This window comes from Salvelinus fontinalis, chromosome 8 (genome assembly GCF_029448725.1).
Source record: "Salvelinus fontinalis isolate EN_2023a chromosome 8, ASM2944872v1, whole genome shotgun sequence".
NCBI classification, from domain to species: domain Eukaryota; kingdom Metazoa; phylum Chordata; class Actinopteri; order Salmoniformes; family Salmonidae; genus Salvelinus; species Salvelinus fontinalis.
The window spans coordinates 34,622,906-34,693,627 of NC_074672.1; the positions used below are offsets into that span (position 1 = coordinate 34,622,906).

The following is a 70,722-nucleotide window of genomic DNA, read 5'->3' on the forward strand; positions in this document are numbered from 1 at the left end:
GCATTTAAGTGTGTTGAACGCAGTGGCTCAGTAAAATGTAGACGTAACGCATTTGAATTTAGTTTTATTTCATTTTTGAGTTAATGACCTTTTGACAGCTATAAAATCATTCTCCAGGCATAATTCGATTGAATAAAAGTAGTGGAGTATGGGCACTGTACTCGAAAATTAGGAGGCGGGTGAATTATTCCCAGTATGCCTTTCGCGCATACATTTAGGCTATTAAATATATAATAATACTGCCAACTGTTGCTATTAAAATTGTGATAAATTGAATTTCAAGTTGCGTAGACTGCGATACGCTGACCTTACAGTTTGGGTGATATTGCTATGTAAACCGTTACCGGGTTTTATAATGAATCGAAGTGTGGCGGAGCCGTTTCCTTCGACCTATAGTACATCCTGGGTTCTCTTTAAATGGCAAATCTTTCGCCTTTTACTAAAGTTTTCCGTGGAGAGGAACATTATGAGTTTTAGCAAATTTGATGTCCGGTCATATGGTTGGGCTACCTACTCTTGTGAATGAAAACGATTAGTAGTTTGAGGGATATTTTTATAATATTGTATATTTTATCATATTTTGAATAAATGTAAGAAACTATTTACAATCATATCATGTGACACTGCTAGCATTCACACAGAATAATGAAGGCTGCATTGTCCCCATCACAGGATCAATACATGACACAAGTAGTATCTGTATTGACTATTTTGTAGACACAAGCTGAAATGATTCCCTCTTTAGGTTGGACACAAAAGTCATGAATCATGGTAGACACAAAAATCAGTGAATGCCAGATACTGATTAAAAAGAGGACTTTATTTCAAATTGTGAATTGATTTCACCACTATGATGGTGTCACAGATGCATATCAAGAAAGACAATAAATGGGAAAAGCCTGCACTCTGCTGTTAGTACTTAATAAAATGACTGTAGAGTAACGTTACAATATTGCATCAATGATTTCAACTTCATTTGTCTGGCAAGTTTGTGGGTCTCTGTCAGCCAGGCTTACATTGTCTATTGCTCTATATATAAATAGAATGAATGCACAGCACGCTGTTTTGTTAAAGATTATTTTTTTTAAATTACAACATGCACTTTAATGCCAATCAGTTGTGTTGTGACAAGGTAGGGGTGGTATACAGAAGATCTGGTAAAAGACAAAGCACATATTATGGCAACAACAGCTCAAATGCCCTTCTGCTCCACGGGAGGTTTCTGTCCTCCCTGAGCTCACCTTAGGACTCCTGCGTTACCGTTTGACAGGTGTACCGCCCCAGTCAAACTCCCCACCCTCTTGAACATTTGCATCAAGGGGAAAATGAAGCACTAGAATTTCAGCTAACTATATATAAAAAAGGAACTACTACAATAAGAGTAAGCAATACATTAGCCTCCAAGACAATTTAGTTTGCATAACAAAAACAAAGTAAAAATCCTAGTTACTTAGCAGATAGTCAGTAGTTACAGCCATTGGGTTTAGAAACTTTTTTTGGTTCAAGTTTATGAAGATGTAGTTTCAGGTTGTCCTGTTTTGATCATATTAAAATGTCACAAACGTTCACTTTTTAGGTGTCCACCACACACTCCTGGTCACATCTCTCTGTCCAGCTCGGATTGCATGGCCAGCTGATCCACTTCACCAGGGTGGGTAGGCTGCAGTATTAAGTTACACTCAACACAATTTACAGTGCTCAAACATTCACCAGATCAGCTCTATAGGCCCCAAAAAGTGGAAAATACAAGTGTTAGTGTATATGTCATCATGTGTTTAGGTTTTGGGTTTGGTGTTATGTTCCTGGTGACGGTGTGACTCTAGACCTGTGGTTGTGGTCCGGTCAGGCTCAGATCTCCTGGAGCAGGTCAGTGGGAAAGAAGCCCAGCTTGCGGCCTGTGCTGACCTTCAAGTAGCCATTCACCTCCTCTCCCTTCTTCACCACGATCTGCAACACAAAGAGAATGGAGGAAAGTGTTGTGGCTCCACAGAGGTACAGTAGTTGTTGAAGATGACCGGACCAATGGTGTATAGTACTTAAGTAAAAACACTTTAAAGTACTACTTAAGTAGATTTTTGGTGTATTTGACTTTACTATTTAAAATACCAGCCAAAAGTTTGGGCACACCTACTCATGCAAGGGCTTTTCTTTATTTTTTGCGTTTGAGCCAATCAGTTGTGTTGTGACAAGGTAGGGGTGGTATACAGAAGATTTGGTAAAAGACCAAGCACATATGGCAACAACAGCTCAAATAAGCAAAGAGAAATGACTGTCCATCATTACTCTAAGACATGAAGGTCAGTCAACCTGGAAAATTCAAGAACTTTGAAGGTTTCTTCAAGTGCAGTCAGAAAAACCATCAACCGCTATGATGAAACTGGCTCTCATGAGGACCGCCACAGGAAAGGAAGACCCAGAGTTACCTCTGCTGCAGAGGATAAGTTCATTAGAGTTAACTGCACCTCAGATTACAGCCCAAATGTCACGTTCGTCTTAACGAGGAGACCATGGCGCAGCGTGATTTGAATACATTCTTCTTTTATTTAACGAAGAACACTAAACAAAAGTGACGCTAATCAAACGAGTGCTGACATGCAACTACACAGACAATAACCCACAAAACCAAAATGGGAAATGGCAACCTAAGTAGGATCCCCAATCAGAGACAACGATAAACAGCAGTTTCTGATTGGGAACCAATTCAGGCCACCATAGACCTATAACAAACCTAGACTAACAAACACCCCTAGATATACACTGCTCAAAAAAATAAAGGGAACACTTAAACAACACAATGTAACTCCAAGTCAATCACACTTCTGTGAAATCAAACTGTCCACTTAGGAAGCAACACTGATTGACAATAAATTTCACATGCTGTTGTGCAAATGGAATAGACAAAAGGTGGAAATTATAGGCAATTAGCAAGACACCCCCAATAAAGGAGTGGTTCTGCAGGTAGGGACCACAGACCACTTCTCAGTTCCTATGCTTCCTGGCTGATGTTTTGGTCACTTTTGAATGCTGGCGGTGCTTTCACTCTAGTGGTAGCAAGAGACGGAGTCTACAACCCACACAAGTGGCTCAGGTAGTGCAGCTCATCCAGGATGGCACATCAATGCGAGCTGTGGCAAGAAGGTTTGCTGTGTCTGTCAGCGTAGTGTCCAGAGCATGGAGGTGCTACCAAGAGACAGGCCAGTAAATAAGGAAACGTTATTGAAGCCGTAGGAGGGCAACAACCCAGCAGCAGGACCGCTACCTTCGCCTTTGTGCAAGGAGGAGCAGGTGGAGCACTGCCAGAGCCCTGCAAAATGACATCCAGCAGGCCACAAATGTGCATGTGTCTGCTCAAACGGTCAGAAACAGACTCCATGAGGGTGGCATGAGGGCCCGATGTCCACAGGTGGAGGTTGTGCTTACAGCCCAGCACCGTGCAGGACGTTTGGCATTTGCCAGAGAACACCAAGATTGGCAAATTCGCCACTGGCGCCCTGTGCTCTTCACAGATGAAAGCAGGTTCACACTCCAGAGTCTGGAGACGCCGTGGAGAACGTTCTGCTGCCTGCAACATCCTCCAGCATGACCAGTTTGGCGGTGGGTCAGTCATGGTGTGGGGTGGCATTTCTTTGGGGGGCCGCACAGCCCTCCATGTGCTCGCCAGAGGTAGCCTGACTGCCATTAGGTACCGAGATGAGATCCTCAGACCCCTTGTGAGACTATATGCTGGTGCGGTTGGCCCTGGGTTCCTCCTAATGCAAGACAATGCTAGACCTCATGTGGCTGGAGTGTGTCAGCAGTTCCTGCAAGAGGAAGGCATTGATGCTATGGACTGGCCCGCCCGTTCCCCAGACCTGAATCCAATTGAGCACATCTGGGACATTGTGTCTCGCTCCACCCACCAACGCCACGTTGCACCACAGACTGTCCAGGAGTTGGCGGATGCTTTAGTCCAGGTCTGGGAGGAGATCCCTCAGGAGACCATCCGCCACCTCATCAGGAGCATGCCCAGGTGTTGTAGGGAGGTCATACAGGCACGTGGAGGCCACACACACTACTGAGCCTCATTTTGACTTGTTTTAAGGACATTACATCAAAGTTGGATCAGCCTGTAGTGTGGTTTTCCACTTTAATTTTGAGTGTGACTCCAAATCCAGACCTCCATGGGTTGATAAATTTGATTTCCATTGATCATTTTTGTGTGATTTTGCTGTCAGCACATTCAACCATGTAAAGAAAAAAGTATTTAATAAGAATATTTCATTCATTCAGATCTAGGATGTGTTATTTTAGTGTTCCCTTTATTTTTTTGAGCAGTGTACAAAAAACCCTAGACAGGACAAACAAGCATGCCCACCCTCGTCACACCCTGACCTGACCAAAATAATACATAAAACATAAACTAAGGTCAGGGCGTGACAGTACCCCCCCACCAAAGGTGCGGACTCCCGACCGCAAACCTGAACTTATAGGGGAGGGTCCGGGTGGGCATCTACCCTCGGTGGGGGCTCTGGTTCTGGACGGCCCCCCCATCTTTACACTGGTCCCTCTGCCTTTGTTGAGCTGAACCGTGGCCCGTCGCCAGACGCTCCGGACTGTGGCCCGTCGCCGGACGCTCCGGACTGTGGCCCGTCGCCGGACGCTCCGGACTGTGGCCCGTCGCCGGACGCTCCGGACTGTGGCCCGTCGCCGGACGCTCCGGACTGTGGCCCGTCGCCGGACGCTCCGGACTGTGGCCCGTCGCCGGACGCTCTGGACTGCCGAGGCGCACTGGACTGCCGAGGCGCACTGTAGGCCTGGTGCGTGGTGCCGGAACTGGTGGTACCGGGCTGGGGACACGCACCTCAGGGCGAGTGCGGGGAGGAGGAACAGGACGTACTGGACTCTGGAGGTCTGGAGTGTAGAGCTGACACAACCCATCCTGGCTGGATGTTTATTTTCACCCTGCAAATGTAGGGCACTGGCACAGGACAGACTGGGCTGTGCAGACTCAACGGAGACATAGTACGCAGAGCCGGAGCAGGATATCCTGGTCCAAGGAGGTATACTGGAGACCAGGAGCGCTGAGCCGGCACCTTCCTTCCTGGCTGGATGCCCATTCTAGCCCGGCCAATGCGAGGAGCTGGAATAGAGTGCACCGGGCTAGAATAGCGCACTGGAGACACCGTGCACATCTCTGCATAACACGGTGCCTGACCAGTTACACGCTCCCCACAGTAAGCACGAGAGTTGGCTCAGGTCTCCTACCTGACTCAGCCGATCTCCTCGAGGGCCCCCCAAAATGTTTTTATTGGGGCTGCCTCTCGGGCTTCCGTGCTAGCCGTGTACCCTCATATCGTCGCCGTTACTCTATTCTCCGGTATTTCTCCTCGTAGTATCGCCGTTCCGCTTTTGCTGCCTCTATCTCCTCCTTAGGACGGCGATACTCCCCCGGCTGCGTCCAGGGTCCTGCTCCATCCAATATTTCCTCCCATGTCCAGGATCCTTTTCCGTCCAAATCTCTTCCCAAGTCCATAACGTCTGCCCCTCTTTTTCACGCTGCTTGGTCCTGTTATGGTGGGTTATTCTGTCACGTTCGACGTAACGAGGAGACCAAGGCGCAGCGTGATTTGAATACATTCTTATTTTATTTAGTGAAGACCACTAAACAAAATAACAAAACGAACGTGACGCTAATCAAACAAGTGCTGACATGTAACTAACTACACATAGACAATAACCCACAAAACCAAAATGGGAAATGGCAACCTAAATAGGATCTCCAATCAGAGACAACGATAAACAGCTGTCTCTGATTGGGAACCAATTCAGGCCACCATAGACCTATAATAAACCTAGACTAACAAACACCCCTAGATATACAAAAAAACCTAGACAGGAAAAACAAGCATACCCACCCTCGTCACACCCTGACCTGACCAAAATAATACATAAAACATAGAAAACTAAGGTCAGGGTGTGACACCAAATAAATGCTTCACAGAGTTCAAGTAACAGACACATCTCAACGTCAACTGTTCAGAGGAACCTGTGAATCAGGCCTTCATGGTCAAATTGCTGCAAAGAAACCACTACTAAAGGACACTAATAAAAATAATAGACGTGCTTGGGCCAAAAAACATGAGCAATGGACATTAGACCAGTGGAAATCTGTCCTTTGGTCTAATGAGTCCAAATTTGAGATTTGTGGTTCCAACTGCCGTGTCTTTGTGAGACGCAGAGTAGGTGAACAGATGATCTCCGCATGTGTGGTGCCACCGTGAAGCATGGAAGAGGAGGTGTGGGGATGCTTTGCTGGTGACACTGTCAGTGATTTATTTAGAATTCAAGGCACACTGAACCAGCATGGCGATCACAGAATTCTACAGCGATACACCATGCCATCTGGTTTGTACTTAGTGGGACTTTGTGGTTGGTTTGGGATGAGTGAAGGAAAAGCAGCCAACAAGTGCTCAGCATATGTGGGAACTCCTTCAAGACTGTTGGAAAAGCATTCCTTATAAAGCTGGTTGAGAGAACACCAAGAGTGTGCAAAGCAATCATCAAGGCAGATGGTGGCTACTTTGAAGGATCTAAAATAAAAAATATATTTTGATTTGTTTAACACTTTTTTTGGTTACTACATGATTCCATATGTGTTATTTCATAGTTTTGATGTCTTCACTATTATTCTACAATGTAGACAATAGTAAAAACAAATCAAACCCATTGAATGAGTAGGTTTTGACTGGTACAGTATATTGTTGACTACTTCTACTTCACTACATTCCTAAAGAAAATAATGTACTTTTTACTCCTTACATTTTCCCTGACACCCAAAAGTACTTTTGAATGCTTTGCATGACAGGAAAATTGTATAATTCACGCACTTATCAAGGGAACATGCCTGGTCATCCCTACTGCCTCTGATCTGCTGGACTCACTAAACACACATTCTTTGTTTGTAAATTATGTCTGAGTGTTGGAGTGTGCCGCTTGCTATCCGTAAATACAAATAACAAGAAAATGGTGCTGTCTTGTTTGCTTAATATAAGGAATTAGAAATTATTTTACTTGATGTTTACTTTTGATACTTACGTATATTTAAAACCAAATACTTTTACTCATAGTATTTTACTGGGTGACTTTCACTTTTACTTGAGTCATTTTCTATTAAGGTATCTTTACTTTTACACAAGTATGACAATTGGATACTTTTTCCACCACAGGACCAGACACACACACGCACAGTAGCAACCGTCATTACAGTCACTGTCCACATGCACACATTCATCCATACTGCTCATGATCATAAATCAGTTGACATCAGTTTCCTGTGCAAAGAAAAACTAAGAAACATATTATTTTCATAGACAGACAGCTGACCTGGGTCAAATACTTGAGCTGGGCTTGATTCAGTGTGACCAGCAGTAGCTAAATAAAGCACACCTCAATTACACTACTTTCAACTGCTGTATGTGATAGTATTTGACTCAGGTCTGATACAGAGACACCTGTTTCTTACCTGGTCTTTTTTTAGTGTTATCTGACCCATCTCTCTGTTTCCCACGACGGACCGCGTCACCTTGAACACCCTCTCTCCCGTTTTTATTCTAATGATGTAATTGGTGGGGAGGTAACCTGTCTTCTCCCCAATCTTCCCCTGAGAATAGAAAAATGCCCTTATTTACGATGGTGACAATAAAATAGAAAGCAGACCTCATGAGGCAGTATTTATATATATTTTTATTTTTATTTCACCTTATTTAAAAAGGTAGGCCAGTTGAGAACAAGTTCTCATTTACAACTGTGATCTGGCCAAGATAAAGCAAAGCAGTGCGACAAAAGCAACAACAAAGAGTTACACATAAACAAACGTACAGTCAATAACACAATAGAAAAATCTATGTATAGTGTGTGCAAATGTAGAAGAGTAGGGAGGTAAAGGCAATAAATAGGTCAGAGGCAAAATAATTAAAATGTTCATTAACACAGGAGCGATAGATGTGCAGATGATGATGTGCAAGTAGAGATACTGGGGGTGCAAGAGGATAAATAAAAATATGGGGATGAGGTAGTTGGGTGTGCTATTTACAGATTGGCTGTGTACAGGTACAGTGATCGGTAAGCTGCTCTGGCAGCTGATGCTTAGAGTTAGAGAGGGAGATATAAGACTCCAGCTTCATTAATTTTTGCAATACGTTCCAATTATTTGCAGCAAAGAACTGGAAGGAAAGGCGGCCAATGTAAGTGTTGGCTTTGGGGATGACCAGTGAAATATACCTGCTGGAGCGTGTGTTCGGGTGGGTGTTGCTATGGTGACCAGTGAGCTGAGATAAGGCGGGGCTTTACCGAGCAAAGACTTATAGATGACCTGGAGCCAGTGGGTTTGGCGACGAATATGTAGTGAGGGCCAGCCAACGAGAGCGTACAGGTCGCAGTGGTGGGTAGTATATGGGGCTTGGGTGACAAAACGTGTCACGACTTCCGCCGAAGTTGGTGCCTCTCCTTGTTCGGGCGAGGTTCGGCGGTCAATGTCACCGGCTTTCTAGCCGCCACCGATCTACGTTTCTTTTTCCATTTGTTTTGTCTTGATTGTACACACCTGGTTTCCATTACGTTATAATTTTTCCCCTATTTAACTCTCTGGTTCCCACATGGTTTTGTGCGTGTTTGTTCTTTGTTAAGTGGTCGCTCTTTTGTGTCGAGCTGAAATATTTTTACCTGTATGGAATTAGTTTGTGATTTATTCGAGTAAAGTACGTTTTATACGTCCTACCGCTGCACACTGACACTTGACAAAACGGATGACACTGTGATAGACTACATCCAGTTTGCTGAGTAGTGTTGGAGGCTATTTTGTAAATGACATCGCCGAAGTCAAGGATCGGTAGGATAGTCAGTTTTACGAGGATATGTTTGGCAGCATGAGTGAAGGAGGCTTTAATTTTAATTTTGGATTGGAGATGCTTAATGTGAGTCTGGAAGGAGAGTTTACAGTCTAACCAGTCACCTAGGTATTTGTAGTTGCCCACATATTCTAAGTCAGAACCTATCCAGAGTAGTGATGCTGGACGGGCGGGCAGGTGCGGGCAGCGATCGGTTGAAGAGCATGCACTTAGTTCTACTAGCATTTAAAAGCAGTTGGAGGCCACGGAAGGAGTGTTGTATGGCATTGAAGCTCGTTTGGAGGTTTGTTAGCACAGTGTCCAAAGAAGGGCCAGATGTATACAGAATGGTGTCGTCTGCGTAGAGGTGGATCAGAGAATCACCAGCAGCAAGAGTGACATCATTGATATATACAGAGAAAAGAGTCGGCCCGAGAATTTAACCCTGTGGCACCCCCATAGAGACTACTAGCAGAGTCATTGCTAGTTTTGATCATTGTCAGCTTGCATGACAATTTTTTTCAGGAACACTTACCCTCCACCATTCCTCATTTGCATCATCAATTATAGTGATTCGATCACCAGGACTGAAAGACACAAAGGTTTGTATATTTTTATCAAATTGTATCAAATGTTTCACATTACCACAAATGTTGGACATAAAGACTACATACAATATACAATATAAGGAAATGTGTTGGTAAACCCACTGGAAGTCAAGGTCGTCTTTCTCAATAGCCTTGAAGCGATACAGAGCCAGGTAGTAATGTGACTGATTTCCCATGTTTCCCATCTCCTTCTTTTTCTGTAGCAAACATACACCAATGTTTATTTAACTACTAATTGTATTGATGTACCAGACAGGGTGTTATTATTGATATTTACATGGTTAGTGTATACATGATGTCAGGCAGTTACAGTCCATTACCTTGTCATCTGCTTTGTCAGCCTTGTCTCCTTTCTTATCCCCCTCTGGCTTTCCTACAAGGACATCACACAGGGTCTTTGTAGAGTTTCAATACAACAATGGTCAACTCCACAACTTTATAGTCAGTATTACTTTTATTTTACGTCCCTCCTTGACATTCAGTGTAAGATATACATTTTTTGTTCTGTACTGGATGTCATTCTGGTTAGTCTGGGAAAAGGTTGACATACATACAGTACCAGTCAAAAGTTTGGACACACCTAATCATTCAAGGGTTTTACTTTATTTTTATTATTTTCTACATTGTAGAATAATAGTGAAGATATCAAAACTATGAAATAACACATGGAATCATGTAGTAACCAAAAAAGTGTTAAACTATTTAAAATATATTTTATTTTATTCAAAGTAGCCACCCTTTGCCTTGATAGCTTTCCACACTCTTGGCATTCTCTCAACCAGCTTCACCTAGAATGCTTTTCCATCAGTCTTGAAGGAGTTCCCACATATGCTGAGCACTTGTTGGCTGCTTTACCTTCAATCTGCGGTCCAACTCATCCCAAACCATCTCAATTGGGTTGAGGTCAGGTGATTGTGGAGGCCAGGTCATCCGATGCAGCACTCCATCACTCTCCTTGGTCAAATAGCCCATACACAGCCTGGCGGTGTGTTGGGTCATTGTCCTGTTGAAAAACAAATGATAGTCCCACTAAGTGCAAACCAGATGGGATGGTGTATCGCTACAGAATGCTATGGTAGCCATCCTTAAAATCTAAATAAATCACTGACAGTGTCACCAGCAAAGCACCCCCACACATCACACCTCCTCCTCCATGCTTCACGGTGGGAACCACACATGCAGAGATCATCCGTTCACCAACTCTGCATCTCACAAAGACACGGTGGTTGGAACCAAAATCTCAAATTTGGACTCATCAGACCAAAGTACAAATTTCCACTGGTCTAATGTCCATTGCTCGTGTTTCTTGGCCCAAGCAAGTCTTTTCTTATTATTGGTGTCCTTTAGTAGTGGTTTCTTTGCAGCAATTCAACCATGAAGGCCTGATTCACGCAATCTCCTCTAAACAGTTGATGTTGAGATGTGTCTGTTACACATCTGTGTCTGTTACACAACTGATTGGCCAAAACGCATTGAGAAGGAATGAAATTCCACAAATTAACAAGGCACACCTGTTAATTGAAATGCATTCCAGGTGACTACATCATGAAGCTGGTTGAGAGAATGCCAAGTGTGTGCAAAGCTGTCATCAAGGCAAAGGGTGGCTACTTTGAAGAATCTAAAATCTAAAATATATTTTGATTTGTTTAACATTTTTTGGGTTACTACATGATTCCATATGTGTTATTTCATAGTTGTGATGTCTTCACTATTATTCTACAATGTAGAAAATAGTAAAAAATAAAGAAAAACCCTGGAATGAGTAGGTGTGTCTAAACTTTTGACCGGTACTGTATGTTGTTTAGCAACTGCTTGACAACCAACCACCCCTTATGCTTCGGTTTATTTATCATTCACTTTGATGAGCTTCAATATCATTTCATTTGGCACAATTTGTTTAAATAAAATACGTTGTTTGAAATAAATAATGTGTATTTCTGTATAGTTGATGCAGTGGAACCATAGATGGCATCACCTTGAATTGTCACATGCTTCAATATGGACATGCGCATCCTTTTTTCTAATACCTTCTGCCTGCTCGTTTTCTTTGGGTTGTTGGGATTCCTCTTCCTCCATCATCATCATCATCATCTTGGAGGAGGAAAAAGATGGTTAACATGCCATTTATGATCCCTATACAAATGGTTGTCAGTAAATTACACCACTTATCGTCATTCATTTCTTTTTTGGCTAATATGTGCCATGGACATAGTTACACACTCACATTCTTCTTGTCCTCAGACCCCTTCTTGCGCTCCTTGTTTGCCATGACGACCCCAACCCGCAGTGTGTCAAACACAGGGTCGTTACGGTTGGAGTGGGCTAGACAGGAGAGAAGCAGCAGAGAGAGCACATATAGTAAAAAATAAGTTGAAGACTTGTTGAGATGGTTAGTGTCTTACCTGAATCTGTCTGGTCACTACTGTATAGAGGGGAGCTGTAGGCCCGTCTGAAACCTGGGGGCTATAGGAGAGACAGCAAAATGAATATGTAGAATAATTGTTGTTTTTGGCAACTGCATGCAATGGCAACTTGATCATTTTCTGACATCATAATGACTATCTAAATTATGAATTGAAAATGTCTTACAATTTTTCCAAAGCACTTCTGATACTCGACATAGGACTGGCATGAGTGATGGATGTTGGTCTTGCAGTTTTTGCACCGTAGAGCAAACTTGTTGTTGACTGAAAGGTTGAAAAGTGAACTATAAGAAGTTAGTCAGTATTATTAAGCTTCAGCTTTACAGGTACTATTAATAAATACAAGAGCCACTGTGGCCAATGTTAAAACTTACGGACTATCATACGAGCACAGACGTCACAGAACTTGGGCGTCTTGCAGTAGTGGTCCTTGAACTTGTGTGGTTTGTCATTCACCAATATAACAACGGGCTCAGGCTCGGGCTCCTTCTCCTCCACTTCCACCTCCTCCTCATAAATAAAGTATACCTGCAGAGAGGGTGCCTATGTCTCAATACTTTTACAGATTTCCTTCCTTTCCCCTTCCTAGTGACCGCTGATTGGATTGATATATATTGGATTGGTATATATATTATATATTTCTTATTTGCATTCGTTTACTTTTAAATCTGTGTATTGTCGAAAATTGTTCAATATTACTGCCCTGCTGGAGCTAGGAACACAAGCATTTCGCTACACCCGCAATAACATCTGCTTAATATGTGTATGCGACCAATAAAATGTAATTGGATTTGATTCAGCTAGAGGTAGAACATTTTTATTGAAATCCAAAGAATCAGTCTCATCAAAACAATGATTTCCTATCATGATTGTTATTTATATCATACAGTGCATTCGGAAAGTATTCAGACCCCTTTTCCACATTTTGTTATGTTACAACCTTGTTCTAAAATGTATTATATTCGTTTTTTCCTCATCAATTTACACACAATACCCAATAATGACAAAAAGAACAGGTTTTTAGAAATGTTAACAAATAACCTGAAGAAACACAACTACCTTATTTACATAAGTATTCAGACCCTTTGCTATGAGACTCTAAATTGAGCTCAGGTGCATCCTGTTCCCATTGATCATCCTTGAGATGTTTCTAAAACTTGAGTCTGCCTGTGATAAATTCAATTGATTGGACATGATTTGGAAGGGTGCACACCTGTCTATATAAGGTCCCACAGTTGACAGTGCATGTCAGAGCAAAAACCAAGCCAGGAGGTCAAAGGAGTTGTCCATAGAGCTCCGAGACAGGATTGTGTCGAGGCACAGATCTGGGGAAGGGTACCAAAAAATGTCTGCAGCATTAAAGGTCCCAATTTACCAGTGGTGGAAAAAGTACCCAATTGTCATACTTAAGGAAAAGTAAAGATACCTTAATAGAATATTACTCGAGTAAAAGTTAAAGTCACCCAGTAAAATACTACTTGAGTAAAAGTCTAAAAGAATTTGGTTTTAAATGTACTTAAGTATCAAAAGCAAATGTAATTGAAAAATATACTTAAGTATCAAAAGTAAATGTATATATCCTTTCACATTCCTTATATTATGCAAACCAGACGGCACAATTTTCTTGTTTTAAACATGTATGAATAGCCAGGGGCACACTCCAACACTCACACATCATGTACAAACAAAGCATCTGTGTTTAGTGAGTCCGTCAGACCAGAGGCATTAGGGATGACCAGGGATGTTCTCTTGATAAGTGTGTGAATTGGACCATTTTCCTCTCCTGCTAAGCATTCGAAATGTAACGAGTACTTTTGGGTGTCCGGGAAAATGTATGGAGTAAAAAGTATATTATTTTCTTTAGGAATGTAGTGAAGTAAAAGTTAAAGTACAGATACACCAAAAATCTACTTAAGTAAAAATACTTTAAAGTACTACTTAAGTACTTTACACCACTGTCAATAACACAGTGCCCTACATCATTCTTAAATGGGAGAAGTTTGAAACCACTAATACTCTTCCTAGAGTCTGCCGCACGGCCAAACTGAGCAAATAGGGGAGACGGGCCTTGGTCAGGGAGGTGATCAAGAACCCGATCACTCTGACAGAGCCCCAGAGTTCCTCTGTGGAGGTGGGAGAACCTTACAGAAGGGCAACCATCTGCAGCACTCCACCAATCCGGCCTTTATGGTAGAGTGGCCACTCCTCAGTAAAAGGCTCATGACAGCCCAAATACAGATGTGCCAAGCTTGTAGCGTCATACCTAAGAAAACTTGAGGCTGTAATCGCTGCCAAAGATGCTTTCAGTATTTAATTTTTCATACATTTGCAAACATTTATAAAGAGTAGTTTTTGCTTTGTCATTATGGGGTATTGTGTGTAGCTTGATGAGGAAAAAAACAATTTCATCAATTTTAGAATAAGGCTGTAATGTAATAAAATGTGGGGAAAGTAAAGGGGTCTGAATACTTTCCCGAATGCACTGTACAAAAATTTCCTTTGAAACCATTATTTTACTTCTGGAGAGTAAGTGGTCAATTAAAAAGCTCTGTGGATTTAGCCCACAGTGTCACCTTACTGCAGAATATAAATAGGGGAGCAGAGAGCCTCACATATTAAACTAATGAGGTTACTGTATTTTGACCATCCTAGTTGGCTGCTATTTTAAACTGTTTGAGGGATGGTGTTACCAACAGTGGCAGATTGTCATGCTACTCACAGTATTGTCTTCTTCTTTCACAATATTGTCAGGGGCTGTGGGGTTATCGTGGATATCCACAGAATGTTTATCTTCCAGTCTAACTCAGAGAAACAAACAGAGACCATTAAGCAACATCAACAAACAAGGATATCTGACATATATTTAAGGGCGGATATTGCAGTAGTATTGTTACGGTGGCTGAGGTTTACATTTTACCAAGTTTTACATGACTATTGCAATGAATAATCTAATACTAATACTTTCCCTCGTTGTTTAGAACCAGGTAAAACTATTAAAAAGGAATATCCTATGTATTGAGTTCAGCAACAGGAGAGCAGACTCACTGGTCATATTGGGCCATGGTGTAGTGTGTGAGCTCTCACTCTCGTCCTGCAGTGCTACCCACCTAAGACAGAATACATTTTAGGGGAACAGAAACAACAGCTCTCAATTTGAATGGGACCATTTTAATGAGACACGTGACCCAATCATATCATGTCCTCTCCTCTCGCATGTAGTAATGGGGGGAGGGGGAGATGATTTACTCACACAAGCCTGCACACACACACACACTCCAAAATACACTCGTCCACTCTACTATTTTGGGGCAGGGTAACTCAATCTCATCATGGCTAAATTTGGGTGCCTTGCCAGACTGGGCATGAGCTGAGAGATTCTGAAAAATTACAATGATATAAAACCAGGATCAGTCTTAGTGAGGATTTGACATTTCAGTCCCCTCTTAATGAAACTTAAAGAATTTGCTATATATCTAAATGATAAAATATATGATATCTATTTAGAAAAAGACTAAGCTGAACAGATCACACATATACACAAAAAATGGGCATGCAATATAGTTACAGTTTAGACATACTTGGTCCTACTCGTTGCTAGTCCAGTCAATGAAGAAATTAAATCTGGTATGTGGATGTATGGAAAAGGCTTTCTTCACCAGTTTCCTTTCATATGTGATGAGCAACCTGTCACACCGGAGGCCTCCGAACCATTCCAACTCTTGATTGATATATCCCTTTTCAGCTTTATGCAGGTAATTTCCAAAAAGTGATCCAATGGTTAGTGGTTAGAGCAGAGGGGTGAGTGAGTGAGGGACTGTAAAGGCAGGCATCAGTTTGAGTGAGTGAGACAGGTGGGTACCAGTGACGAGGGGAAATCCGATACTCACACCCATTCCTTGGCCCTGTAGATCGGTCATGGCTAGATGGGATCCAGCTTTGTCTAACTAAAATGGGGGGGGAAATTACTTTTGATGTTAACTTGACACAAGCTGGATCCCTTCTAGCCATGACCCTGCAGACCTCTGTCACAGCCTGAGAGGACAGACCAAGACACACACAGCCAACTGTTGGCTTACTGTACAAACTGCAGGCATAATCAGTATTGTTTCAATTCCTCTCATTGTTGCCAACATCGTTATGACAACAATAATTATATTTCTATGGAAAATACTGACAAAGGAATGGAATGGAAATAGGCTATGTTTATCTTCATTGTACTGCCAGGTTAAAGAACATTTTAAACATAAAGAAAAACTTGTAGTTTATATATAAGGAGAGGATCTACATAACATATTAAGAAAAAGTACATTATTGTATTGTAAAACACTGATGGTCGTAGAGGTAGCTAATCCATGGAAGAAAACATGACATTCTACAAAAGCCTATTTTTTTCCCCAGCCCAGTTGAAGAACAGAGAACCATGGCCAGTTTATTCTTCATCTGGGGGGTCGCGTCGGCTACCACTACAAAGGTCCGGTTGCATTGTGGGTACAATAGTCCCTCGCCGCCCCAGTGCGCATGCTCCATAGAAAACTCCATTATTTTTTTTGCACGGAATCTGCAAGAAAAAATAATAACTGTGAAATAGAGATTAAAAGGTGCATCGGATGAGCTCCATTTTTGCTGAACATACACCAGCTTGATCGAACAGTGTCTGGAGATAACGACTGAATAATTTGGCGACACGATCAGACATCCTTGGGTCTTGGGACACTCCAGAATCAAGTAAATTTCTGTCAACGCTAGCTAGCCATCTAATGTTAGCCTAGCCCCGAGATCATAGGCGCAGTAAAATGAAGCATTATTGTCCTTTGTTTTTAACGAGACGGGCAGATGCAGCTAGACAGACGGATAGTTGATTGATGGCGCAAATAATTTGCATTGGCGGGTTGATCACCACATTGTCTGTCTAGATAATGTTAACGTCCAAAACAATTTAGCGTTAGTAAGCCAGCTAGCTAACTGTCCGGGGTTCTCCCGCGAGCTTACTGGAGAAGACTCCAAAAACTTCGCGACCTTGTTTGAGAACAGAATGGTAGAATACATTTCGCACAATTGCTCGTTAGCTAGCTAGCATGCATGACAATATATAAACAATTTCCCCCAAAATTCTCATTATTGAAATGTTACTATTTTGCAAGGTGTGTCTGTCAAGTTGTTACGACACTTTAGACTGCAACATTAGCTAACTAACGTTAGTTGGATAAAGGTAGCCTAGCTAGCTATCTAGGACAATCATTGCTGTGACTGTGATTTAACTTTATGTGCCGTTTCTGTAATGGCTATATTGTCAAGTATAGTGTTCATGTGGACTAGATACCTATTATCAAGTTACAAATGCTGTTTTCCCTTTTAATTTCAACATCCAGCTGCACACACAACCAGTCTCATTTAGCTCGCTAACGTTAACTATCTAGGTAGCTATTTGATAATACGTCACTCAATTGAAATACCACTACTAGGCCTATCCTAATATATGCATCCCCTTCCTCGAATGCTATGTGGCTGCGTTTGTGTGGGGTTATTGTAACAATCAGAATCGAGAGATTCATTTTGTTCATCATTTTCACGTATTATTTTTAGGGCTTTCTAACGTCAGGTCTATCTCAATCTTCTTTGCAGTCAAACTGTGGCCTTAGTGTCAGCTGCAGAGTTTTGGAGGAGTTGACCTCTGAAGCAGGGTCAGAAGACTTAACGTTAGTTCTTGGAGAGTTCTGCAAGGTGTTGGAGGGTGGTTGGCAGAGTCTGTGTGTGCTTCTCTCCTGACACAATGGCCTTCAAACGGTGGATACCATAGCCAATAATATATTTGGCATTTCAAAGATGACAAGGTAGGCTTGAGAACATTATATCCTTCCTCACTCATCAGGCTAGCCCAATAACAGACCAAAAGAGCCTAACGTTACTCCAAGTCCAAGGACCTTACATGTTCTTTTTAGAGGCGAATTGCCTCTGGCAGCCAAAACAGCAAAATACTCCCATCTAAACGTGAATGGATTCTCAGTTGCGGTACGATTCTAGAAACATAATGCCCTCTACTTTCATATCACATCAAAATAATTTCACAAATGCAAAATATATACTTACTGTACACTGTTTTAACTGGTTTTAACACAGTTGCAGCCAGCAGTATTTTTCAGTGACAAGTTTGTGGCGTCCGTCTTCCGTTTACACAGGTGTTCGGAGACGCAGATAGCTAATTAGCACAGTTGGTCGACTCTGTTTTCCGTAAACAGACGCTGTAACATGGAAATATGGCCGTGTGGGAACCCCAACCCTATAAAGGTGTGTAGTAATTTAACCTTCTTTTTTTCCTAACAGATATGAAAGATAAGATATGTTTTCAAAACCGTACCGCAAGTGATGTGTGTAAACGTTTAGCACAAGCTTAACAAAACTCCCCTGGCCAGAAGATACTATCCACAATAGGTGCTAAAGGTAGTTAGCATTGATGAATGGGCTATCATCAGGTATGCTTTATGTTGGAGACTTTATATTGGTTTCTACGATTTGGAACTCTGGTTGTCCTTTTTGTGGGAAAACATTGACGTCAGAATCTCAGTATAGTGGTCTTAATAGTTGTTCATCAAAGCATGTATTCATTCTACATTTGCTCCTGCTTCTTCTATCCCAAAGGTGCTGCAAAGCAGTTTTTACAAAATGATGGGAGGCAGTGAGAGTGGCAGTGGAGACAAGGATGGAGTTCACACTGTGGCAATACAAGTCCCCATTGGCTGGCAGAGGAGAGCGAAGGACGGGCTTGTGGTGTATGTCAGGTAAGCTAGTTCAGTAACACAGGCGGGTATAATACTGTTTATACTTGTGTTATGAGCATATATGAGCCATTATAATGTTTTCATTTCCCAAAAGCTGGTCTGGAGCAGGGAATTGTAAAATATATTTGATTTCCCCTTCCTTTTATTTCATCACTCATCTCCTGCATCCCTGTCCTTTCCTACAGTCCAAGTGGCGCAGTCCTTTCTTCACTGGAAGAGGTTAAGTCATATCTGTTGACCGATGGCACATGCAAGTGTGGCCTGGAGTGTCCGCTGGTCATCCACAAGGTGACTCCCTCTACATCTCACTTTTATCATCTCACAACCGGTTTTGACTGGGGTTTGCTGAATGTATGTTCCTTTGTCTCTGCAGGTGTTTAACTTTAGCCTAGGGGTCAAAATTCAACAGCACAGCCAGCCGGTGGGGAAGGCAGAGCAGGACATGACAAAGCTCTGTAACCATCGGAGGAAAGTGGTTGCCATGGCAGCGCTCTGTCGCAGTATGCAGGCTTCACAACTGCCCTATGTTGCCCATCACACAGGTAAATACAGTGCCTTCAGAAAGAATTCACACCCCTCGACTTTTTCCAAATTTTGTTCAAAATGGTATTCAAATGGATTTAATTGCCATTTTTTGTCAACGATCTACACAAAATACTCTGTCAAAGTGGAAGAAAAATTCAAACATTTGAATAAAATTTTGAGAGAAAAAAACAAAACTTTCTTGATTAGGTAAGTATTCAACCCCGTGAGTCAATACATGTTAGAATGACATTTGGCAGCGATTACAGCTGTAATCGCTTTCTCTGTAAGTCTCTAAGATTTGCACACCTGGATTGCACAACATTTGCAAAAAAATATGTTTTTATTCTTCAACCTCTATCAAGATGATTGTTGATCATTGCTAGACAGCCATTTTCAAGTCTTGCTGTAGATTTTTAAGCTGATTTTAAGTCAACTGTAGCTGGGCCACTCAGGAACATTCAATGTCGTCTTGGTAAGCAACTCCAGTGTATACTTGGCCTTGTGTTTTAGGTTATTGTCCTGCTGAAAGGTGAATTTGTCTCCCAGTGTCTGTTGGAAAGCAGACTGAACCAGGTTTTCCTCTAGGGTTTGACCTATGCTTAGCTCTCTTATGTTTATTTTTATTGCAAACAGGATGCATGTTTTGGAATATTTGTATTCTGTACAGGCTCCCTTTTCACTCTGTCAATTAGGTTAGTATTGTGGAGCAGCTACAATGTTGTTGATCCATCCTCAGTTTTTTCCTATCACTGCCATTAACGGCTTTAAAGTCACTATTGGCCTCGTAGTGAAATCCCTGAGCGGTTTCCTTCCTCTCCGGCAAGTGAGTTAGGAAGGACGCCTGTATCTTTGTAGTGACTGAGTATTGATACAGCATCCAAAGTGTAATTAATAACCACCATGCTCAAATAGATATTCATTCTCTGCTTTATTTGTATTTTTACCCATTTACCAATAGGTGCCCTTTGGAAGTTATTAGAAATCGTCCCTGGTCTTTGTGGATGAATCTGTATTTGAAATTCACTACTCGACTGAGGGACCTTACATATAATTGTATGTGTGGGGTACAGAGATGAGGTAGTCATTCAAAAATCATGTTAAACTCTATATTATTGCACCGAGTTCATGCAATTTATTATGTGACTTGTTAAGCAAATGTTTACTCCTGGACTTATTTAGGCTTGCCATAACAAAGGGGTTGAATACTTTTGGACTTATTTAACAATTTTGAAAAACATAATTTAATACATTTTAAATTTGGGCTGTAACACAACAAAATGTGGGAAATGTCAAGGGGTGTGAGTACTTAATGAAGGCACTGTGTCAGTGCCAAAAAATGAATAGATCTAATGTAACAGAAATGAAGTGCTTTCAGGATCATCAAACAGCTATTGATGGTTAGTTACCAAAACATTTTACATTGTGCTATTCAAATATTGCTCTCAGAAATGTAATCAATCATGTTGTTTAGGGCTGTGACAATTATAGGATTTTGGGTAACAATTAATTGCCATGGTTATTGTTGTAATTGCCATTTTTTGCGAAAAATGTTTTGAGCTTGTAATGTATTATAATACTGCATCTTTGAAAAGGAGCTACGACATACCTATGAATAAAACACAACTTTGGTGACACCCGTCTCAAAACGAATTGTTACGACCGCTTGGAACTTTTGGAAAGGAAGCTTCTACTCCCGACCATGCCGTTTTTCTCGTAAAATGATTAGGCTACCAACTTTACCCACTTCATGTAAAAATAATTAAAAACTGCTATTGGGTAAACTATATCTACTTGAAAATTAAGTTGAATCTCACCCCCTACTAATGTATTAAGAAGGATGAAGAAAAATGTGAGTTCATGGTTATTGTCCATAATTGTCGGTTACACTATTATACAATTATTGTACCAGCTCTAATGTAGCTGTTTTTTGTTGTTGTTGTTGTTGCAGAGGTCACCAGTGGCATTATGGAGAACAGAGATCCTAAGAGGATGAGAGTGGACAGGGAAGAAAAAGAACGTGGCACTTACACCTCCAAACACCATCTAGTCCAGTCCAGGCCCAACAATAACCTCCACCCCAACTCTTGTGGCAGTCCTAAAAATTCTCCCCAACTTGTGTATTCTTACAATGGCTCCTCACCCCTCTCACACAATAGCACTAACTCTTATCACACGCCTGATATTTTGAGGAGACTGCCACCTCCTCTCAATCTCCCCCCCAACACCTCTCCATTCTCCAGCTATGGGGCACCTCAGAGGTCCCCACGCACACCAACGCCTCAGAACCTCAGTCAGGGTCAGAGGGCACCACAGACTCCAGAAGCCCTCAGATCTCCTCATATGGGGCCCCTCTCTCCCCCTCCTCCCTCCTCCCCTGGGACACTGGGGAGTGGAGGGCAGAGTCATCAACATGGTATCATCGTTGGGTCTCCCCTGTCCCCCTCATGTTCCCCCTCTCCCTCTGTGAGTATGAACTGCCCCTCTCCCCGCCAGCGCTCACGCCACCCCTCCGCCTCTTCCGCTCACTCTGAGCAGGGGGTGGGAGGGGTGGTGCTTGGTGGCTACCCCCCCAGAAGAATATCCTCTTCACACTCTCCTATACCAGGGGGGTCCCCTATCCTCCATTTCTCAAAATACAAGCTTGAGGACATCTTAGAGCAGTTTAAGAACTCAGGCAACAGTAGCACTAATAATCACATCCTTCACTCAAACTCACTGAGCAACCAAAACAATCCTCATATCCTCTCTCTAGCTCTTGAAAAGGTTGGGAGGCCCACAAAGGCACCTGCTTCTGCCTCAGGCGTGGAGATCAGTGCTTGTCCTTCTGGTTTGCCTCTTGGACAGTTCTTGGACCACCAGAAGCAACCCCACCCAGCTTCTTTTCCTGCCAGTAGCCTCCTCTCGGCAGCAGCCAAGGCCCAGCTGGCCAGCCAGATGACTCACAACCAGAGCTCCAATTCACGCAGCATCCTCAACTCAGCCCTCTCTTTGGAGGTCTCGAGGGAGTCTAAGCAATTAAAGGTAACAAACAGCACTTTACACAACAGCCTTCCCTCAATCGCTAGGCCCCTGCCTGCAGCCTCCCCCCTGCTTTCCCTCTCCCAGCCCCTAGCCTCCAGTCCCCTTCACCTCTCCCGTACGGACCGGACATCACACAGGAAGCGGCAGCGGCGTTCGCCCACAGTGCTCAGCATGCTGAAGGAGTCCCAGATGACCAGTCCCAGAACCCCCGGCGACGTGCTCAACCTCTCCTCACACTCTCAACCCTCCTCTACCTCAGTCTCGCCCTACCCCGCCATGTTAGAGAACCACCTCCAGGCCCTAAGGCTCTCAGTCCGGCACTCTGGCACACTCGCAGGGCCCCAGAAGCAGCCTGACGGCGCCCTGGATTTCACAACAATCATGGCAGGTCAACCGGATCCCCCCACCCAGCCTCTCTCTGCTCTGCTTCACCTGCTCAGTGTGCAGAACGCTCAAGCCACTGGAGCCCAGCCCGGCTCTGGACACTGTACAGGAGGCATGAGGCAGAGCCCTAGGCAGTCTCCCTCGCCCTCCCATTTAAACATCAGACCATTCCCCATGCAGTCCCCCACTCATCACAGTACCACACAAGGCCCATTACAGCCCCTCTCTCCCTCTCAGTCAAAGTCCAGGCGAGGTAATGCACAGTCTCCGTCTCGACCACATACGAGGACCAGTCCCAAACAGAGACGGTCTCCCTCCATGGCCTTGTCCAACGCTCAGTCAGCACAATATCGCAGTAGCCCCTCGCCCACCCCACACACCCCTAATAGGCTGTGGCAGGCCCAAAACCAACCTATGGATGCCACCACCATCCAGTCACCCATGGGCCAGGCCTTTCCTGAAGTCAGTGAATCAATGGAGATGGAGAGCATGTCAACACTAGGCCCTGGTCTCAACAGCACCTCCACCTCCAACCATAGCAGCAGCGTCACCAGCTACAGCAGCACCACCTCCCCCAGACCCCTGGATCTCAGTAACCACATGCTGGCACTGCTGGCAGCCTCTTCCACCACACCTCTTGGGGAGGGGGGCCTGGACAGAACCACCGGCAACAACACTACAGGTGAGGATGAACCTTTAAAATGTCTCTAAATAGGTGAAATCATGGAATATTGTATTGTCACTTACACCGGATAGGTTCAGTGAAATGTGTTGTTTTACAGGGTCAGCCGTAGTAGTACGGCTCCACTGGAGAAAATTAGGGTTAAGTACCTTGCTCAAGGGCACATCAACAGATTTTTGACATTGTCTCAGGTATTCAAACCAGCGACCTTTCAGTTACTGGCCCAACGCTCTAACCGCTAGGCTACCCGAGGCCTAGGAAAATACACACATTTTTCATTAGACGTGTTAATATTTGTTGAGTACTGTCTGTTTTGAAAAATAACCTTCCTCAGGCCGTTAATCCTGGTTCTCTCCAATCCTCTCTAGGGGTGCAAGAGCCTCAGAGTGTTGATCATCAGGGCTCCACAGTGACCAAACCCCCAGAAGGCTGCAGTCCCCAGGCTCTGGGGGACTCCACTTGCTCCTTACCCCTGGCTGAAGCCTTCCCCTTCATGAGCCAGGAGCAGCTTCTCCAGCTTCTGTCTGCCACGGCCGGCCTGCCCTCCCTCCTGGACCCCACCATCCTGGGCTCTCTGCCCCTGGGCCTGTGGATTGGCGGTCAGCAGGGTCACCTCCCCATCTCCAACACACCTCAGCAACACCATCAACTGCCCGATCAACAACTACTACAACAATCAGAACAACAACTATTGTTACAGCATGAACATCACCAAGAGCAACAGCAGAAACAACACCAGACTGCCCATCTGAACCACAACTTTCCATTTAGCTTATTCCCCTGTCTAATGGGAGGTCAGGGAGAGCTGCCTCTGAATCTCCTGGGTCTGTTGAACCCACTGCTACCCCCTTCTGCTGCACCTACCCCAGGCCAGGAGTGTGATCTGGGGATGGGGGAGAAACTGGGCCTCCAGGCTCTCCTCATGGCCTCCCTGCTACTAGGCCAGCAGCAGACTGCCATGTTGCCCCTGTCTGGGCTTGGCCAGCTGAGCCTGGACCTTCCCTTCCGGCAGCACATCCCAGCCCTGTTGGACGGTTTGTCTCTGGATAAAGGGTCTGGACTCCTGGACCCGTCATCCCTCCCCGGCCCTGGGCTCCTTGAGGCCCTCCAGGGCCTGCTTCCTCCAGCCGATGGGCCCCTCCAGGCCCTGCAGTCGCTCCTGCTCTCCACCCCCCTGCCTCCCCCGGCCTTCCTCTCCCTCAGCCCTGATCTGCTAACTGCTGCCCTGGGCTCTACTGGCCTCCCGCCTGCTCCTCATCTCCCCCTAACACAGCAACCCCAACAACCCCCACCTCAGGTAGGTTCTCTCCCTTAGCCTGGTCCTCTACCCTGTAGTTTTCCCTTGTCAAATAGTTAACACTGTATCTCTATTAGAGATGTCAGTTTGATGTTTTGATCCGGTCTCCATCCAGGTGTCAGCTTCAGGCCATGATGGGGGGATGGAAACCCTAATCCCCCTGTCTGTCCAGGGAAAGGACAACCCTGTCCTCCACCAGTTACTGCCTACTCTCCTCAACACAGGGGTTCTAGGTTAGTCACAGCAACATTCATTTACACTGCTATAAATATCAAGGTTTTGTTGTCAATTACAAATGCAGAATCATAGTTAGTCTTTTCTATTACATTTCACTTTATGAATAGTGAATTATTTACAAACTTGGAACAGCCACAACAAAGCTATGTCTTGTACATTACCTACATATTGCTTAGAATGTCACCTTATCTCATTCACAAACTGTTTTAATGATGAACCATGTGTATTTGTAGGAGACCTGTCTGCTCTGACCAACCTCCACAGTCTTCTGGGGCTAGGTGCAGGCCCTCTCTTCCTGCCCCCCGTACAGGCCTCTGCCTTGGGCATGCCTCTGCTCCAGGGCCCTAATGGGGCCATCAACCTCCTCAACAACATCCAGGTACTTGTTGTGTTCCACTTTTTTTTTTTTTGGAGTGGCGCAGTCCCACTCCTTTCGTTCATTTTTGTATTTATTGAAGAGATGGTATTGAAGAGATAGTAGTAAAGTGTTGGAAAGGCCGAGGAAGGGAGGGGGAGTAAAATGCCAGTGTGCCGGATTCGAACCCATGCCGACTCTGGCATACATGTGTCGGGATCAACGGCTATAACCACTGGACCACACAGGCCATTGTTTCCCACTCCTGACACAAGCCTTGTCCTGTGATTTTTGAAATATCTGTATCTTCCTTCTTCAGCTCAACATGGCACCACCCTCAGAGGGAGAAAAGCCAATCTCCTTACAGGAAACAGACAGCTCCTCCCCTCAGGAGGATATTCCAGCCAATCGGCTTACCCCAGAGACTGCGCCCAGCCCCTGTCCCCCCCTGGCCCCCGTGTCCCAGCGTGGAGAGGGCTCCGTGGTGAGCGTCCTGGACCCCTACGCTTCCTTCATGGACACTATCTATACCTCCTTCCTCCAGGTCAGTGCTAAAGAGCAGGAAGCAGTTCAGTCTGGGGCGGATGCCTTCGGTGCCTTACCGCCCTCCTACCCTGGGGAGCACCGTTCCCCCTCCGCTCTCCTCCCTCAGGCCAGTGCCCCCCTCTCCCTGAGCCCTCGGCAGGCCTGCACCCTGAGGAACCCGGACCTGTCCCGGCTCAATATGGAGGCCGCCCACTCCCCGGCTCAGGGAACCCCTAAACCCAGCAACGATGGCTCCACCACGCCTCCGCAGAACAAGTTGGAGTTCCCAGAGTGTCACACTAACCCTCCTCTGCTTCCCATCTACCTGGAGGAAGCCAAGACAGACTCGTACAGCCAGGCTATGTCAGATCGGCAGGGGGACAGACCTCAGGCAGGGGGGTACCAGAGTCCCAGAGACGGGAGCAGCTGCCCCAAGGAGGAGACTGGGGGTCTACAGCACACGGAGCAGGGCAGGGTGAGTCTGGCTGCTGTTTCCTTTAGTTGTCCTGATTTAAACACAGTCATAAAGGATCCCTAAAACCATCCTCCAAGCCCAAAGGAGGTCATTTTGTTTACCACTGCATGGCTAAAAATGCCATTTAGACACAATATTGCATATTGCATTACAAGCAGTGAAAGATTGATGTAATTTGTGCCTTATTGAGTTCAGTGCCCTTTTTCCCTTTCAGAATCAAACTGCACAAATGGGGGGAGCCAGAAGAGGCAGGAAAAGGAAACAAACGTGAGCTCATTTTGATTCTGTACTTGAATCTTTGATAACGATGAGTACCGATTTACTATTCTGTCCATCTTTTCGATGGCACTTATAACACTGCCACTTTTCCAAAGTATACTGATTATTGTGTGTGTTTTAAAACATTTTCAGGCTACAGAATGTGCTAGAGGACTACAGAGAACTGGATTCTCCAGCCCTAGAGGAACCTAAACCCAGGGTAAAACACTAGACCACCCCACAACCCTTAACTTCATAGGACCCATTATATCAGTGCGTGTTGCGTCGTCTCAGTTTCTAACAGCAGTGCAGTTTGTCCCTTAGTGTCTGCCATCCAGACTGCTAATGATGATGTGATGTGTGTCTGTGTTGTAGGTGGTGCTGCTGAAGCCTGAGAGGTCGGTCCGGGGCAGGAGGCGGCGGGGAGCTAGGTCCCAGAGACAGTGACAGGAGCAGGTTCACCCCAACCCCACCCCTATCACTGCTTTTTATTGTCCAAGCTCCCCCACTCTGTTTTTCAACTGCACTAATATATTGTCATGCCAACCTCTTACCTTTTGAATGGGAGTGATCTAGATGAAAAAATGAAAAATAGTTATGTGGATGCTTTCACTTAGGTCCTCTTAAGTCTGTGTGGTTGCTTTACGTTGTGATTGATTGAGATCCATTATGATGTAAGTGTTAGAATTATGTCTACAAAAAACTGCACTGTTTTTCAGTGTGTTTACTGTGAGTCAGGATAAGAGTATCTACTTGAATGACCTACATTTGCGCTCTGTTTGAGATTGTATGACGTCTGTGTGCGTGTGGATTGTGTACATTTGGGTGTTCAAGATGCTCAAGGTAGAAGTTGCCCCTGACCACAGATCTAGAATCAGATTACCTGGGGGGGGTTGTGTGTGTATCACCAAGCAGATGAGTTAGCCAGCTAAGTGTACTGCCTAAATAATCTGAAGTCACATTTTCAAGTTCATAAAGATAGATGTGAAATTGGCAAGACTCGACACTTCCGACAACCCACATTCAAGATAAGCTTTCTTAAAGAACCTTGCTCTATATAGTGGTCATGCTTTGTGATACACACCTCTGTATGTTCTCTGTGGTGTGTTTAGTAAACGATGCACATTTCAATTAGGTCTTTTCACAGGGGAATGGCTGATGAAAAAGTGTGAGATATGTGTGGGTTTTTAACTCAATGTATTTTTGGGTGGGATGTAGTTGTACTTTCTCTAATTGTCCTTCAGATCGCTGTGCTATACACTATTACAGCCCAGTAATGCTGGCATGTCTTATTTAAATGAAAAGAAGCAGATTATGCAATTTCTACACTTGGAGATTTGTAAATATGTACAGTTAATGTGTTTTATTTTATATTGTTAGAGACAATGAATTGTGAATTTTCGGGGAATTGTAATTAAGTATTTTCTCATTCTACCCTTGCTTTCAATACTTATGTTAAAAGAATATTAAATTGTTGACTGTAGCTTTCTTTTTATATGGGAGTCTCTTTTTTATTTAATATTAAACTATTTACAGAAAATGGGCCTCCTTGTTTGATGTTGGCAGCTTAAATCTACTGAATTGTCTAGCCAGTAACCACCCTCTTATTTGCAAAATTATACATGTTGCATCAGTAGAAAGGGCCACGAGCCCAAACTCAGCTTTTGATCAATACATGTAATTCCTTCCCATCGTGAATGTGGTTAGCTTTACATTCCGGGAAGAATGCCTTTCTAGCAGAGAGAAGAAACAATCCAAACGGCAAACGTTCACAATTGAAAAAGCAACATAATTTACTTAAGTCTTGGTTGCATATGAAATCTTAAATTTATATATAGTTGAATCAAGCAGTTGATTCCATAAAACGACATAGGCGTACGTAAAATGACGTGGTGATGCTGCTGATAGGCTACATCCGGTGTCTGGATGCTGATATGGATGCTGAGGCGGGTACCACTTTAATGGGAAGAGACAGACCACGCCCTACGCTCCACACAGTGCAGTCTCACCTTCAACCAGCCTGACCGACTGTGCCGTCATCTATCTGACAACGACACATCTGAGAAACATCCGTGACTACGTCCATCTTTCAAGATTTAGCCAGAGGAGGAATTTGGCAAAAAATCTATATATTCTTACAAGGATGTAACCCATTGCGATTTTAATTTGAATTTATATGCATGGCCTATTTTGCTGCGACATGCTTGAAGCATCATTTTTGGCCTTTAAATTGTAGTTTGTCTGTTGTCAACTGTCAAGCGTTACCTCTTGAGTTGAAATATTGTTCTACCTTTAAGACATACGTTTAAGGACGTTTCTGGTTGCATCTTCGCAGTTCGTTCATTCATTATTTTACGATCGACGGGCTGCAAATTGCTTTAATCTGATTCTCGATTAGTTTATTCCAACCCTATCCATTGAATTTGTGCAATGGCCGATGTAACCTCAGAATGTAATATCAAAGTTTTGTGTCGCTTTCGCCCCCTGAATCAATCGGAGATTCTGCGTGGGGATCAATTTATCCCTACATTTCAAGGAGATGACAGTGTCAACGTTGGGGTAAGGCGCTTTGTTTCACATATGCTCATTAATAAATAATTAATCTGTTTTCGTTTGGACTGCCAATAATAACAATGATTTGTGATTGAAATTACGCCCTACCTGATTATTTACAATCGTTGTTACTGCGTAGCCTAGCCTGTAAAGGTGATTCTATTCAGTAAGACATCAGTTGAGCATTCAGTGCAGTCGGCTCAGTGTAGGCCCATTTACTGGTCATGTTTTATTTTCTGCAGTTACATCGGGCCCCATATTCGATACCAACTTACATTACATTTTTCCTTGCTTAGGCAATGAATAACATACATGAAAACGGGCTGAAGATACAACAGGCCTATTTGGATGATCTACCTAGCATGTCTATAATATTGCTTATTTGAATATTTGATTATTGGGGAGATGTTCAGGATAAAACATTCAGGCTGCTGTTATTCGTGTTGTAATGATTTGGTTCGTAGGTAATGGAAATGGTACATTAGATATATGTACAGGGAATGTAGATACTGTAGGCCACAGATCAATGCCAGTACATAAAACACAGTGTCACTCAATCAATCAGTCCCTCTTCAGACAGGCCTACTAGTCTTTATGAGTCGATCAGGGCCAGGACAGAGTGGAATGAGGTGGTGGATTCATTTAGAGCTTAGCTAAGGATGTTCATGGAAACCTTAGACTGACCTCTTCAGTCATAATTCTTAACAATGGGCCAAGAACCTGTTCTCTTATTGCACATGGAGGAGAGGATCAATATCATTCTACTGTTTAGGATTGATCCACTCTCCTCTGTGCCAGACTGACTCTGGACAATGCCTCTCTGTGGACAATGATTTTGACATGGGGATGCGTCTGTAGTGCTAGTGATCAGACACTCTTCTGTTTTTCTCAAAGGATTGACATTCAAAATATTATAGGCCTACAATTCAAGTTTGAATGATCCTCTATGCATTCTGAATGATTTCCATATTTGAAGACCTGACGTGTTAAAATCCAGTCTGAGTCAAGCCCTTGGTTATGTGTCATCTGCTTCAGTCAATGATAGCCTATATGACATCCTTTCCCAAAGGCTTACATGACTAGCATGTGGTGAAGAGACAAGCAGGGTTGCATTCAAGATCACATCATTGTGAAATGCTTCTAAACCTTTTTGGTAGGCACTGAGCAGATGAAACACTATTCTTTCCAAGCTCTATCCTAGGACGTTTTGGAAACAGGATTATTTCTCTACGGTTTTGGTTTTGGTCCTTATTGTTTCTGACCTTTATTCATCTGTCCCTTTAATTGATTCAGTGATTGACAAACATATATTGTCTATCACTATCCATAAATAAGGAACCAAGAACAAACTTGATTGCATTTCCATTGTTTGTTTGTTTGGCATATACAGTATACATGAAATAACAATGCTAATTCGAAAGACAATTGGAGACAAGAAAATGTCCCTCATTATGTCTAGGCTATATCTTGCTTCATCCTGGTCTGTGTAGTTACAGCTACCATTTTTGGTTTACAAAATGACCTAATGTCTTTGTGTCTCCCAGGGGCGGTCCTATGTGTTCGACCGGGTTTTTCCCACCAACACCACTCAGGAGCAGGTCTACAATGCCTGTGCTAAGCAAATTGTCAAGGGTAAGGACCAGATACTGTCAACAATGGCAGAACATTAGAGAGAAATTAGAGAGATACAAGAGAAATCGACATGGGGTTTTGACTCATCAATTGATTAAACCAGTCGGTGACATCACACAGTATTACTTGCTGCCGTTGTTTCCCATAACTGTGTTCATATTAAATGTTGTTGGTGTCTTTCTTATTTTCAGACTTGAAGGCCTGAAGAAATTCTTTAATTTGTATAATTTCTTCAAATTATCTTGGTTTCCCTCTGTTTATATAGATGTGCTGGGTGGATACAATGGCACTATTTTCGCATATGGACAGACGGCCTCTGGGAAGACTCACACCATGGAGGTACAGTGGGAGTCATTAGAATGATGAAAAAAACAAATATACATAATCCAGTATTTTAAAATACTTTTTATCTTCTGAAAAAGTGATGATCTCGCATTATGAAATAACTCCATAAATCAGCATAAATATGGCTTCAGTTTGGTTTCAATCAAAATGTAATACCCCGGATCTTTGGGGGCATTTGTACACCCTCTGGTAAATAGTTTTGTAAAAACACTGCTTGTAATGATATGAGGATTTTAAACACCAGAGACTGACTGCACAGTATGTCTTTATAGGGAAAACTGCATGATCCCAATCAGATGGGCATCATCCCCAGGATTGCAGAGGACATCTTCAACCATATCTTTGGCATGGATGAGAACCTGGAGTTCCACATCAAGGTTTGGATTCATCGCCATCTCCTCATCCAAATTTAGGATGATACCACAATGACTCAGTGGCAATAAGTATTGCTCTTACATGAAGCCACAGCATGTTTGACTTTTGATTGTGATTATCTTATCTTTTCTCTTTCCTCTACTAAGGTTTCATATTTTGAAGTCTATATGGACAAAATTCGTGATCTCCTGGATGGTTTGTACACAGTTTACCGAAATGTTATATACCAAGTCCACATCCAATGCCATTACTGAGCCAAATCTTCTTCAAAGACTGTTTGCTCTAAAGGTGATTTATTTATCTTGTAGTGACCAAGACTAACCTGGCTGTTCATGAGGATAAGAACAAGATCCCATATGTAAAGGTGGGTTTACCAAGGCCAACCATACCTAACTACCCCAACATCTGTTTATAACTGTGCATTAGATTTTCCAATAAAAAAGGAGCATGCATATTCATTATTAACCCTTTATTATCTCACTCCTCTACCATCCCTGTCTCCCCCTTCCCCACTCCCTGTGATGTAGGGTTGCACTGAGCGCTTTGTGTCCAGCCCTGATGAGGTCATGGATGTCATTGACGAGGGGAAAAACAACCGCCATGTTGCCGTGACCAGTAAGCCTTCAGAATGTTTCATTCCCCCACTATCCATCTAAGAAGATAATCCAGTGCCATGTTTTTCTGCTAGCAGGAGAGTTGCATGGTTAGTGAACTGTATGGTGACAGTTCAGCCATGTGACTCATTATGGCTTATATAGCATCACTTCTTCCCACTTGTATTCTACTTACAAGCAGTATCTCTACGTATATGGAGGACCTTCTCAATTACAAGGGTCCAACTGGGTGTCTGCTGGCTAATGTAGAGAATGACTCCGATATTGGTCCTATCCTGAAATGTTTTTATAGAGTACATTGCGTACTCTCATTTGCATCGTATATCAGTGAGAAACTTGCATTATTGATCCAGAAAAGCATTGATTCTGCCCATCAAAATAAACAAAACACACGTAAATCCCTTAATACATTGTAGGCTTATTTTGTGCAAAGATGCTCATTTGACTCCATGTTGTTCTCTCTCCTCATAGACATGAATGAGCACAGCTCTCGTAGTCACAGCATCTTCCTGATCAACATCAAGCAGGAGCATACGGAGACAGAGCAGAAGCTGTGTGGGAAACTCTATCTGGTGGACTTGGCTGGTAGTGAAAAGGTAAGACCTGTCTGTCTGTCTGCTTGTCTGGTTTACCTGGCTGGGCTAAGGTGAGAGAGACTATGGACCGCTAAAGCCATTTCTCCTCTGTATACTCCATTGTAGCAGCATCGGCAGCAGCATTTCTCAGAACCAAGAGATGATGTATGGAGCTATTTCCACAAGGACACTGGCAGCTTTTAGTGACCTTTCCATGGGTCATTAAGTCACAGTCGGTAATTCAGTTTCTCCATCTCTCTGTTTCTCTCTCTCTCTCTGTTTCTTTCTCTCTCTCTGTTTCTCTCTCTCTCTGTTTCTCTTTCTCTTTCTCTGTTTCTCTCTCTCTGTTTCTCTCTCTCTCTCGCTCTCTCTCTGGCTCTCTCTCTCTCAGGTCAGCAAAACCGGTGCTGCGGGCGCCGTCCTTGATGAGGCCAAAAACATCAATAAGTCTCTGTCCGCTCTGGGCAATGTGATATCTGCTCTGGCTGAAGGGACGGTGAGTCCAGTACACAACTGTCCACCTTACTTATCATTTATACCAGCACCTCCAGCACCTCCAGCACCTCCAGCACCTCCACACATCCATCCGTATCAACTTACTGCACATTCATCTCCAAGCCACCATGCCAACCCAACCCATGGACCTGCTAATTAAAGTTCACAACTCTCAGTGCCAACCCATCTGAAGCCTAGTCAATGCCAACTCACTACTCACCACACACACCAATGCCAACCTTCTCCTGGCCTTACTCTGCCAGCAAGGTTAACTGAGTGCTGCATTTGTACTCCTACTCACTTTATCTCTTCTTCCTCTGTTTTATTTGGCAGAAAACTCACGTGCCGTACCGTGACAGCAAGATGACCCGTATCCTGCAGGACTCTCTGGGGGGAAACTGTAGGACCACCATGTTCATCTGCTGCTCCCCCTCCAGCTACAACGATGCCGAAACCAAATCCACCCTGATGTTCGGACAACGGTAACAAACACTCAGCCCACTCTGTCTTCTCCCTACACCGATAATGTACTCATTTAGCAGGTTCTACACTCTGCTCACAGTTCTACTCAAAAACGGCCAATGTGTTATCATGTCCATAGTCAAAGGATTTTGAATACAGTATTTTCTAAACCCGTATTCATAATCTATTGTTCCAGAATAAATATACAGTATATACTGTATAAACCTGTATTATATTATCCCCACTATAATGAATACAATCTGTGACTGCATCATTATGGCATTAACCGCCATTCGCTCTACCTTCGCAGTGCTAAGACCATCAGGAACACGGCGTCCGTCAACCTGGAGCTAACGGCCGATCAGTGGAAGAGGAAGTACGAGAAGGAGAAGGAGAAGAACAAGACCATGAAGGAGACCATCCAGAGGCTGGAGGCTGAGCTCAACCGCTGGAGGAACGGTTAGACTTACTGAGAGATTAAAGAGTTTACAGGCTTGACACATTCTATAGGTCATAATTACATTCCTAGTTTGTTACATTTCAGTCTTGTTAATTACAGTTTTTTTTCACAATGTTGATTAATTTATAGTTGTAAAGCTATGCGTAAATGGCTGCAGGGAAGTCAGGTGCAGGAGAGCAGAATTGGGTAGCAAACGGACCCCTTTATTACGGCTAACAGACACACGGCACTAAGAACAATAAACAAATACGGGTTGACATAAACCGGCGCAAACCAGTCTGATGTGCACATACACGTAACAACAAACAATTCCACACACAGACAGGGAGGGGGGGGCAGAGAGTTAAATACACGTCAAATAATGAGGGAATGTAAACCAGGTGTGTGGGAAAACAAGACAAAACAAATTGAAAATGAAAAGTGGATCGGCGATGGCTAGAAGACTGGTAACGTCGACCGCCGAATGCCGCCCGAACAAGGAGGGGAACCAGTCTTAATATACTTTGCCTTGCAAAATGCTTGCCTTGCATATTCTTGATACGCCTATAACTCTGTTTACCTAAGGATGGGAACAAGGCACATCGTGTCAGCACACTTATGTTCCAGGAAAAAGCTTGTCTTAGCTTCTCTAGACAGATGAATAGGAAGTCCATTCTCTTAAGAGCTGACATAGGCTGCTGACCCATCATCTCTTTTCTCCATCCTCTCCACTCTTCATGCTCCTTCAGGGGAGAACGTTCCTGAGACGGAGAGGACCACTGCTGACGTGGTGCGTCTGGAGTCGGTGGAGGAGCGGAGTCCCATGATGATCCTGGACAACGACACCTCCTCCATCGTGGTGCGCATCTCCGAGGAGGAGCGTCAGAAATACGAGGAGGAGATCCGCAAGCTCTACAAGCAGCTGGACGACAAGGTTAGTGCCTGTTCAAACACACACACACACATACACACACTCATTGGGGGGTATGGAGATATACAGATGCATACGCTGTATACAAAAAAACAAAGTAGACCAGTATCCTTTAAAACAAACAGTACAATGTCCTCAATTCATTTCCACCAGTAGAGCGAGTGACCATAGTGTGTGTGTCTCCACAGGATGATGAGATCAACCTGCAGTGTCAGTTGGTTGAGAAACTGAAGGAGCAGATGCTGGATCAGGATGAGGTGAACTCTCTCGGACACACACACTGTTCCCCTCTCTGTCTGTATCTCTGTTCCCCTCTCTGTCTGTATCTCTGTTCCCTCTCTGTCTGTATCTCTGTTCCCCTCTCTGTCTGTATCTCTGTTCCCCTCTCTGTCTGTATCTCTGTTCCCCTCTCTGTCTGTATCTCTGTTCCCCTCTGTCTGTATCTCTGTTCCCCTCTCTGTCTGTATCTCTGTTCCCCTCTCTGTCTGTATCTCTGTTCCCCTCTCTGTCTGTATCTCTGTTCCCCTCTGTCTGTATCTCTGTTCCCCTCTCTGTCTGTATCTCTGCTCCCCTCTCTGTCTGTATCTCTGTTCCCCTCTCTGTCTGTATCTCTGTTCCCCTCTCTGTCTGTATCTCTGCTCCCCTCTCTGTCTGTATCTCTGCTCCCCTCTCTGTCTGTATCTCTGCTCCCCTCTCTGTCTGTATCTCTGCTCCCCTCTCTGTCTGTATCTCTGTTCCCCTCTCTGTCTGTATCTCTGTTCCCCTCTCTGTCTGTATCTCTGCTCCCCTCTCTGTCTGTATCTCTGTCTGTATCTCTGCTCCCCTCTCTGTCTGTATCTCTGCTCCCCTCTCTGTCTGTATCTCTGTTCCCCTCTCTGTCTGTATCTCTGCTCCCCTCTCTGTCTGTATCTCTGTTCCCCTCTCTGTCTGTATCTCTGTTCCCCTCTCTGTCTGTATCTCTGCTCCCCTCTCTGTCTGTATCTCTGCTCCCCTCTCTGTCTGTATCTCTGTTCCCCTCTCTGTCTGTATCTCGGTTCCCCTTTCTGTCTGTATCTCTGTTCCCCTCTCTGTCAGTATCTCTGTTCCCCTCTCTGTCTGTATCTCTGTTCCCCTCTCTGTCTGTATCTCTGTTCCCCTCTCTGTCTGTATCTCTGTTCCCCTCTCTGTCTGTATCTCTGTTCCCCTCTCTGTCTGTATCTCTGCTCCCCTCTCTGTCTGTATCTCTGTTCCCCTCTCTGTCTGTATCTCTGTTCCCTCTCTGTCTGTATCTCTGTTCCCCTCTCTGTCTGTATCTCTGTTCCCCTCTTTGTCTGTATCTCTGCTCCCCTCTCTGTCTGTATCTCTGCTCCCCTCTCTGTCTGTATCTCTGTCTGTATCTCTGCTCCCCTCTCTGTCTGTATCTCTGCTCCCCTCTCTGTCTGTATCTCTGCTCCCCTCTCTGTCTGTATCTCTTCTCCCCTCTCTGTCTGTATCTCTGCTCCCCTCTCTGTCTGTATCTCTGTTCCCCTCTCTGTCTGTATCTCTGCTCCCCTCTCTGTCTGTATCTCTGTTCCCCTCTCTGTCTGTATCTCTGTTCCCCTCTCTGTCTGTATCTCTGCTCCCCTCTCTGTCTGTATCTCTGCTCCCCTCTCTGTCTGTATCTCTGTTCCCCTCTCTGTCTGTATCTCTGTTCCCCTCTCTGTCTGTATCGCTGTTCCCCTCTCTGTCTGTATCTCTGTCTGTATCTCTGTCCAGGCATCTTTTGGCCACGCAAAGGTCTTCTTCAGAAATGTATTGTGATACAAATCTTGATTATCCTGAATCTAAACATGTTGGTAATATAGGTAGTTTATAGTGCTATTTGTGTTATGGACACTAGGGTGACTAGTGGTAGAGGTGACGTCGAATGGGGATTCAATGTCAGTGCATGTGCACTAGGTCTATACAGAACGTAGTAGAATTATCACCAAGCAAACAAATAGCCATTTCCTCCCCTTTCAGTTAGCCGGCAAATCTCTTTCAATAGATCCGTTGTCATAGCAGCAGGGATGACTCTGTGCCAGTTCTAAATCTAGGCCATCTGTGTGTGGTTGTGTACTGTGTGTGAATATTACTTATATTGTGTGTTGTCAGTATACTGTGTTCCTACATATTTCATGTTTATGAGGCTATGTTTATGTGATCGTTATCACTCTCTCTCTCTCCAGCTGCTGGCATCTTCTCGTGGGGATGGGGACAAGGTGCAGGCAGAGCTGGGTCGTCTGCAGGTGGAGAGCAGCTGTGCCAAGACAGAGGTGAAGGAGGTGCTGCAGGCCCTGGAGGAGCTGGCCATCAACTATGACCAGAAGAGCCAGGAGGTGGAGGAGAAGGGCCTGCAGAACCAGCTGCTGGCCGACCAGTTGGCCCAGAAGATGGTGGGTCAGCAGGGCATAGAAATACATAGAGTGGACAGAAAGTCTACTATGAACTTCTCTAAAGTCTTGTATGAAGTCTTTATGGATTCTTTGCTCTACTTTAAATGACCAGAGGTCTGCCAACGTGGTGGCATTACTTAGCTGACATTTCTGCATAAGTAAATCTGTAGCCTATGTCTCTCGTTTATTCCACTCATCCCTCTCTCCTTCCATCCTGTCTGCTGTGCAGGCCAGTCTGATGGAGCTGGAGGCAGAGCTATCCCACATGCAGGAAGTGAGTGGTCAGCAGAGGAAGCGCATCGCTGACGTCCTCAACGGCCTGATGAGGGACCTAAGTGAGTTCAGCACCATTGTGGGCAACGGGGAGATCAAGCTGGTGAGTTAATTACATCTCTTACTGCTCTCCTCTGGAACTGCTGAGAGGTAGAACAATTAGGTAGATTAGTAGCAGAGGAGGTTGGTGAGGGGAGGACAGCTCATAATAATGATGGAATGGAGTGAATGGAATGGTATCAAACACATCGAAAACCAGGTGTTTGATGTGTTTGAGACCATTCCATACATTATGTTCCAGCCATTACAATGAGCCTGTCCTCCCCATTTAGAGTGCCACCAGCCACCACTGATGGGCAGAGAGAGAGGTTTTGTATACAGTATACTCTTCAGCTTAGGAGCCGCCACCCCATCTTTAAAATCCACCCTGTCCGCCCCCTCTCTCATCCCTGCATCTCTCTCCCTCTGTGTACCTTTCTTTCAATCCCTCTCCCTAATTTTCTCTAATCTGTCATTCTCTCTCTCTCTCTGTCTCTGCTGTAGCCGGTGGAGATCAGCGGGGCGATCGAGGAGGAGTTCACGGTGGCCCGTCTCTACATCAGTAAGATCAAGTCAGAGGTCAAGTCCATGGTGAAGCGCTGTCGCCAGCTGGAGAACCTGCAGCTGGAGTGTCATCGCAAGATGGAGGAGACGGGCCGCGAGCTCTCCTCCTGCCAGCTCCTCATCTCACAGGTCAGCCTCCAGCTCTACTGGTCACCTCAATATCAACATCACAACTTGCTAGTATGACTATGCTATACACAGCATATGTATAGAAATACATAGGGTATGTTGATACCGTGTATACATACAGTAGATACACTTTACCACTGCACACTCAAAACATTCTTCCCTCATGTCATTGACAAACTTTAGAGACTTTGTACATTTTCTAAACGGTATAGATGGGAGTGTAGTGTGCCACGTCAGCTGAGGGACTCTGTTTGGGGTGTTCGCAGCATGAAGCCAAGATCCGGTCTTTGACGGAGTACATGCAGAGTGTAGAGCTAAAGAAGAGGATGCTGGAGGAGAGCCACGACTCCCTCAGCGAGGAGCTGGCCAAGCTGCAGGACCCAGGTAACACATCGCTATATACCTGTAACACACCTGTACACACCCTCCACCCTCACTTCAGCCAAGCTGCAGGACCCAGGTAACACACCTGTACACACCCTCCACCCTCACTTTAGCCAAGCTGCAGGACCCAGGTAACGCATCGCTATATACCTGTAACACACCTGTACACACCCTCCACCCTCACTTCAGCCAAGCTGCAGGACCCAGGTAACACACCTGTACACACCCTCCACCCTCACTTCAGCCAAGCTGCAGGACCCAGGTAACACATCGCTATATACCTGTAACACACCTGTACACACCCTCCACCCTCACTTTAGCCAAGCTGCAGGACCCAGGTAACACATCGCTATATACCTGTAACACACCTGTACACACCCTCCACCCTCACTTTAGCCAAGCTGCAGGACCCAGGTAACAGATCGCTATATACCTGTAACACACCTGTACACACCCTCCACCCTCACTTCAGCCAAGCTGCAGGACCCAGGTAACACACCTGTACACACCCTCCACCCTCACTTCAGCCAAGCTGCAGGACCCAGGTAACGCATCGCTATATACCTGTAACACACCTGTACACACCCTCCACCCTCACTTCAGCCAAGCTGCAGGACCCAGGTAACACACCTGTACACACCCTCCACCCTCACTTCAGCCAAGCTGCAGGACCCAGGTAACACATCACTATATACCTGTAACACACCTGTACACACCCTCCACCCTCACATCAGCCAATCTACAGGACTCAGGTAACACACCTGTACACACCAGACCCAGATAACACACCTGTACACACCCTCCACCCTCACTTCAGCCAGGCTGATGGACCCAGGTGGGAAAACATATCTTATAGATCTCTTTCTATGTTACAGATAACTCTCTGCTTGAAGAGAAGGATGGAGAGAAGGGTGAGACCGAGGAGGGTAACGTCAAGGTAAACATGGATTCCAATAATGCTAATTATGTCACCCAGTAATGACTGAGATCAAATGAAACCGGCAGTGTGATTTTCCTCATTGTTTGGTGGTTCAGAAGGTTCCTCGGCAGCAAGGGGAGGAGTCTCACCGTGGTCTGCACCACATGCAGATGGCCCGTCTCCGGGATGAGATCAACGAGAAGCAGAGGGTCATCGATGACCTCACTGAGTCAGTGTCATCAGAACTACTGGAAGCCTCTACATTTATGTGCCATTGATGAGATAAAACAATGATGAAAACATTCACTTCACTTTTAAAAACCTTCAACATTCAACTTTTTGTCTCTCTCTCGTATTAAACATGATATCATCGGTCTCTCTCTCTCTCAGTCATAACCAGAAGCTGCAGATTGAGTTGGCTCAGGTGCTTGCCGACTTTGACCGTCTGAAGAGCGTGGACAGCAGCAAGAGCGAGCGGCTGGAGGAGCTGTCGTAAGTCTGAACACACATAAACACACACACACTGACACAATGTGAACTCACTTCACAGTTTAACAAAGGTAAGAAATGTGTTCTGATTTTGATGTTGCTGATAAGGAAGTGTTTCCTCTTCCTGTCAGATTTCTACATGCGCGCCATGAGCAGACCAAGCAGGATCTCAAAGGGCTGGAGGAGACTGTCGTGAGTGGCCCTCTCTCTCTTACCCTCCTTTCTTCCTCTTTCTCTCCCTCATTCCCCCTATATCCCTTGTCTTGCCTCATCTCCCTCTTTCTTCTCTCTCTGCTTTAACTCTTATTTTCTGCACCTTCTCCCTCTTTTCCTTATTTTCCTTATTTTCTTCTACATCTTTGTTTTTCAGGCCCGAGAGCTCCAGACCCTCCACAACCTGCGCAAGCTGTTCGTTCAAGACCTCACGTCGCGGGTTAAAAAAGTGAGTGAGAGATGGAGAAAGAAAGACAGAATATAACCCTATTAATCACTATGAAGGGTACGAAACCCCCCTTTCCTCTCTCTCTCTGTTCCTCCCTTCTTTCTTACACAGAGTTCCGAAATGGAACCTGATGATAGTGGGGGGTCTTGCACCCAGAAACAGAAGATTTCCTTTCTTGAGAATAACCTGGACCAGCTTACAAAGGTTCACAAACAGGTGAGAGCCTCACAGGATAGTTGTGTTGTCTGACTTGTTTTGATAAAGTACAAAAAGGCACTCGCACATCTGAGCAATCTTATTTGCAGGTGCATGGCATCAATTGGACAAGATGAAGGAAAAGGAAACCGCACACTGCTCTTGATAGTATCACCGATATTTAATAAGCTTACGTATCGGCCACACGGCCTTCGTCAGAGCTTTTGGGATTTTTTTGAAAGTTGCACCCTTATGTAGACCTGGCTCCACCCACATCCGTTCTACACATCGAAGGGGGTTGGAAGCAAAGGAAAATAAATAAGTGCTACCAAATATAACAATGTGCATTTCATAACTCATACAAAAGTGTATAAATAAGGCGTATTGAACACTTCTGTATAATCACAATGAGGACATAGCAAGTTCATTAGTCATTGGGTACATCATATGAAAAACGTCAGAATAATCTACAAGAGACACACATTTCATGTTCCAATTCACAGCATAACATACAAAGGCATTTCATCATTAAGTCCTTTTGGAAACAATGTCTGGAGGGTGAAAATCCAAAAATATTCTCTTTTACTCAGAGTATTATTAATATCACCTCCCCTGTCTGATATCTTAACTTTCTCTATGCCACAAAATCTAAAGGTGGAAATGTCATGCTTCATGTCATTGAAATGTACAGCGACTGGATAATCCCTGTCGTTTCTCCTGATTGAACTTTTGTGTTCACTAATTCTCTGTTTAAGAGAGCGGGTGGTTTTACCGACATAACAGAGCCCACATGGACATTTAATAATGTAAATAACATGGGTGGTGGAACACGTAATAATGTCATTTATTTGGAACCTTTTTCCTGTGTGTGGGTGACAGAAATATTGACACTTCATCATGTTGTTGCACTGTGCGCATCCTCTGCATTTATAGCTACCATTTGGTAGAGGGCGTAAAAGTGCTTGGCTAATTTTCTTAAGTGGCTGGCAGTTGGCATGAACCAATTTATCGCGTAAATTGCGACCTTGTTTTGATAAAGTAAAACCTAACTAGAAACCTCTCTCCAGCTCTAAGTGTGAACACCTCACAACCTAGCATCGTCCCTTTCCCCCTTGCACAGTCAACTCTCTACCCTTCCCACTGGGCACAGACGTCAATTCAACGTCTGTTCCACATTGGTTCAATGTAATTTAGTTGAAATGATGAGGAAACAACGTTGATTCAACCAGTTTGTGCACAGTGGGTTGGCTCCTCTTGGCTCTGTTCCACTCACTCTTTTTTCACCTCTTGTCCTTGTGCTGTTTTGTGTGTGCGGGCATGGATGTGTGTTTGTGTGTATGTGTGTGTCTTTATGTGTTTGTTTCCGGGGTTTCTGTTGTTGTTGTTGTTGTTGTTGTGTGCGTTGAGAGCACACCCTGCAGATGATGGAGTATTACGGACAGGTACAGGCCCTCGCTTCTCCTTTGCCTCCATGCATCCCTTTTTCTTCTGTATATTTTCAACCTAAAATTTCCTTCTGCTTTGGGCACTATCCATTAGGATTCTACAGGGACACAAACGGCTCGATGCTTCCTTAACACTCTTTCTTTACATGCAATATTTTTAATGAATCTGAGAGATGTTTGAAAGAGAAAAAGAGTGAGTCGTATGTGAATGTGAACTCGTGTGATGCAATACTCACAAAGATGTTGTCACGTGTTATCTGACTGGTTTTTAGCTGTTTTAGTCTGGCATGAACCAAAAGAGGAGGAAAGTTTTCACAGTATATTTACTAGAGGTCGACCGATTATGATTTTTCAACGCCGATACCGATTATTGGAGGACCAAAAAAGCCGATACCGATTAATCGGCTGATTAATTTTCTTTCTTTCTTTCTTTGTAATAATGACAATTACAACAATACTGAATGAACACTTTTATTTTAACTTAATATAATACATCAATAAAATCAATTTATCCTCAAATAAATAATGAAACATGTTCATTTTGGTTTAAATAATGCAAAAACAAAGTGTTGGAGAAGAAAGTAAAAGTGATATATGTGCCATGTAAAAAAGTTAACGTTTAAGTTCCTTGCTCAGAACATATGAAAGCTGGTGGTTCCTTTTAACATGAGTCTTCAATATTTCCAGGTAAGAAGTTTTAGGTTGTAGTTATTATAGGACTATTTCTCTCTATACCATTTGTATTTCATATACCTTTGACAATTGGATGTTCTTATAGGCACTATAGTATTGCTAGTGTAACAGTATAGCTGTATAGTATAGTATAGCCCTCTCCTCGCCCCAGGGACACATCGACCACAGACACCCTCGACGCATCGTTACCCATCGCTCCACAAAAGCCGCGGCCCTTGCAGAGCAAGGGGAACAACTACTTCAAGGTCTCAGAGCGAGTGACGTCACCCTGCAAACTAGCTAGTCATTTCACATCGGTTACACTGGCCTAATCTCGGGAGTTGATAGGCTTGAAGTCATAATCAGCTCAATGCTTGAAGAACAGCGAAGAGCTGCTGGCAAACACACGAAAGTGCTGTTTGAATGAATGCTTATGAGCCTGCTGCTGCCTACCACTGCTCAGTCAGACTTCTCTATCAAATATCAAATCATAGACTTAATTATAACATAATAACACACAGAAATACAAGCCTTAAGTCATTAAATGGTCAAATCCGAAAACTATCATTTCGAAAACAAAATGTTTATTATTTCAGTGAAATACGGAACCGTTACGTATTTTACCTAACGGGTGGCATCCCTAAGTCTAAATATTACTTTTACATTGCACAACCTTCAATGTTATGTCATAATTATGTACAATTCTGGCAAATTAATTACGGTCTTTGTTAGGAAGAAACGGTCTTCACATAGTTCGCAACGAGCCAGGCGACCCAAACTGCTGCATATACCCTGACTCTGCTTGCACGGAACGCAAGAGAAGTGACACAATTTCCCTAGTTAAAATAAATTCATGTTAGCAGGCAATATTAACTAAATATGCAGGTTTAAAAATATATACTTGTGTATTGATTTTAAAGGAAGGCATTGATGTTTATGGTTAGGTACACATTGGTGCAACGACAGTGCTTTTTCGCGAATGCACTTGTTAAATCATCACCCATTTGGCGAAGTAGGCTGTGATTCAATGAGAAATTAACAGGCACCGCATCGATTATATGCAACACAGGACAAGCTAGATAAACTAGTAATATCATCAACCATGTGTAGTTAACTAGTGATTATGTTAAGATTGATTGTTTTTATAAGATAAGTTTAATGCTAGCTAGCAACTTACCTTGGCGTCTTGCTGCACTCACGTAACAGGTAGTCACAGCCTGCCACGCAGTCTCCTCGTGGAGTGCAATGTAATCGGCCACAATCGGTGTCCAAAAATGCCGATTACCGATTGTTATGAAAACTTGAAATCGGCCCTAATTAATTGGCCATTCCGATTAATCGGTCAACCTCTAATATTTACTTTTGAATTATATCATGATTTTATGCTAAGGGATATGAGAGAAGAAACATTTAAATTCAAAATACTTATGTGATACAAGATATTCAGGGGACACAAAAATATTGAAAGAAAACTTGCTCATGTGGGTAAATTTAGCATTTGGGGAGTCATAAACGCATAGTTTTATGCCAAGGTCAGTATCCAGTCTCCTCTCCTTCACTGTTGTTAATACAATCTCTTTTTCCCCTTATTACCCAGTCTCATCCCACCCCTCTCTTACCTTATCCATCCCTGATCAATAAATATTCCGGCAAGAAATCTCTCTTCCCTTGTGTCACTCTTATTTCTCCTCACTTCCTCTCTTTTCTCTCTTTTCTCTCTTTTCTCTCTTTTCTCTCTCTCTCTCTCTCTCTCTCTCTCTCTCTCTCTCTCTCTCTCTCTCTCTCTCTCTTTCTTTATGTATTTCTCTGTAGCTGGTTCGTGACAATGCAGATCTGCGTTGTGAGCTTCCAAAGTTGGAGAAACGTCTTCGGTCTACTGCTGAGAGAGTTAAGGCCCTGGAGACGGCACTGAGGGACGCCAAGGAGGGCGCCATGATCGACAGGCGTCGCTACCAGCAGGAAGTGGACCGCATCAAAGACGCCATGAGAACCAAGAACACTCTGAGACGCCCCCATGCTGCACAGATCGGTAGCGCACCCACCCCAAATACAGTTTTACTGACTGTGCTGATGTGTACTCTGTTTATGGAGAGCTTCATAGACAGTCATTGATAAATATAATAAATGATCGGAATGACACAGAACATTTTGAAGATAAAATAGGTGCTTAGATATGGGTCAAATGTATCTATTTTAAGTAACAGGTGGTATATATATACGTATATGTTTTTAAAAAAAACATAATTTACCTCTGTATTGTAATATTGATTGATTGGCCTCTGTGTTATCCTGCAGCCAAACCAGTGCGTCCGAAGCAGCTGCCAGTGTGCTCTCCTACCAACCCGTTCTACACAGATGTCAGTGAGCCGGCCAACACCTACAGTAATGCCCTGTTCCAGAGTGCCATCACAGAACAGACCACCGTACCTAACTCTCAGCTCAGCTCCGTCCAGACAAACATGTAAGTCCCATCTCACACAGTCATATTTATATAGATCAATCCTTTAAGTAAATTTAGCTTTGAATAGTTTACTTGTATTGGTGTGTTATTAGACTCAGGAGTGACTGTGTTCTATTGTCTATGTCAAGCAGAGTGTCCACAGGACTGGGCTATAGAGCAGTCAACCCCACAGACATGCTGGAGTCCTACCCACTCAACATAGACAGGGATAACGGTGAGTCCCAGAGCCATACAGTTCACCCATCACCCACACCAACAGTTCTGCGTTTTACTGTATATTACATTTTACAGTGGTTAAAAGCTTGTAATGAAGTAATTGAATGTCAGAAAAAAATATAGTAAAAAGTTTAGACACACCTTCTCATTCAAGGATTTTTCTTTATTTTCTACATTGTAGAATAATAGTGAAAACATTAAAACTACAATAACACATGCGTTTGAGCCAATCAGTTGTGTTGTGACAAGGTAGGGGTGATAATCAGAAGATAGCCCTATTTGTTAAAAGACCAAGTCTATATTATGACAAGAACAGCTCAAATAAGCAAAGAGAAACAACAGTCCATCATTACTTTAATACATGAAGGTCAGTCAATCAGGAAAAAGCTAAGAACTTTTAAAGTTTCAAGTGCAGTCACAAAAACCACCAAGCGCTATGATGAAACTGGCTCTCATGAGGACCGCCACAGGAAAGGAAGACCCAGTGACCTCTGCTGCAGAGGATAAGTTCATTAGAGTTACCAGCCTCAGAGATTGCAGCCCAAATAAATGCTTCACAGAGTTCATGTAACAGACACATCTCAACATCAACTGCCGACCAGACGAGCTAAATTACTTCTATGCTCGCTTTGAGGCAAGTAACACTGAAACATGCATGAGAGCATCAGCTGTTCCGGAGGACTGTGTGATCACGCTCTCCGTAGCCGATGTGAGTAAGACCTTTAAACAGGTCAACATTCACAAGGCAGCAGGGCCAGATGGATTACCAGGATGTGTACTCCGAGCATGCGCTGACCAACTGGCAAGAGTCTTCACTGACATTTTCAATCTGTCCCTGACTGAGTCTGTAATACCAATATGTTTTAAGCATGTGCCCAAGAATACTAAGTTAACCTGACTAAATGACTATCGACCCGTAGCACTCACATCTGTAGCCATGAAGTGCTTTGACAGGCTGGTCATGGCTCACATCAACACCATTATCCCAGAAACCCTAGACCCACTCCAATTTGCATACCGACCCAACAGATCCACAGATGAGGCAATGTCTATTGCATTCAACACTGCCCTTTCCCACCTAGACAAAAGGAACACCTATGTGAGAATGCTATTCATTAACTACAGCTCAGCATTCAACACCATAGTCCCCTCAAAGCTCATCACTAAGCTAAGGACCCTGGGACTAAACACCTCCCTCTGCAACTGGATCCTGGACTTCCTGACGCGCCAACCCCAGGTGGGAAGGGTAGGGAACAACACATCCGCCACGCTGATCCTAAACACGGGGGCCCCTCAGGGGTGCGTCCTGTACTCCCTGAACACTCATGACTGCATGGCCAGGCACGACTCCAACACCATCATCAAGTTTGCCGATGACACAACAGTGGTAGGTCTGATCACCGACAACGATGAGACAGCCTATAGGGAGGAGGTCAGAGACCTGGTCGTGTGGTGCCAGGACAACAACCTCTCCCTCAACGTGATCAAGACAAAGGAGATGATTGTGGACTACAGGAAAAGGATGACCGAGCACGCGCCCATTCTCATCGATGGGGCTGTAGTTGAGCAGGTTGTGAGCTTCAAGTTCCTTGGTGTCCACATCCCCAACAAACTATCATGGTTCAAACACACTAAGACAGTTGTGAAGAGGGCACGACAAAGCCTATTCCCCCCCAGGGGACTGAAAATATTTGGCATTGGTCCTCAGATCCTCCAAAGTTTCTACAGCTGCACCATCGAGAGCATCCTGACTGGTTGCATCACTGCCTGGTATGGCAACTGCTCGGCCTCCGACCGCAAGGCACTACAGAGGGTAGTCCCTATAGCCCAGTACATCACTGGGGCCAAGCTTCCTGCCATCCAGGACCTCTATACCAGGCAGTGTCAGAGGAAGGCCCTAAAAATTGTCAAAGACTCCAGCCACCCTAGTCAAAGACTGTTCTCTCTGCTACCGCACGGCAAGCGATACCGGAGAACCAAGTCTAGGTCCAAAAGGCTTCTTAACAGCTTCTACCCCCAAGCCATAAGACTCCTGAACAGCTAATCAAAGGTCTACCAGATCCCTCTTTTACGCTGCTGCTACTCTCTGTTTATCTATTATCTATGCATAGTCACTTTAATTCTACCTACATGTACATATTACCTCAACTACCTCGACTAACCGGTGCCCCCGCACATTGACTCTGTACCAGTACCCCCTGTATATAGCCTCGCTATTGTTATTTTACTGCTGCTGTTTAATTATTTGTTACTTTTATTTTCTACTTATCTATTTTTTCTACTTAACACTTATTTTTCTTAAAACTGCATTGTTGGTTAAGGGCTTGTAAGTAAGCATTTCACTGTTGTATTCGGGGCATGTGACACATTTATTTGTTCGGAGAAGACGTGAATCAGGTCTTCATGGTCGAATTGCTACAAAGAAACCACTACTAGAGGACACCAATAATAAGAAGAGACTTGCTTGGGCCAAGATACACGAGCAATGGACATTAGAATGGTGGAAATCTGTCCTTTGGCCTGATGAGTCCAAATCTGAGTCCAACCGCCGTGTCTATGTGAGACGCTGAGTAGGTGAACGGATGTTCTCCACATGTGTGGTTCCCACCGTGAAGCATGGATGAGGAGGTGTGATGGCTTTGCTGGTGACACTGTCAGTGATGTATTTAGAATTCAAGGCACACTTAACCAGCATGGCTACCACAGCATTCTGCAGCGATAAGCCATCCCATCTGGTTTTGTCACGCCCTGACCTTAGAGATCCTTTTAATTCTCTATTTGGTTAGGCCCGGTTGTGACTAGGGTGGGCAATCTATGTTTTCTATTTCTTTGTTGGCATGGTATGGTTCCCAATCAGAGGCAGCTGTCTATCGTTGTCTCTGATTGGGGATCATATTTAGGCAGCCTTTCCCACCTATTGTTTGTGGGATCTTGTTTTTGTGTAGCTGCCTGTGAGCAGCACAGAATGTCACGTTTCGTTTTCTTCTGCATTGTTTTTGGTGAGTTTCATATTTATTAAACATGTGGAACTCTAAGTACGCTGCGCCTTGGTCCATTCATTCAGACAAGCGTGACAGGTTTGCGCTTAGTGGGACTATCATTTGATTTTCAACAGAACAATGACCCAACACACCTCCAGGCTGTGTAAGGGATATTTGACAAAGAAAAGGAGTGATGCATCAGATGACCTGGCCTCCACAATCACCCGACCTCAACACAATTATTTTATTTATTTTACCTTTATTTAACTAGGCAAGTCAGTTAAGAACAAATTCTTATTTACAATGATGGCCTAGGAACAGTGGGTTAACTGCCTTTTTACCTTGTCAGCTACGGGATTCGATCTAGCAACCTTTCGGTTACTAGTCCAATGCTCTAACCACTAGGCTCCCTGCCGCCCCAATTGCTAACCATCTCTAGCAATTGAGATGGTTTGGGATGAGTTGGACCGCAGAGTGAAGGAAAACGCAGCAAACAAGTGCTCCGCATATGTGGTTTACTCCTTCAAGACTGTTGGAAAAGCATTCCAGGTGAAGCTGGTTGAGAGAATGCATGAGTGTGCAAAGCTTTCATCAAGGCAAAGGGTGGCTACTTTGAAGTACTTTGTTTCACACTTTTTTGGTTACTACATGATTCCATATGTGTTATTTCATAGTTTTGATGTCTTCGCTATTATTCTACAATGTAGAAAATAGTAAAAAATAAAGAAAAACCCTTGAATGAGTAGGTGTCCAAACTTTTGACTGGTACTGTATATACAGTTTATTCAAAGTATTCAAACCCCTTGACTTTTTCCATGTTTTGTTACTTTACAGCCTTAGCAAATGTATAAAAAATATAAAATATTGCATTTACATAAATATTCAGACCCTTTATTCAGTACTTTGTTGAAGCACCTTTGGCAGCGATTACAGCCTAAATTCTTCTGGGGTATGACGCTACAAGCTTGGCACACCTGTATTTGGGGAGTTTCTCCCATTCTTCTTTGCAGATCCTCTCAAGCTCTGTCAGGTTGGATGGGGAGCGTCGCTGCACAGCTATTTCCAGGTCTCTCCAGAGATGCTCAATTGGGTTCAAGTCCGGGCTCTGGCTGGGCTACTCAAGGACATTCAGAGGCTTATCCCGAAGCCACTCCTGTGTTGTCGTCTCTGTGTGCTTAGGGTCGTCCTCCTGTTGGAAGGTGAACCTTCGCCCCCAGTCTGAGGTCCTGAGCGCTCTGGAGCAGGTTTTCATCAAGGGTCGCTCTGTACTTTACTCTATTAATCTTTCCCTCGATCCTAACTAGTCCCCCAGTCCCTGTCGCTGGAAAACATCCCCCACAGTATGATGCTGCAACCTTTATGCTTGTCTTTTGGAAAACCCCAAGTGGCCTGTCATGTGTCTTCTACTGAGGAGCGGCTTCCGTCTGGCCACTCTACCATGATTGGTGGAGTGCTGCAGAGATGATTATCCTTCTGGCAGGTTCTCCAATCTCCACAGAGGAACTCTGGAGCTCTGTCAGAGTGACCATCGGGTTCTTGGTAACCTCCCTGACCAAGGCACTTCTCCCCCGATTGCTCAGTTTGGCTGGGGGGCCAGCTCTAGGAAGAGTCTTGGTGGTTCTAAACTTCTTCCATTTAAGAATAATGGAGGCCACTGTGTTCTTGGGGACCTTCAATGTTGCAGACATTTTTTGGTACCCTTCCCCAGGTCTGTGTCACAACACAATCCTGTATCTGAGCTCTACGGACAATTCCTTCGACCTCATGGCTTGGTTTTTGCTCTGACATGCACTATCAACTGTGGGACTTTATAAAGACAGGCATGTATCTTTCCAAATCATGTCCAATCAATTGAATTTACCACAGGTGGACTCCAAGTTGTAGAAACGTATTAAGGATGATCAATGGAAACAGGATGCACCCAAGCTCAATTTGGAGTCTCATAGCAAAGGGTCTGAATACTTATGTAAATAAGGTGTTGCTGTTAATGATATTTAATACATTTGCTAGAATTTCCCCCAATTTCTTTTTGCTTTGTCATTATGGGCTATTGTGGGTAGATTGCTGAGGATTTTTTAAATTTAATACATTTTAGAATAAGGCTGTAACGTAACAAAATGTGGAAAAAGTCAAGGAGTCTGAATACTTTCCGAAGGCACTGTACAGTATATACACACTAATCCTAACTATTCCCTGTTATATTCATGAACAGGAAACACCGTAGACATCAATGACAACAGGTAAGCATATCAGCGTCTCAATTGTATATTGTAAAAGCATTACAAAGAGACTAATATTACTCCCACTTCTACCTCTGTCACTCTATTATTACTAATACTACTACCAGTGCTACTTCTCCCTCTCTACAGTACTGAACAGTGTAGTGTGTGTCTGCAGGAGTGATGGGCACTGTGGCAGTGAGGTGGAGGACCCAGGCAGACTGTACATCATTCAGCAGGAGACTGCTGCAAGTTAATGCCATGGTAACTAACGAGCACGCACACAGGCGCGCACACACATTAACTCTCTCATCACACGCATTGTTTACATTCGCAACAAATGATGAATTCAATATACATGTTGAAGGATGAATTCCTACTCCTTGTTTGAAACGCATCTCCTAACGATCTATTTACTTTTCTTTCCACAGATGACCAAATACTGTATTCAGGACCGCTCCCATATATTTGCATGCAGCCGTCTAGCTTCCCTCCCCCTGCACCCATACATGGCCACTGATTCTCCCCTGTAGTCCCAAGCTCAGCCCCATGCTCCCAATGGCGACCACCCTCACACTCCTGTGATTAGAACACATCGTAATGTATACTCCTGTAGAGGTATTGACCAGCACTGTTTCTGTGTATGTACAGTTCCACTTTACTCGACAGTGGCATCATAATGCTGACCTATAGCACCGTCATAACCATGCCCTGGCACCTCTCCTATAAGACTTAATGCCAGCCTACAACAAAGGATCTCACTCTGCATGTTGCCCAGCTAGCTGAGTAGCCAACTAAATCTGTGCATGTTTCATGACAGTGTTACTCAATTTGCTATAAACTGGCATGAACCACCACAGTGGTATTGACAGATGTCATGTAGAGTTTATGATGCTGTTGTATTAGCTGTATGATGTCATTGTCCAGTCAGTACTGAGGCATGTGGAACTCAGCCATGCCCTATGCCCTTTAGAGTCTAAACCAGCCTTAATAATAATGACAGCTGATTTCACATGATCATAACATGCAGTCATGTGTGTACATATATAGAAGTACAGTATCTGTGTATTTACTACCTCTAGATCTACTGATACAACTTATCAACTTATATCATCATTCCAACATGTTGCTATATTAGTGGATTGTAAGGCAGTGAAGGGAGCTGTTATGTCCTGTCAACTGATTTGTTTGTACAAAGATTCCTCCTCCTTAACATCATGAAGTAAGGTATGATGTTATTGATGAGATAGTCACATCTCTATTTTAAAATGGTGCCCCTTCTACCTGCTCTATGTATTCTGCTATAGGGCACAACATCATGCCAACATTTCCCAACCCCTATAAAAAAACATTATTCAATATACCACAAAACACCTTCTGGATGTGTTTTTAAACTGCTCCCAACCGAGCTGCCACCAGTATGGGGTTTGAAAGCATTTTATTTGATTGTAACATTGGCATGTTAGTAATGGCAGCTGACCAATGCGAACTTTACATGGTCCTGTGCTCTGCTGTGTTTTCTCAGTCAGAATCCTGATCAACCAATCGGGACAGAGAAAACCAGCAGCTGCTGGAGCTGTGATTGAGAGAACCAAGGTCTTTTGACAAGTACTGTACAGTAGAGTTGGTTCACTAACTAGCCGGACTGTACAGTGTTGACTTCAGGTCAATCTAACAGACACTATGATCTACATTTTGGCCTACTAATGACTGAAACCTCAGGATCTCTGATTGATAACAGTGTGTTGTGGGGCCAGGGCCACATATATCTTTCAAATCTTTTTAGCAACATAATTGCTAATTACTGAAGAAAGTGATGAGATAAAGTAACAGTTTGAAAAACTCATTATCCCCTCCACTTGGATAAATTAAAGACTGAATTATTTCAAACCAGGCCTGCCCCCAACGATTATTTAGATTCCCTTTTGAAGTCATTTTTGGATGTAACAAGTTTGAGAAATTGTACCAGATATTCGACTGTCTGACTTTAGCATATCTAAAATATGTGATAATATTGTTAAACTTGTAAGTATAACAGCATATCATTATGTAGTAAAATGAAAAAAGTACGCACATAATATTACTTTGTTAGGGAACCATAATGTGTACTGTATGTATTTATATATTTCTGTAGGCCTATATGCTCATGTGATTCATCGTGCGACATGCATATTTTTGTATATACTCATTAAAATATGTGAATCATTATGTTGTAGTTGGCAGAAATAAACCCTTACAGAAATAAGTTCATAGAAGAAAATCATGTCCAAAGAATCATTGTGTTGTGAAAACTTTTGGACTGTGTATTGTGTGAGCGAAGACTGTCCGAATGGTTACTGAGTGAGTGCACAATACAGTGCATTAGGAAAGTATTCAGACCCCTTGACTTTTTCCACATGTTGTTACGTTACAGCCTTATTCTAAAATGGATTAAACTGTTTTTAAACCTCATCAATCTTCACACAATATTAGAAAATGTATCAAATGTATAAAAATTAAATCAATGAAATATCACATTTACATAAGTATTCAGACCCTTTACTCAGTACTTTGTTGAAGCACATTTGGCAGCGATTACAGCCTCAAATCTTCTTGGGTATGACGCAACAAGCTTGACACACCTGTATTTGGGGAGTTTCTTCCATTCTTCTCTGCAGATCCTCTCAAGCTCTGTCAGGTTGGATGGGGAGCGTAGTTGCACAGCTATTTTCAGGTCTCTCCAGTAGAGGTCGACCGATTAATCGGAATGGCCGATTAATTAGGGCCGATTTCAAGTTTTCATAACAATTGGAAATCGGTATTTTTGGACGCTGATTTTGCAGATTTATTTTTATTTTTTACACCTTTTTTAAACTAGGCAAGTCAGTTAAGAACACATTCTTATTTTCAATGACGGCCTAGAAATGGTGGGTTAACTGCCTTGTTCAGGGGCAGAACGACAGATTTTTACCTTGTCAGCTCAGGGATTCAATCTTGCAACCTTACGGTTAACTAGTCCAATGCTCTAACCACCTGCCTCACGGAGCCTGCCTGTTACGCGAATGCAGTAAGAAGCCAAGTTAAGTTGCTAGCTAGCATTAAACTTATCTTATAAAAAACAATCAATCAATCAATCATAATCACTAGTTATAGTGTGTCTAGATCTCTAGCGTGTCCTGCGTTGCATATAATCGATGCGGTGCACATTCGCGAAAAAGGACTGTCGTTGCTCCAACGTGTACCTAACCATAAACATCAATGCCTTTCTTAAAATCAATACACATAAGTATATATTTTTAAACCTGCATATTTAGCTAAAAGAAATCCAGGTTAGCAGGCAATATTAACCAGGTGAAATTGTGTCACTTCTCTTGTGTTCATTGCACGCAGAGTCAGGGTATATGCAACCATTTGGGCCACCTGGTTCATTCTGAACTAATTTTCCAGAATTGTACGTAATTATGACATAACATTGAAGGTTGTGCAATGTAACAGCAATATTTAGACTTAGGGATGCCATCCGTTAGATAAAATACGGAACGGTTACGTATTTCACTGAAACGTTTTGTTTTCGAAATGATAGTTTCCGGATTCGACCATATTAATGACCTAAGGCTCGTATTTCTGTGTGTTATTATGTTATAATTAAGTCTATGATTTGATAGAGCAGTCTGACTGAGCGATGGTAGGCATCAGCAGGCTCGTAAGCATTCAGTCAAACAGCACTTTCGTGCGTTATGCCAGCAGCTCTTCGCAATGCTTCAAGCATTGCGCTGTTTATGACTTCAAGCCTATCAACTCCCGAGATTAGGCTGGTGTAACCGATGTGAAATGGCTAGCTAGTTAGTGGGGTGAAATGAACGTCACTCGCTCTGAGACTTGGAGTAGTTGTTTGCCTTGCTCTGCATGGGTAACGCTGCTTCGAGGGTGGCTGTTGTCGATGTGTTCTTGGTTCGAGCCCAGGTAGCGGCGAGGAGAGGGATGGAAGCTATACTGTTACACTGGCAATACTAAAGTGCCTAAAAGAACATCCAATAGTCAAAGGTATATGAAATACAAATGACTTAGAGAGAAATAGTCTTATAATTCCTATAATAACTACATCCTAAAACTTCTTACCTGGGAATATTGAAGACTCATGTTAAAAGGAACCACCAGCTTTCATATGTTCTCATGTTCTGAGCAAGGAACTTAAACGTTAGCTTTCTTACATGGCACATATTGCACTTTTACTTTCTTCTCAAACACTTTGTTTTTGCATTATTTAAACCAAATTGAACATGTTTCATTATTTATTTGAGGCTAAATTGATTTTATTGATGTATTATATTAAGTTAAAATAAGTGTTAATTCAGTATTGTTGTAATTGTCATTATTACAAATAAATTTTTAAAAACCGGCCGATTAATCGGCATCGGCCTTTTTTGGTCCTCCAATAATCGGTATCGGCGTTGAAAAATCATAATCGGTCGACCTCTACTCTCCAGAGATGTTCGATCGGGTTCAAGTCCGAGCTCTGGCTGGGCCACTCAAGGACATTCAGAGACTTATCCCGAAGCCACTCCTGTGTGTAATATTCATATGTGTAAACATACTGAATTATAATTGGATGCATTTTACCGCCGTATCATACTGTGCTATGATTGGTTAAGACCACCCAGATGGTTAGGTCATGGGCAGTTGATCATGGTTGGAGATACGTGAACATGCAAGTTATAGCTAGCTAATAAAGAGCTACGTTAAGAAATATCCTGTAGTACTGCATTTTATTATTTTGTACGAAGCGTGCAAAACAAGACACTGTGTTGTCTTGGCTGTGTGCTTAGGGTCGTTGTCCTGTTGGAAGGTGAAACTTCACCCCAGTTTGAGGTCCTGAGTAAAAAGGTATTTCTGTTTTTTATTTGTAACATATTTCGCTTTGTCATTATGGGGTATGTGTGTAGATTGGGATTTTTTAAAATTTAATATATTTTAGAATAAGGCTGTAACGTAACAAAATGTGGAATAAGTGGAAAGTGAATACTTTCCGAATGCACTGTATGTGCTGGGAATATACACTGAGTGTACAAAACATTAAAGACACCTTCCTAATATGTAGGTGCACCTTTTGCCCTCAGAACAGCCTCAATTCGTCAGGGCATGGACTCTACAAGGTGTCAAAAGTGTTCCACAGGGATGCTGGCCCATGTTGACTAAGTTGTGTCAAGTTGGCTGGATGTTCTTTGGTTGGTGGATCATTCTTGATACACACTTGATACACGCGCTGCAGTTCTTGACACAATCCGGTGAGCCTGGCACCTACTACCAATTTATTTTGGGGGGGGGGGGCACACGGGGAGATTGGCGGAGTCAGGTTATAGACCTGAGCCAACTCCCCGTGCTTACCGCGGGGAGCGAGTGACCGGGCAGGCACCGTGTTATGCGGTAAAGTGCACAGTGTCTCCGGTGCACATGCACAGCCCGGTGCGCTCGGAGCCAGCTCTCCGTAAGTACCACGCTAGAGTGGGCATCCAGCCAGGGCAGATTGTGCCAGCTCAGCACTCTTGGTCTCCGGTGCGCCGGCTCTGCGCACTGTGTCTCCGGTGTGCTGTGACTGCTCAGTGCGTCCTATGCCTGCCCTCCGCCCGTGCCGGGCTAAAGTGGGCATTCAGCCAAGAGGAGCGGTGCTAGTTCTGAGCACCAGATCTCCAATGTACCCCCACAGCCGGGTTCGACCCGTGCCTGCGCTCTGGAGGTGCCGTGCTAAAGTGGGCATTCAGCCTGGAAGAGTGATGCCAGGGATAAGCACCAGATCTCCAGTGCTCCCCCCACAGCCCGGTTCGTCCTGTGCCTGCTCCCAGAACCAGGCCTCCTGTACGTCTCCCCAGCCTGGTGGGCCCTGTGGCAGCACCCTGCACCAGGCTGCCTATACGTCTCCTCCCACCAGTGATGATCCATGGCACGAAGCCTCCAGCGATGGTCCCCAGTCCGGAGCCTCCAGCGAGGGTCCCCAGTCCAGAGCCTCCAGCCTCCCCAGTCCGGGGTCGGCGACGAGGGTCCCCGCACAAGAGGCGCCACCAAAGTGGGGTGAGCCAGAGGTGGAGCGGGTTCTATGTCCCGCACCAGAGCCGCCACCGCGGACAGATACCTACCCGGACCCTCCCCTATAGGTTCAGGTTTTGCGGCCGGAGTCCGCACCTTTGGGGGGGGGGGTACTGTCACGCCCTGACCTTAGAGAGCCTTTTTATGTCTATTTGGTTTGGTCAGGGTATGATTTGGGTGGGCATTCTATGCTCTTTATTTCTTTGTTTCTGGCCGAGTGTGGTTCCCAATCAGAGGCAGCTGTCTATCGTTGTCTCTGATTGGGAATCATACTTAAGCAGCCCTTTTTCCCACCTGTGATTGTGGGTAGTCTATGTATAGTGGCCTGCGAGCACTACGTAGCTTTACGTTTGTTTGTTATTTCTTGTTTTGTTGGCGACATTATAAATAAACTAAAATGTACGCTCACCACGCTGCGCCTTGGTCCATTCCTATCGACGAGCGTGACACATGTGATGAGTTCGCCAATCAAATACCCCACTTGTGCTGCCACTGGACAGCGAAACAAGTAGGTTAAGCTTTATTTATTGTAATTTAAATTAGTTTGTAGTAGTTACAGTTCAAGTCAGAAGTTTACATACACCTTAGCCAAATACATTTAAAGTCAGTTTTTCACAATTCCTGACATTTAATCCTACTAAACATTCCCTGTCTTAGGTCAGTTAGGATCAACACTTTACTTTAAGAATGTGAAATGTTAGAATAATAGTAGAGAGAATTATTTATTTCAGCTTTCATTTCTTTCATCACATTCTCAGTGGGTCAGAAGTTTACAAACACTCAATTAGTGTTTGGTAGCATTGCCTTTAAATTGTTTAACTTGGGTCAAATGTTTCGGGTAGCCTTCCACAAGCTTCCCACAATAAGTTTTGGCCCATTCCTCCTGACAGAGCTGGTGTAACTGAGTCAGGTATGTAGGCCTCCTTGCTCGCACACGCTTTTTCAGTTCTGCCCACACATTTTCTATGGGATTGAGGTCAGGGCTTTGTGATAGCCACTCCAATACCTTGACTTTGTTGTTCTTTAGCCATTTTTCCACAACTTTGGAAGTATGCTTGGGGTCATTGTCCATTTGGAAGACCCATTTGCGACCAAGCTTTAACTTCCTGACTGATGTCTTGAGATGTTGCTTCAATATATCCACATAATTTTCCTTCTCATGACGCCATCTATTTTGTGAAGTGCACCAGTCCCTCCTGCAGCAAAGTGCCCCCAAAACATGATGCTGCAACCCCCGTGCTTCACGGTTGGGATGGTGTTCTTCGGCTTGCAATACTCCCCCTTTTTTCTCCAAACATAACGATGGTCATTATGGCCAAACAGTTCTATTTTTGTTTCATCAGACCAGAGGACATTTCTCCAAAAAGTACGATCTTTGTCCCCATGTGCAGTTGCAAACCGTAGTCTGTTTATTTTTATGGTTTTGGAGCAGTGGCTTCTCCTTGCTGAGCGACCTTTCAGGTTATGTCAATATAGGACTCGTTTTACTGTGGATATAGATACTTTTGTACCTGTTTCCTCCAGCATCTTCACAAGGTCCTTTGCTATTGTTCTGGGATTGATTTGCACTTTTCGCACCAAAGTAGGTTAATCTCTAGGAGACAGAATGCGTCTCCTTCCTGAGCGGTATGATGGCTGTGTGGTCCCATGGTGTTTATACTTGCGTACTATTGTTTGTACAGATGACCGTGGTACCTTCAGGTGTTTGGAAATTGCTTCCAATGATGAACCAGACTTGTGGAGGCCTACAATGTTTTTCTGAGGTATTGGCTGATTTCTTTTGATTTTCCCATGATGTCAAGCAAAGAGGCACTGAGTTTGAAGGTAGGCCTTGAAATACATCCACAGGTACACCTCCAATAGACTCAAATGATGTCAATTAGCCTATCAGAAGCTTCTAAAGCCATGACATCATTTTCTGGAACTTTCCAAGCTGTTTAAAGGCACAGTCAACTTAGTGTACATATGTAAACCTCTGACCCACTGGAATTGTGATACAGTGAAATAATCTGTAAACAATTGTAAAAATTGCATGTGTCATTCACAAACCGACTTGCCAAAACTATAGTTTGTTAACAAGAAATGTGTGGAGTGGTTGAAAAACGAGTTTTAATGACTCCAAACTAAGTGTATGTAAACTTCCGACTTCAACTGTAAGTGTTGAGTTAGATTACACAATGTAGTTACCTCAATCATTATTTCAAATAATTTTGGTGACTTCACAGCAATTGTGTGAAGATGAAATGTAGCTAGCTAGCAGGTTCAGCTAAATACAAATCCCCTAGATACAACCATGTCTCATAGTCACATCATGAGATTTGTAAATGAAAGAGGAATATAATATTACGAATTGAATGGAGTTTTCCATCTTTCCATTTAGAGTTTATGGTGCAGTACAGAAATGCCCTTATCCAGATGGTGTAACAAAGGCATTTCCTAACAGACCTGCTAACTTTCTTTGATGTTACTTTTAAGGTGATGTTACTTTGATTTAGAATATGTGGACAACTACAAATACCTAGGTGTCTGGTTAGACTGTAAACTCTCCTTCCAGACTCACATCAAACATCTCCAAACCAAAGTTAAATCTAGAATTGGCTTCCTATTCCGCAACAAAGCATCCTTCACTCATGCTGCCAAACATACCCTTGTAAAACTGACCATCCTACCAATCCTACCAATCCTCATTTACAAAATAGCCTCCAATACCCTACTCAATAAATTGGATGCAGTCTATCACAGTGCCATCCGTTTTGTCACCAAAGCCCCATACACTACCCACCACTGCAACCTGTACACTCTCGTTGGCTGGCCCTCGCTTCATACTCGTCGCCAAACCCACTGGCTCCAGGTCATCTACAAAACCCTGCTAGGTAAAGTCCCCCCTTATCTCAGCTCGCTGGTCACCATAGCAGCACCTACCTGTAGCACGTGCTCCAGCAGGTGTATCTCTCTGGTCACCCCCAAAACCAATTCTTCCTTTGGCCGCCTCTCCTTCCAGTTCTCTGCTGCCAATGACTGGAACGAACTACAAAAATCTCTGAAACTGGAAACACTTATCTCCCTCACTAGCTTTAAGCACCAGCTGTCAGAGCAGCTCATAGATTACTGCACCTGTACATAGCCCATCTATAATTTAGCCCAAACAACTACCTCTTTACCTACTGTATTCATTTATTTATTTTTGCTCCTTTGCACCCCATTATTTCTATCTCTACTTTGCACTTTCTTCCACTGCAAACCAACCATTCCAGTGTTTTTTATTTTTTTACTTGCTATATTGTATTTACTTCGCCACCATGGCCTTTTTATATTTTTATTTATTTTTATATATATTTTGTTTGCCTTCACCTCCCTTATCTCACCTCACTTGCTCACATTGTATATAGACTTATTTTTCACTGTATTATTGACTGTATGTTTGTTCTACTCCATGTGTAACTATGTGTTGTTGTATGTGTCGAACTGCTTTGCTTTATCTTGGCCAGGTCGCAATTGTAAATGAGAACGTGTTCTCAATTTGCCTACCTGGTTAAATAAAGGTGAAATAAATAAAAATAAATAAATAAAAAGGGTGGAACCAACATGCAGTACCTGCAGCAGGAAGAGAGGCAAGGACCAATTTCATTGCTGGACTTTTTGAAACGTCATGTATTTGTTTTAAAAATGTACAGATAAAAGGAAATGTATGGTTTAAACATGCCTTTAATGTTTATTTGTTTTAGCTGTTAGTGATAATTCCCTAAGTGTTAATACATTAGTGTTTACATAATCCTTTATGTATGTGCTATGAATGACCAAAGGTGTCTGACTATATAGTAAGTACACCGTCATATGATACAAGGCATTTATGTATAAGTTATATATGACCAAAGGGGTCTGCATTTAAATGAAGTACAGTGTCATGCAGTACAGTCTTTATGGATGTGTTATGAGTGACTGAATGTGTCTCACTTCAGAGTAAGTATTACAGGACACTACATAAAGTTTCAATAAATAGGTTATTAAAGTTCTGATGATTTATGAAGGTTTTCTCATGATCCACAGTTTACTGTAGGGTGTGACAGGTATTTAAAAGGGTTAATGGACCTGCAAAGCTTGCATTTGTGTTAGTGTCTGTGTGTCAGAACCAAGATGATTTGGAGTAGTCCAAGCTGAGACTACCGCACCAGGTATTTCTCTTTTTTTCCCATGCTGGAGACCAGTGCTTGATTAAAACCTGTTACAATGGTGCCAACATTTTGTGGCTGATCTTTCAGCGGGGGAGTGGGTGAATTTGTCAAGGACCTGACTGGGCCCAGCACCACGCGGTATGGATAGTTTTTGTTGCGTGAGTGTTTGTGTACTGAGGAACATGTAACTTAGTTCCAGATGAAAGACCTTTTCAATTTCTTTAGGTTGGGGGCTTTCATCAAGATAAGTATGTCATGGTGTAACGTTGTCTCCAGGCTATTGCACACACATAACATACAGTATAAGCCTGGGATGTCAACCATTCAAAGTCGGCCTTAGTGGGTGTGCCATAAAATTCTATAGGAGTGACCTTACTGAGTAGAATGTTTGTCATCGTCACTACGTAACACAGTCAAAAAGTCATAATTATTGCTAAACCCTGCCCATTTCTACAATTGATCTTCTTAAAATTGTATTTGAAACCTAACTCTAACTAATGAAGGCCAAGTTTTATGCGTCGGTCCACCAGAAATACCGCGCATTTGGGCAGAAGTATCTGGGAATGAGACTAGGTGTAATGTGCTAACATGACATCACTTTAGAGTGTATCCTTCCTTCAGCACAATATGTCACTCTTTATAAAGCACACATTTATATCATATTCGACATAGTGGTTCATGTCACATTTGACATTGGTGATTATGTCACACAGTTATGCCACATTTATCAACCCTTTATAAAGCATGACCTACGGTTATAGATGCTTTGTAACACATTTATTTAGTGCTTATGTAGGTATAATGAAGGCTTTATGAAGCCTTTATAAGCTGAAAGTAGTTTAAAGCTGGACCAAAAACTATTCTTCACTGATTGAAGTGGGCAGCTGAGCAAAAATGAAGGAAAACTAAACATCCGGGGAACCTATCATCCTTTCACTCCCTCCTCTCTACCTTCTCTTCCTCTGTATCTGCTGCTAAAGCCACTTTCGACCACTCTAAATTTCAAGCTTCTGCCTCTAACCTTAGGAAACTCTTTTCCACCTTCTCCTCCATTCTTAATCCTCCACCCCGTCCCCCTCCCACCTCCCTCTCTGTGGACGACTTTGTCAACCACTTTGAAAAAAAGGTTGACAACATCCGCTACTCATTCACTCAGCCTATTAAGTAAACTGGTCTCACTCACACATAATTACCCTTCGCCTTGACCTCTTTCTCCCCTCTCTCTCCAGATGACATCCTGTGACTAGTGAGGTCTGGCCACCCGTCAACCTGCCTGCTCGACCCCATCCCCTCCTCCCTTCTCCAGACCATCTCTGGAGACGTTCTCCCATTCCTCACTTCCCTCATCAACTCAGCCCTGACCTCTGGCTGCGTTCCCTCTGACTTCAAAATGGTTCGAGTTGCTCCCCTCCTCAAGAAACCAACACTCGACTCATCTGACGTCAAAAACTATAGATTTGTATCCCTTCTTTCTTTTCTTTCCAAAACACTTGAATGTGCTGTTTCTGATAAACTTTATTGTTATCTCTCTCAGAACAATCTTCTTGACCCTAACCAGTCATGGTTCAAGACGGGTCACTCAACCAAGACTGCTCTTTTTTGTGTCACAGAAGTTCTCCGCACTGCCAAAGCTAACTCTCTCTTCTCTGTTCTCATCCTCCTAGATCCATTCGTTGCCTTCAACACCGTGAACCATCAGATCCTCCTCTCCACTCTCTCAGGAATGGGCGTCTCAGGCGCTGCACACTCTTGGATTGCATCCTACCTGGCAGGCCGTTCCTACCAGGTGACGTAGAGAGGATCTGTGTTTTCACCACGTACTCTCACTACTGGTGTCCCCTAGGGCTCGGTTCCATGCCATCTCCTCTTCTCTCTATACACCAAGTCATTTGGCTCCGTCATATCCTCACATGGTCTCTCCTATCATTGCTATGCGTATGACACTCAACTACTTTTCTCTTTCCCCCCTTCTGACACCCAGGTGGCGACACGCATCTCTGCGTGCCTGGCAGATATCTCCACTTGGATGTCGGCCCACCACCTCAAGCTCAACCTCGACAAGACGGAACTGCTCTTCCTCCCGGGGAAGGCCTGCCCACTCAAAGACTTCTCCGTCACGGTTGACAACTCCACAGTGTTGCCCTCTCAGAGTGCAAAGAACCTTGGTGTGATCTGAGACAACACCTAGTCAATCTCTGTATACATCAAAGCAGTGACACGCTCCTGCAGGTTCATGCTCTACAACATCCATAGAGTATGACCCTACCTCACACAGGAAGCGGCGCAGGTCCTAATCCAGGCACTTGTCCTCTCCTGTCTGGACTACTGCAACTCGCTGTTGGCAGGGGTCCCCACGTGTGACACTTAAACCCCTGCAACTTATCCAGAATGCTGCAGCCCACCTGGTTTTCAACCTTCCCAAGTTCTCTCATGTAACCCCACTCCTCCGCACACTCCTCTGGCTTTCAGTCGAAGCTTGCATCCACTGCAAGACCATGGTGCTTACCTACGGAGCAGCAAAAGGAACTACCCCTCCCTACCTTCAGGCTATGCTGAAACCCTACACCACAACTCAAGCACTGTTCTGCCACCTCAGGTCTCTTGGCCCTCCCACCCCTACGGGAGGGCAGCTCCCGCTCAGCCCAGTCCAAGCTTTTCTCTGTCCTGGCACACCCAATGGTGGAACCAGCTTCCCCATGAAGCTAGAACAGCAGAGTCTGACTCTACTGACTCTACTGATAGCTATGTTATTGAGGAAAAGTGTACTTTCTATGCCTGTGATATGTGGTTGTCCCACTTAGCTATCTTAAGATGAACGCTCTGGATAAGAGCATCTGCTAAATTACTTAAATGTAAATGTATAGTGTGAGTGTACATACACCTTTTGTTGTGCAAAGGTATTAGGTGGATATTGTGTGTGACTGTGAGTGAATTATTTGTTGTAGTCACTGTGCTACTGCTGCAACAATTGCTCTACAAGCGGTCTACACCTGCTGGTGCGCAAACAGAAAAAAAGTGAATTCTCAGAACTACTCTGGAAAGCCAGAACCACTTCTAATAGGGTTTTCAGGAAGCAGTTAAAGATCCCTAATATACTTCTGCATGCATTAACATACTGTAGGAATCAACCCATGTCCAGTCCTGATACCAAAGCAAACAAAGAGGGAAAGTCTTATGGAAGGGGTGTCACGTTCTGACCCTAGTTCTTTTGTATTTTCTTTGTTTTAGTTGGTCAGGGCGTGAGTTGGGTGTGTTGTGTTTCTATGTGGGGTTTTCGTTTGGCCTGATATGGTTTTCAATCCGAGGCAGGTGTTTGTCATTGTCTCTGATTGGGAGCCATATTTAGGTAGCCTGTTTTGTGGGTGATTGTTCCTGTTATGTTGTTCATGTTCGTGTGTTCACTATTTCGGGACTGTAGCGTCTTCGTTTATTTCGTTTGTTTATTGATTTGTTCTTTCTTAAAAGTATTCGAAATAAATATGAATACTCACCACGCTGCATCTTGGTCAGACATTTCCTACTCCTCAGATGAGGAGGACGAAGACTACCATTACAAGGGGAGAAGAAACTCCTCTCATCAAGGTTTTTTAAATGATGTGGCTATGTGAAGGGATTCACTGGACGCCTCTTCCCGACAGCTCAACAACTGTACCTTCTGCGCACGTGCTTGTTCAGCTGTCCTATGACGCCACTGAAAACTACAGTGTGGGAGTAAATGAGGCATGGGGCTGGAGTGAAAGTATTCTTTATTGGATGGCATTTGAGATTAGTGACAGACTGGATCCCTTCAGTAGATCATCTCCCTATGCATCAACACATCTCCTCTAGATGATGTGCAGCTATCCCCCACTCATCCTGAGACAGAGAAGAGATGAGAACACACTCAATAACTCAAACTTTAGTTTAGCTTGTCTTTAGACATTTGTGCTGGGTACACTACACACAGAGGACAGAAGTCAGTTTCTTGTGCCTTGCTCTCTTAACATCCAATATCCCTGTAATAAAACTCAGAGGTCGATTTGCACCTCTGGGACTCAATAAGTGCAGTGGCTTATCCTGTTCACCAGTGATGGAAAAAAAGTACCCAATTGTTATACTTGAGGAAAAGTAAAAATACCTTAATAGAAAATTACTCAAGTAAAAGTGAAATTCCTCCAGTAAAATACTACTTGAGTAAAAGTCAAAAAATAAATATACTTAAGTATCAAAAGTAAATGTAATTGCTAAAATAAAACTTAAGTATCAAAAGTAAAAGTATAAATATTTTTCTAATTCCTTATATTAAGCAAACAGCACCATTTTCTTGTTATTTTAATGTACAGATAGCCGGTGGCACACTCCAACACACAGACATAATTTACAAACAAAGCAAGTGTGTTTACTGAGTCTGCCAGATCAGAGGCAGTAGGAGGACCAGGTATGTTCTCTTGATAAGTGTGTGAATTAGACCATTTCCTGTGCTGCTAAGCATTCAAAATGCAATGAGTACTTTTGGGTGTTAGGGAAAATGTATGGAGTAAAAACTACATTATTTTCTTTAGGAATGTAGTGAAGTAAAAGTAAAAGTTGTCAAAAATAGAAATAGTAAAGTACAGATACCCCAAAAAACTACTTTAAGTACGTAGTACTTTAAAGTATTTTTACTTAATTACTTTACACCACTGCAGTTCACACATCACAAACCAATGAGAATGCAATGGGGTGCGTGCTGGTGGCAGGGAAGTCAGGCACAGGAGAACGAACTTGGTATAAACAGAGTATTTTAATAAATGCTCACAAACTCCGAAAACCAACATATACAAAATAAAGAAAGTGGGTACAAAACCCATCGCACACCATAACATACAAACCACCAATACATACAACGAACAATCACCGACAAGGACATGAGGGGAAACAGAGGGTTAAATACACAACATGTAATTGATGGGATTGGAACCAGGTGTGATGGAAGACAAAACAAAACCAATGGAAAATGGATCAGTGATGGCTAGAAGATCGGTGACGTCGACCTCTGAACACCGCTCGAACAAGGAGAGGGGCCGACTTCGGCGGAAGTCGTGACAGTACCCCCCCCCCTGACGCGCGGCTCCAGCTGCGTGTCGATACCGACCTCGGGGACGACCCGGAGGGCGAGGCGCAGGGCGATCCGGATGGAGACGGTGGAACTCTCGCAGCATAGAAGGATCCAACACGTCCTCCACCGGAACCCAGCATCTCTCCTCCGGACCATACCCCTCCCAGTCCATGAGGTACTGAAGGCTACTCGCCCGAGGTCTCGAATCCAGTATGGAACGAACAGAGTACGCCGGTGCCCCTGCGATGTCCAGAGGGGGCGGAGAAACCTCCTGCACCTCAGACTCCTGGAGCGGGCCAGCCACCACCGGCCTGAGGAGAGACACATGGAACGAGGGGTTAATGTGGTAATCGGGGGGAAGCTGTATCCTATAACATAACTCGTTCACTCTCCTCAGGACTTTAAATGGACCCAAGAACCGCGCACCCAGCTTCCGACAGGGCAGGCGGAGGGGCAGGTTTCGGGTCGAGAGCCAGACCCGGTCCTCCGGGGCAAACACGGGGGCCTCCCTGCGGTGACGGTCTGCGCCAACTTTCTGGCGCAGCACGGCGTGTTGAAGATGGACATGGGCGGCGTCCCATGTCTCCTCCGCACGCCGGAACCAGTCATCCACCGCAGGAGCCTCGGTCTGACTCTGATGCCAAGGAGCCAGAACCGGCTGATACCCCAAAACACACTGGAAGGGAGAGAGGTTAGTTGAGGAGTGGCGGAGCGAGTTCTGGGCCATCTCTGCCCAGGGCAAGAATGCTGCCCACTCTCCAGGCCGGTCCTGGCAAGAAGACCTCAGAAACCTATCCACATCCTGGTTAACTCTCTCCACCTGCCCTTTACTCTCGGGTGAAAACCTGAGGTAAGGCTGACCGAGACCCCCAGACGTTCCATGAACGCCCTCCAGACCCTTGACGTGAACTGGGGACCACGATCAGACACTATATCCTCAGGCACCCCGTAGTGCCGGAAGACATGAGTAGACAGGGCCTCCGCAGTCTGTAGGGCCTAAGGGAGACCGGGCAAAGGAAGGAGACGACAGGACTTAGAAAAACGATCCACAACGACTAGGATCGTGGTGCTACCCTGTGAAGGTGGAAGATCAGTTATGAAATCCACCGACAGGTGCGACCACGGCCGTTGTGGAACGGGTAAGGATTGTAGCTTACCTATGGCAGGTGCCTAGGAGCCTTACACTGGGCGCACACCGAGCAGGAGGAAACATAAACCCTCACAGCCTTAGCCAAAGTGGGCCACCAGTACTTCCCACTAAGACAGCGCACCGTCCGGCCGATCTCAGGAGGACCAGAGGAGGGTGACATTTGGGCCCAATAGATCAGCCGGTCGCGGACAGCAGACGGAACGTACAGACGCCCAGCTGGACACTGAGGGGGAGCGGGCTCTGCCAGTGACGCCCGCTCAATGTCCGCGTCCAGCTCTCACACTACCGGCGCCACCAAGCAAGAGGCGGGGAGTATGGGATTGGGATCCATGGGCTGCTCCTCTGTGTCATACAGCCGGGACAATGCATCTGCCTTAACGTTCTGGGAGCCTGGTCTGTAAGAAAGGGTAAACACAAAACGGGTGAAAAACATGGCCCACCTTGCCTGGCGAGGGTTCAGTCTCCTCGCCGCTCGAATGTACTCCAGATTGCGGTGGTCAGTCCAGATGAGATAAGGGTGTTTAGCCCCCTCAAGCCAATGTCTCCAATCCTTCAAGGCCTTGACGACAGCCAACAAGTCCAGGTGCCCCACGTCATAGTTTCGCTCCGCCGGGCTGAGCTTCTTCGAGAAGAAGGCACAAGGGCGGAGCTTCGGTGGTGTACCCGCGCGCTGAGAGAGCACAGCTCCTATCCCAGCCTCGGACGCGTCCACCTCCACTATGAACGCCAAAGAGGGATCCGGATGGGCCAGCATGGGAGCCGAGGTAAACAAAGCCCTCAGGTGACTAAAAGCCCTGTCCGCCTCAGCTGTCCACTGCAAGCGCACCGGACCACCCTTCAGCAGTGAAGTAATGGGAGCCGCTACCTGACCAAAACCCTGGATAAACATCCGGTAGTTGTTGGCAAACTCTAAGAATCGCTGCACCTCCTTTACCGTGGTGGGATTCGGTCAATTACGCACGGCTGCAATGCGGTCACTCTCCATCTCCACCCCTGACGTGGAAATGCGATACCCTAGGAAGGAGACGGACTGTTGGAAGAACAGGCATTTCTCAGCCTTGACGTACAGGTCATGTTCCAACAGGCGACCAAGCACTCTGCGGGAACCCACTCCGGTCTCCCTGCGCACCGCCCCTCCCAGCTCCATGGGTATCGGAGAGGGGGTGCGGGAGGATGGAACCACCAGACCCCGATCTGAACGTCCGCGAGTAGCCAGCAGGTTGTCCAGCCGGATGGACAGGTCTACCAGCTGGTCAAATGAGAGGGTGGTGTCTCTGCAGGCCAGCTCCCGACTGCAGCGGTAATGATCGATCAGGGCCCTGTTGTTCCATCCCGCGCCGGCAGCCAGGGTCCTAAACTCCAGGGCGAAATCCTGGGCACTCCTCGCCTCCTGCCTCAGATGGTAGAGGCGCTCACCCGCGGGTCTACCCACGGGTGGGTGGTCGAAGACTGCCCGGAAACGGCGGGTGAACTCATCAAACTGATCCAACGCCGCATCTCCCTCTCTCCATACGGCATTGGCCCACTCCAGAGCTTTCCCGGTGAGGCACGAGACGAGGGCGGACACCCTCTCACGGTCCAATGGAGCTGGGTGGACCATGGCCAGATAGAGGTTTAATTGAAGGGGGAAACCCTGGCAGTTGGCAGCACTCCCGTCGTATTCCTGTGGCAAGGAGAGACGGATCCCACTGGGTTCAGGTGGAAAGGGGCGCTCAGGGGAGACCCCGGTTGTGATGGTGGAGGCGCTGGAAGAACTCCCTGTCTCTCCCAGCGGTCCATTGTCTGGACAACGCGGTCCATGGCGACACCAAGATGGTAAAGTATTACTGCATGCTCCTGGACGCGCTCCTCCACCTCTATGGCCGGGGTACCTTCTCCTGCTGACTCCATAGAAGGGTCGGTGATTCTGTAATGGGCTGCATGCTGGTGGCAGGGAAGTCAGGCGCAGGAGAACGAACTTGGTATAAACGGAGTATTTTAATAAATGCTCACAAACTCCGAAAACCAACATATACAAAATAAAGAAAGTGGGTACAAAACCCGTTACACACCATAATATACAAAGCACCAATACATACAACGAACAATCACCGACAAGGACATGAGGGGAAACAGAGGGTTAAATACACAACATGTAATTGATGGGATTGGAACCAGGTGTGATGGAAGACAAGACAAAACCAGTGGAAAATGAAAAATGGATCAGTGATGGCTAGAAGATCGGTGACGTCGACCGCTGAACACCGCTCGAACAAGGAGAGGGGCCGACTTCGGCGGAAGTCGTGACAGAGAATTTAGAACTGAAACTCAATATCACAAGCAGTCTATACCTTTCACCAGGGGGAAGGACATAATCCTAAAATACTAAGATCTTGCCTTGAATTGTCCAAACATTGCTGCTCTCTAAGCTGATATCCATTGATACCAGTTGATGCAGTGTGTGAGGCCTTACCTGCCCTGTGCAGAGCGCAGTGCAGTGGCTCGGCTATGGTTGACGTCCATCTCCATCAGCAGGGGGATGGAGGAGAGGTTGCACGGGGGAGAGGCCATCTTCCTGGCCAGCTGCATGTTGTTCATGGTCAGATTACAATGCCACAGTGTGGGTAGCTGGCCCCTCAACAGCTCCCTGAGAGAGACAAAGGACTGAGTTACTGTATCTGTACCAATTAGGAAGGGAAGGGAGAGCTGAGGCTGAACATTGCAGTATGGTTACATGACTGCAGTATCTTAATATTAATTTACTGCAGCAACATAAAGGCCCTTTAATGAGTTCACAATACTGGGGGTTGACAGTGCGGGTCCCTGTACCTATATAGAACAAGAAGGCCCTCACACTGTTAAAGCTCCCAATTCACCGCTTTGTTGACAACGCTTCCATCCAAAACGGATCTTCGTCAGGTCAAACACACTGAGTGTCCACATCCTCAAATATACACATTTCACCTCACATGACCATGTGACGCATGGTGGGTGCAAAAAACATTTGTATATCTCTAATAATTAAATAACAATAAGATGGGTACATGTAATGGTTCCAGAAAATAATATATATTTACAAAATGACCAAGTGGGTAACCTGGAAGGCAAGACAAATCAAAGTAAAGTGACATATTCAGGTAACAAATGGTCTGATATCAAACTCTTGGTTCAGACCTCTAGGAGACATGGTACACAAACAGTAAATCCAATACAATTCTCTTCTCAATAATAGATTATCAGTATCTCCGCCCCTCCTAGGAGTCTTAACATGTTCGATGCCAATGTATCTCAAAGAGCTAATGTTGTGACGAGTCCTGATATTACTCCTGTGTTCTGCTATCCTTGTTTTCAGAGCTTGTTTGGTTTTTCCCACATAGCATAGACAACAAATACACTTGATCAGCTATATCACATTTTTTGTGGAACATGTAATGATGCCCTTAACCTTAATGGCCTTGCCCATACCTGACTCCGCTCAGGGGTCCGGCCTCTGAGGAGGGCATCACCAGGTGGGGGGTCTGGGCTGGAGTGGGCAGGTGGCGGCGCTGGCAACCAGGGTTGAGGGACCACGTCAGCTTGTGGGACTTGATGGCCAGATGTTGACGGGAGTGG

The 70,722-nt window shown here is 44.4% G+C and overlaps 4 protein-coding genes and 1 non-coding gene across 9 annotated transcripts in view; 3 read left to right on the top strand and 2 right to left on the bottom strand.

Annotated features, from left to right (window-relative positions):
* Positions 1-397: 397 nt before the first annotated feature.
* LOC129861549 (U5 spliceosomal RNA) lies at positions 398-508 on the top strand. Its single transcript, XR_008760621.1, has one exon. It is a non-coding gene; the product is annotated as a U5 spliceosomal RNA (small nuclear RNA).
* Positions 509-801: 293 nt separating this feature from the next.
* On the bottom strand, positions 802-16,343 carry LOC129861153 (SH3 and cysteine-rich domain-containing protein 3-like). The gene is made up of 13 exons (XM_055932314.1): positions 15,474-16,343; positions 14,941-15,002; positions 14,615-14,693; positions 12,270-12,423; positions 12,062-12,159; positions 11,875-11,935; positions 11,697-11,794; positions 11,500-11,563; positions 9,793-9,845; positions 9,575-9,669; positions 9,400-9,451; positions 7,502-7,639; positions 802-1,947 (listed from the first exon to the last, which is right to left on the bottom strand). Exons 2-13 carry the CDS (start codon positions 14,955-14,957, stop codon positions 1,849-1,851), a joined length of 1,008 nt encoding a protein of 335 aa, XP_055788289.1. The 5' UTR covers positions 14,958-15,002; positions 15,474-16,343; the 3' UTR covers positions 802-1,848.
* Positions 16,344-16,419: 76 nt separating this feature from the next.
* Positions 16,420-27,970, top strand: LOC129861152 (methyl-CpG-binding domain protein 5-like). Of its 2 annotated transcripts, XM_055932312.1 has the most exons (14): positions 16,420-16,620; positions 17,518-17,726; positions 18,072-18,180; positions 18,532-18,671; positions 18,857-18,959; positions 19,045-19,213; positions 21,145-23,283; positions 23,652-24,580; positions 24,696-24,813; positions 25,051-25,196; positions 25,492-26,172; positions 26,387-26,439; positions 26,584-26,650; positions 26,806-27,970. In XM_055932312.1, exons 3-14 carry the CDS (start codon positions 18,142-18,144, stop codon positions 26,875-26,877), a joined length of 4,656 nt encoding a protein of 1,551 aa, XP_055788287.1. In that variant the 5' UTR covers positions 16,420-16,620; positions 17,518-17,726; positions 18,072-18,141; the 3' UTR covers positions 26,878-27,970. The 2 variants fall into 2 exon arrangements, with proteins under 2 accessions (XP_055788287.1, XP_055788288.1); XM_055932313.1 differs by lacking the exon at positions 18,072-18,180.
* Positions 27,971-28,398: 428 nt separating this feature from the next.
* LOC129861154 (kinesin heavy chain-like) lies at positions 28,399-52,932 on the top strand. 4 transcript variants are annotated; one of them, XM_055932315.1, is made up of 29 exons: positions 28,400-28,989; positions 30,528-30,615; positions 30,881-30,954; positions 31,233-31,337; positions 31,482-31,530; positions 31,644-31,699; positions 31,863-31,950; positions 32,421-32,545; positions 32,916-33,020; positions 33,353-33,501; positions 33,792-33,940; positions 34,670-34,854; positions 35,040-35,108; positions 37,038-37,244; positions 37,474-37,620; positions 38,061-38,249; positions 38,516-38,633; positions 39,509-39,570; positions 39,669-39,781; positions 39,943-40,044; positions 40,173-40,233; positions 40,412-40,483; positions 40,595-40,699; positions 44,608-44,824; positions 45,091-45,256; positions 45,385-45,470; positions 50,666-50,693; positions 50,851-50,936; positions 51,104-52,932. In XM_055932315.1, the coding sequence occupies exons 1-28, from the start codon at positions 28,861-28,863 to the stop codon at positions 50,927-50,929; spliced, it is 3,123 nt and encodes a 1,040-aa protein (XP_055788290.1). In that variant the 5' UTR covers positions 28,400-28,860; the 3' UTR covers positions 50,930-50,936; positions 51,104-52,932. The 4 variants fall into 4 exon arrangements, with proteins under 4 accessions (XP_055788294.1, XP_055788290.1, XP_055788291.1 ...); XM_055932316.1 differs by having other exon boundaries at positions 45,388-45,470; XM_055932317.1 differs by having other exon boundaries at positions 39,672-39,781.
* Positions 52,933-64,644: 11,712 nt separating this feature from the next.
* Positions 64,645-70,722, bottom strand: part of LOC129861156 (uncharacterized) — a 12,649-nt gene continuing 6,571 nt past the window's right edge. Inside the window, exons 6-8 of the mRNA XM_055932321.1 lie at positions 70,576-70,722; positions 69,584-69,757; positions 64,645-64,759 (exon numbers count right to left, since the gene is read on the bottom strand). The exon at positions 70,576-70,722 is cut by the window's right edge and continues 50 nt beyond it. Coding sequence (XP_055788296.1) covers positions 64,744-64,759; positions 69,584-69,757; positions 70,576-70,722 — 337 coding nt within the window. The 3' untranslated portion in view covers positions 64,645-64,743. The remainder of the gene's footprint in view (positions 64,760-69,583; positions 69,758-70,575) is intronic.

What these genes read in the sequence shown, in the direction of transcription:
- LOC129861152 (XM_055932312.1), top strand. Translation starts at nt 18,142, where the DNA reads ATGGAAATATGGCCGTGTGGGAACCCCAACCCTATAAAG. An exon ending in GGAACCCCAACCCTATAAAG is followed by an intron (nt 18,181 to 18,531) that starts GTGTGTAGTAAT and finishes TCTATCCCAAAG; the next exon opens with GTGCTGCAAAGCAGTTTTTA. An exon ending in GGGCTTGTGGTGTATGTCAG is followed by an intron (nt 18,672 to 18,856) that starts GTAAGCTAGTTC and finishes CCTTTCCTACAG; the next exon opens with TCCAAGTGGCGCAGTCCTTT.
- LOC129861153 (XM_055932314.1), bottom strand. An exon ending in AGAAGTGCTTTGGAAAAATT is followed by an intron (nt 11,936 to 12,061) that starts GTAAGACATTTT and finishes TCTCTCCTATAG; the next exon opens with CCCCCAGGTTTCAGACGGGC. An exon ending in CAAATGAGGAATGGTGGAGG is followed by an intron (nt 7,640 to 9,399) that starts GTAAGTGTTCCT and finishes TTCTATTCTCAG; the next exon opens with GGGAAGATTGGGGAGAAGAC.
- LOC129861154 (XM_055932315.1), top strand. Translation starts at nt 28,861, where the DNA reads ATGGCCGATGTAACCTCAGAATGTAATATCAAAGTTTTGTGTCGCTTT. An exon ending in GCAACGGGGAGATCAAGCTG is followed by an intron (nt 37,621 to 38,060) that starts GTGAGTTAATTA and finishes TCTCTGCTGTAG; the next exon opens with CCGGTGGAGATCAGCGGGGC. An exon ending in GCCAGCTCCTCATCTCACAG is followed by an intron (nt 38,250 to 38,515) that starts GTCAGCCTCCAG and finishes GGGTGTTCGCAG; the next exon opens with CATGAAGCCAAGATCCGGTC.